Source organism: Pan troglodytes, chromosome 3, assembly GCF_028858775.2.
Source record: "Pan troglodytes isolate AG18354 chromosome 3, NHGRI_mPanTro3-v2.0_pri, whole genome shotgun sequence".
NCBI lineage: Eukaryota > Metazoa > Chordata > Mammalia > Primates > Hominidae > Pan > Pan troglodytes.
The window spans coordinates 61,990,305-62,047,410 of NC_072401.2; the positions used below are offsets into that span (position 1 = coordinate 61,990,305).

At 36.9% G+C, this 57,106-nt stretch overlaps 1 protein-coding gene across 1 annotated transcript; it reads left to right on the plus strand.

Annotated features, from left to right (window-relative positions):
* The first annotated feature begins 18,603 nt into the window (after positions 1-18,603).
* Positions 18,604-55,869, plus strand: TMPRSS11A (transmembrane serine protease 11A). The gene is made up of 9 exons (XM_054683982.2): positions 18,604-18,721; positions 20,531-20,649; positions 33,101-33,168; positions 35,113-35,273; positions 40,991-41,029; positions 42,232-42,403; positions 45,923-46,182; positions 50,444-50,586; positions 53,664-55,869. Exons 1-9 carry the CDS (start codon positions 18,643-18,645, stop codon positions 53,823-53,825), a joined length of 1,203 nt encoding a protein of 400 aa, XP_054539957.2. The 5' UTR covers positions 18,604-18,642; the 3' UTR covers positions 53,826-55,869.
* The last annotated feature ends 1,237 nt before the right edge of the window (positions 55,870-57,106 follow it).

Below are 57,106 nucleotides of genomic sequence, written 5' to 3' on the forward strand. Positions count from 1 at the left end.
GAGAGCTACTCAAGTAGATGCCTAAAGGGAAACAAAAAATAATTACCTCCATACTAAAAATGTGATTGTTGACAATCATACTAGTTTACATCTTTGTTCCCATCACATCAGGGAAGTTATATTGGGACATTGTAGTTGTTTGAGGGGATACAGCATAAAAGATAGACTTAAATAGCAGACAAGGGCTGCTATTTCCCCCCACCGCCAACTTCCATAATCAGCTGGTGATGGGGAAAAAAAAAACTATTATTTTTTAGAGCTAGATTTATGTCAAGCACCATTCACATAGTAATTCTAAATGATAAAGGGGAGAGCCTTTGGTGTCAGAAAGACCTGGAAGGAAATGCTGGCTCTATCATTTACAGACATATGAGACTAGTCAAATTATTTCACGTCTGTGAGCCTCAGTTTTTATTTCTGTAAAATGAGGTTAATTCCTCCCCAAAGGGCTGCTATGAAGTATTAAACAAGATAATGCATGTAAGGTAGTGATGGCAATGGCTGGCCTTTGATGAGTACTGTTTATTTGCAATAATTATAATTTCATTTGTTTTACTATTTTGAATGTAAATTTTATTGACGTATAACTTACATTAAATTAAATTTACCTTTTTAGTGAATAGTTCTATGACTTTTGACAAGCACATATAGTCTTAAAACCAACACCACAAGATACAGAAAAATTTCATCTCCCCAAAAATTTCCTTGTCATAAAGGCCCTCTTTGCCATCATCATACTGTGGCAACCTCTAATTTGTTTTTGTCTTTCCGGTATAGCCTTTTCTAGAAATGTCATATGAATGGAATTATGCAATATGTAACCTTTTGAATATGGATTCTTTTACTTCGCATAACACCATTGAGCTATTCTCATTTAGTTTGTACATATATTACTATTCTTAGAGCAGAAAAATTAAGTACAGAAAGTTAGGTAATTTACTCAAATCTATAATTATTAGAAGACAGAAATTTGGTTCTGGTTCTTTCAAAGTTGTATGTTTCTTGTTTGCTATGTCATATTGCCTCCTGTTGGCCTATAGCTTATTAAACTCCCACTGCCAATTCTGGAGTTTATGCTGATATTCAGACATTTAGTCTTCTACACTCCTGCAATGAAATACACAGAAAGCTAAGATGCCAGATTGTATTAGGATGCACAGAGAGATTCTGAACAAAATTCTTATGTTCTGCCACACTGACATTCAGAGCAGTCATCATTTTACCTTAATGTAGTCCATGATTCCCTTCTTATTTGTACCAGATAGTGTGAGGGGCACTTTGCATATACTGTTTCCTATAATTCCTACAATAGTCTGGAAAGCTATTATTCATTCCATTTACGGACAAGGAAGTTAAGACACAAAAATGCCAACCAGCAGCTACAGAGTAAAGCCAGGATTTGCAGGCTGGTGTATCTCTCTCCAAAGTTAGAGCTCTGTCTATGAGGACTTCTGCCACTCACAATGGAAGCCGTTGTTTATTGCCATTTTTTGCTAGACAGTTTCACATACATTATGCAATTTATTAACACTCACAAAGGTCCTGCATATAGATGGTATCAACCCATTCTAAATAGGAGAAAAATTATGCTCAAGGGATTTAAGTAATCTGCTCAAATTAACTAGCAGAGTCAGAATTCCATTCTAAGTCCATGCTCTATTCACTATTCCATGAAGCACTATGCCAGAAGAAAAGGAGGAAAAAGAGGGAAAGGAAGGAAAAGGAAGGAAAGAATGTTCCTATGTGTGTTCCTTGTATAGTTCACTAGAATAACCTTCACTAAGGTTTTGTCTGTTAAATATTAGGTAAGAAAACATATGCAAATGAAATACAGTCCTAATAATAATAGCCGATGTTTCTTCTTGCTTCCATTGCAAGAGGCACTATTTTAAACATTTTACATGCACAGCATTAACTCATATATGTTTCACAAAAACCCTAAAAGATGATAATTGTATTATTCCTATTTTACAGACATGGAAACTTCTGAGATTTGAACCTTGGCACTCCTAGAGAGCCTATGCACTTAAAGCACTCTGCTGTACTGTGTAAAAAGATTTCAAATGTGCTTTCTCCAAGTGCTAGAAGCAATGACTTGGAAAACCTCTATTTAAAGTAGTGTTCCCCCTTAAATGGGTACCATTTGGTTATAAGGTATGATCAAGGCTGAACACTAAATATTTTCGTCCTTCGTGCAATTGGTAAAAAGAATAAGGGAGATCTGGGCCGGGCGCGGTGGCTCACGCCTGTAATCCCAGCACTTTGGGAGGCCGAGGCGGGCGGATCAACAGGTCAGGAAATTGAGACCATCTTGGATAACACGGTGAAACCCCGTCTCTACTAAAACTATAGAAAACAAACAAACAAACAAACAAAAACTAGCCGGGCGTGGTCCTGTAGTCCCAGCTACTTGGGAAACTGAGGCAAGAGAATGGCGTGAACCCGGGAGGCGGAGCTTGCAGTGAGCCGAGATGGGGCCACTGCACTCCAGCCTGGGCGACAGAGGGAGACTCCGTCTCCAAAAATAAAAAGAATAAGGGAGATCTGTTTTCCCCAAAATGGAATGATATTCACAATGTTAAACGAATACAACCAAACTGCACAATAATGTATACAATGTGATACTTTTAAATTAAAATGCATAAATGTTTTTTATGCATTATAAGCATTAACACCCCTTCTCCTAACACTAGGTGCTTCTGAGGGAGAAGGAAAGGGACCAAGAGTAGGACATGGTCAAACATGGTTTTAGTCTCATTTTTTACAAAGAACATGTATTAATATGTTGTTTGTCTAATTGAAAATGTTTATTTCTTCTCTTTTTTTCATTCTGATAAATGTCTGTCAATGTTTTATCACATTAAGTCATTTGGGGAAACATATAGTTTTATATTAATTTATTTGCCTGTACTCTCAGAAGTGGGTATTTAAAAAAACTATTATGTATTAGTAAATTCACTATGCTTCTGTAAGATACCTGCTGTTCAACATGAATTTATGGAATATTTCTTGAGTTATATTTTTATTATGTATTTAGATTTTAAGATCTGTTTGTTTTTATCTAGAGCTTTTATGTGACAGTTTCTTTAAAATACTTATATACCTACCATAATCTTCTTTAAATTCTTAATTCTAGTACATTCCTAAGGTATTTCTCATTCTAATCTTTGTAACCAGTTTCTCCTCCTTTAACAAAATTAGTCCATACTAAAAAAATATTACTTTCTTGTTGGGACTATGCTGTCTCTGGCTTTCTTCAAGGCCTTCTATGGGTTGAAACTTCTCTGTTCAGACTTGTCAAACTAGTTTCATTTCAACCACTTGTAATTTGTTTCCTTATTTCTTTGAGCCGTAGACTTCTAATACATCTAGAGATGTCATATAGTTGATTAGAAAGTTGAGTTCAGTGGGTGCAGACCTGCAAGATCATATTCTTCCTCCTGTACATGATGTATCGGTAAGTTCAGTTCTGTTTTATAGATGGCTTGTTTGATGTACTGTCTGTCAGTGGCCAGATTCCTGATGTGTAAGAGGACTGCTAGTGAGGTGTCTTTAGTGGATTCAATCTGCATTGGATTTTTTAAAATTTCTGGAATTATCATAGCATCCTGGATTAATTAATTTCTGTGTTTGAAATCAAAGTTTTTGTATAAAAATTGTTAGCATTATTTCATGTGGCCAAGTTCAATAGTTAAGATTTTAGAAAAGGTTAATGAAAAACTATATTACATTGTGTCTTAATTGGTTTTGATTTTTTTGTGTGTGTGGAAGGAGGGTGTTTATATGTTTTAAAACAAGCCTTCTTTCAGCAATATTGACAAAATTTAGCTTCTATAGCGTTTTCTCTTTCACTGTGTTTACTTGTCCCTTATGGTGGGTCCTTGTGGGACTAATGCAGATTGAGAGGTAAATAGCTGTAGAGACACCTGCCTCCATTGTAGAAGACCCAGGGCTTCCATGTGGGAGAATGAGAAAACAAGCTCAATACTGGGAAAACATGCCTATTCTCTACAATTCTTCCTATTACGTTTTGAAGAAAAAATACATGAATTATTTGGATATTGTTTTTCAAAATGGGGTATGCCATGTGCAAAGAATATGAAAAAATAAGATTCCTTGGCATAACTTTATATACAGTTAAAATAGTGATTTTAAACAGCCATGATGATAATAATATTTCACCATTGTTTAGACTTGTACTATTTTTGAAACATCTTTATGTATGTTATTTCCTTTAATAGCCAAGACAGCCTTGTGGCTAAGTAGAACAAGTATCACAAGTATCGTTAACTCCCATTTTAAAGCAAGGAATTTGAGGAAAACAGAAGTTAGGGGACGTCTCCAGGTCCAGAGGGCTGTCAGAAGCCAGAATCATGGCTATAATTCCTTGCAGTCCTCAACTCCTTGGAGTCGAGTCTTCCTTATCAGCTACTGCAGCCTGTCTGGGTGGCAAGGATTCCATCCAGTGAATTTCAGAGATGATAATTTGATACGAGATTGGCCACTAAGTTAGTGAACTTCACTAGGTTTCCTTCCCCACTCACAAAATGCACGTTTGCATCAGTCCTTCAGTAATCACATAGTAATTGACAAAAAGTCTCTGAGACCCTCAGAAAGGGTCTTCAATGCTTCAAACATAACCAGTACTCCATAGATATTTGTTGAACAAATGAATGGGCAAGCAGATGTAAATATCTAGCATTAATGTTTGACTGTTAAAAAATTATTTTAAAAATTAATAATTTACTATTAAATTATTAAAGTATATTGAATGTGAAAATGCATATCCATGTTTATAGAATCATGATATTGTAAAACAGGATTTCCAGTTTTTCATATTTCATATTCTCCAAATCATTCTTTTAAAATATCAAGCTCATAATTATGGGCACCAAAAGTGTCCTTTTCTATGAACATTAATATATTTATAGGAGTGTTTGCAGCTTAGGGAAGTAAATTACAAGGGTAGAATCAGTGGTCAATGCCATTGTTCCAGACATCAGTGACACCTGCTGATAAAGGAAACAGGCTGGGCGTGGTGGCTCATGCCTGTAATCCCAGCACTTTCGGAGGCCGAGGCAGGCAAATCACTTGAGGCTAGGAGTTAGAGACCAGCCTGGCCAAGATAGTGAAACCCCATCTCTACTAAAAATACAACAATTAGCTGGGCGTGGTGGCGCATGCACCTGTAGGCCCAGCTACTTGGGAGGGTGAGGCAAGAAAATCACTTCAACTTGGGAGTCGGAGGTTGCAGTGAGCCAAGATCATGCCACTACACTTCAGCCTGCGCAACAGAACAAGATTCTGTCTCAAAAAAAAAAAAGAAAGAAAGAAAAGAAAGAAAAGAAAAGGAAAGGAAAGAAAAGAAAAGAAAAAGAAAGGAAATGGTGGGAAACATTGAATGGTTATGGTTTCTTTAAGCCAAATTCATGCAATATTAATTTAGGATTTGGAAGATTTGCAGGAGATGTCAGGTCACACCAACAGGTAGGCTTAAGGATTGAGGCAAAGCAGATGGTTAATAATTACTACAATACCCTATGTCTCACCCACAGTCATTCTACAATATGTTCTACAGTCATGCTAGTCATTCTTACTTCTCCATTAACAAGAAACATAATATGGAAGCCTTGTCAAATATATTCGATTTGTATCCTTGCTCTTTCTGCTATCATGAACCTTGGATCTCTTCTCTATGGGTTCTGTTACCCTCTTCTGTGTATTGCAGGGATTCTTTCTGTTTTGGTGTGAATCTGTTTGAATTTTCCTTTAAGAATAGCCATACACCTACTTTTTCCTACACTTTTGTTAACTGCATGATTCACTCACTTAAGTACCTCAATTATCTTTATTACAAAAGATAAAATACCAAATGACTTCTTCAGGTGAGATTCTTATCCTGTTCCCAGAAGTCTGGCATCTCTTTTTCCCATAGCTCTTTATTTTCAGCATTGTTTAATAAATGCAAAAAATCAGAATTCTCCTCTTCCTCATCACCTTTAGACAAAAAGATAGTACTGGGTAGGTCCTTTGTACGCTTTCATGTTTTACATTTTAATTTCACTTCAGATGATTGTTTTAATCAACTTTTAATTTGCCATGAGCAATTCCTAATATATTCTAAAATTATACCTTCAGAATTAAAACAAAAATAGCAAACTCACCATGTTAGTTACTAATTACTAAACTTGTTATAAATTATCAATTAAAAATTACTTTTTGGTTTAGTTTTCAGCAAACTCATAATGCTTACTATAAATAAGCATTCAAACTATAATATACATATTACATTATGTTGGTGCATTTAATTATCTCAGCAATCCTATGACTTAGGTAATATTATCTCCATTTTATAGGTGAAGAAAGTAGCCCAATATCACAAGCTAATAAGTGAAGGAGCTGGAATTTCAACCTGAAAAATAGAGCCAGAGCCTGAGTTTAACGAATAGGGTAACTTAACTTTCTTTCTTTCTTTTTAGTAATTTCTAAGAGAAGAATAACTGTTTTTTAATTTAATTTTTTTAAATTTCAACATTTATTTTCGCTATAGTGGATACATCTGCAGGTTTGTTACATAGATATATTGCACCCAGGTAGTGGGCATAGCACCCAATAGGTAGATTTTCCATCTATGCCCTCCTCCCAACCTTGCCCCTCTAGTAGTCTGCAGTGTCCATTATTCCCATGTTTATGTCTATGTGTGCTCAATATTTATCTCCCATTTATAGGTGAGAGCATGTGGTATTTGGTTTTCTGTTCCTGCATTAGTTTGCTTAGGATTATGGCCTCCAGCTTCATCTATGTTGCTGCAAAGGACATGACTTCATTTTTTACAGCTGCGTAGTATTCCATGGTGTACATGTAACACATTTTTAAAAACTGAAATCCACTATTGATAGGCACCTAGGCTGATTACATGTCTTGCTATTGTGAATAGCACAGCAATAAACATATGAGTGCATGTATCTTTTTGGTATAATGATTTATTTTTCTTTGGATATATATTCAGTAATGGGATTGCTGTGTTAAATAGTTCTGTCTTAAGTTCTTTGAGAAATCTCCAAACTGCTTTCCATTGTGGCTGAACTAGTTTACATTCCCACCTACAGTGTATAAAAATTCCCTTTTCTCTGCAGCCTTGCCAGCAACTGCTGTTTTTTGACTCTTTAATAGTAGCCATTCTGATGGGTGTGAGATAGTATTTCTCCGACGATTAGTAAGGTTGAGCATTTTTTCATGTTTTTTGGCCACTTGTATGTCTTCTTTTAAGAAGTGTCTGTTCATATCTTTTGCCCACTTTTAATGGGGTTATTTGTTTTTTGTTTGTTGATTTAAGTTTTTCATGGATTCTAGGTATTAGACCTTTGTCAGATGCATGGTTTGTGACTATTTTCTGTGATTCTGTAGATTGTCTGTTTATTCGATAGTTTCTTTTGCTGTGCAGATATTCTTTAGTTTAATTAGGTCTCACTTGTCAATTTTTGTTTTGTTGCAATTGCTTTTGGAATTCTTCACCAAAAATTCTTCACCAGGGTTGATGTTAAGAAGGTTATTTCCTAGGTTTTCTATAATTTGAGTAAAATATTCACAATACTAGTCACTCCATTGTGTTCTGTCTATAGTCAATGAATTGAAATATATGTGCTTATCATTCAGATTTAAAGGCAGATTTGTAACATCCTCTTCTTGATTTGTTTTCCTTCTTTTCCAAATCTCTACCTGTATTAATCCATTTTCATGCTGCTGATAAAGACATACCTGAGACTGCGCAATTTACAAAAGAAAGAGGTTTAATGCACTCACAGTTCCATGTGGCTGGGGAGGCCTCACAATCATGGCAGAAGGTAAAAGGCATGATTGTCTTTCTTACACAGTGGCAGACAAGAGAAGAGAGCTTCTTATAAAACCATCAGATTTTGTGAGACTTATTCATTATCACAAGAATAGCATAGGAAAGATCTGCCTTCATGATTCAATTACCTCCCATCAGATCCCTCCCATGACACGTGGGAATTGTGAGAGCTACAGTTCAAGATGAGATTTGGGTGGGGACACAGCCAAACCATATCATTTTGCCCCTGGCCCCACCCAAATCTCATGTCCTCACATTTTAAAACGAATCATGCCTTCCCAACAGTCATCCAAAGTCCTAACTCATTTCAGCATTAACTCTAAAGTCCACAGTCTCATCTGAGACAAGGCAAGTCCCTTCTGCCTATGAGCCTGTAAAATCAAAAGCAAGTTAGTTACTTCCTAGATACAACAGAGGGACAGGCACTGGATAAATAGACCCATTCCAAATCAGAGAAATTGGCCAAAACGAAGGGGCCAAAGGCCCCATACAAGTCTGAAATCCATCAGAGCAGTCAAATCTTAAAGCTCCAAAATGATCTCCTTTGGGTCCTTGTCTCACATGCAGGTCACACTGATGCAAAAGGTGGGTTCCCATGGCCTTGGGCAGCTCCAACCCTGTGGCTTTGCAGGGTATAGCCTCCCTCCCAGCTGCTTTCACAGGCTGGTGTTGAGTGTCTATGGCTTTTCCAGGTGCATGGTGAAAGCTGTCGGTGAATCTACCATTCTGGGGTCTGGAGGACAGTGGTTCTCTTCTTACAGCTCCATTAGGCAGCACCCCAGTAGGGACTTTGTGTGGAGGCTCTGACTTGATAGTTCACTTCTGCACTTCCCTAGCAGAGGTTCTCCATGAGTGCACTGCTCTTGCACCAAACTTCTTCCTGGACTTCTAGGCATTTCCACACATCCTCTGAAATCTAGGTGGAGGTTGCCAAACCTCAGTTCTTGACTTCTGTGTACCTGCAAGCTCAACCCCACATGGAAGCTGCTAAGGCTTGGGGCTTGCATCTTCTGAAGCCATGACCCAAGCTGTAGCTTGGCCTCTTTTAGTCACAGCTGGAGCAACTGGGACACAGGGCAACAAGTCCCTAGACTGCACACAGCAGAGGGACCCTGGACCTGGCCCATGAAACTATTTTTTCCTCCTAGGTCTCCAGGCCTGTGATGGGAGGGGCTGCCTTGAAGACCTCTGACATGCCCTGGAGACATTTTCCCATTGTCTTGGTGATTAACATTCAGCTCCTCATTACTTATGCAAATTTCTGCAGCCGGCTTGAATTTCTCCTCAGAAAATGGGATTTTCTGTTTTATCGCATTGTCAGGATGCAAATTTTCTGAACTTTTATGCTCTGTCTTCCTTATAAAACTGAATGCCTTAATAGCACCCAAGTCACCTTTTGGATGCTTTGCTGCTTAGAAATTTCTTTCTCCAGATACCCTAAATCATCTCTCTCAAGTTCAAAGTTCCACAAATCTCTAGGGTAGGGCAAAATGCCAACAGCCTCTTTGCTAAAACATAACAAGGGTCACTTTTGCTCTGGTTCCCAACAAGTTCCTTATCTCCATCTGAGACAATCTCAGCCTGGATTTCATGTCTAGATCACTATCAGGTTTTTGGTCAAAGCCATTTAACAAGTCTCTAGGGAGTTCCAAACTTTCCCAAATTTTCCTATCTTCTTCTGAGCCCTCCAAACTGTTCCAACCTCTGCATATTACCCAGTTCCAAAGTTGCTTCTACATGTTCAGGTATCTTTCAGTAGCACCCCACTCTATTGGTACCAATTTACTGTATTAGTCCGTTTTCACACTGCTGATAAAGACATACCTGAGACTGGGCAATTTACAAAAGAAAGAGGTCTAATGGACTCACAGTTCCATGTGGCTGGGGAGGCCTCAAATCATGGCAGAAGATGAAAGGCATGTCTTACATAGTGGCAGACAAGAGAAGAGAGCTTGTGCAGGGAAACTCCCCCTTATAAAACCATCAGAGCTCATGAGACTTATCCACTGTCATGAGAATAGCATGGGAAAGACCCACCTCCATGATTCAATTACCTCCCATTGGGTCCCTCCCACAACACAACATATGGGAATTGTGGGAGGTACAATTCAAGCTAAGATATGGGTGGGGACACAGCCAAACTGTATCACTGCCATGTAAGGAATAATAGTTGATAGATAAAAGAGAGAGGATGACAGAAATGTGTATAAAGTACTTGGAAGCCTAGTTTGTAAGAATTTATGATCAGATAAGCATATGATTCCACAGTGGGTGATGATTCATTTGTAGTGCATCAACAGCTACCATTTATTATACACTTACTAAATTTGAATCATTTTGTGCAAATTATCTCATTTATTTCTTACAATCTTCATATGAGTTAGTCCCTGTGCCTGCCCTATTTTATAGGGGGAAAATGTTGCCTCAGATCACAGAGTTACTGGACATTAAACTGAAGCTACCCATATCTTCTTATTCCCAACAGATTCATAGATATGTTTCTGAAATATCTCTGGCAATGACAAGAAATTGACCCACTGGAGATATGAAAGTAATATAAGCAAGATCTGAATATACACTATTAAAGGCTTTTTTACATCATTATCAAGGTGATCTGTTTACAAACAGAACAGATGGCTTTGAAGTCAGACAGATAAGTCCTTCCCTTATCTTAGCTCTGCCACTTGTGTTGCTTTTTCTCTCTGAACCCAAGTTTCCTCATTAGTAAATTGTTAATAATAAAGCCTACCACATCAAGCTGTAGCAACAATTACACGAGATCACCTATATGACACCTCCTGACCCAGAGTAGGACTTATGCTAGAGTCCCTCATTTACTTATTTCATGGCTTTACATCTCTGGGTAGTATTTATTATCACCAATTTACAGGGAAGAAAACTGAAAACTAGAGAGGTTTTATAAACTTCTCAAGATACATGTTAGAGTCATAAGCAAGGACTGACACCAAAGTCTACTGACCCTAAAAGGCAGTTCCATATCTGCAATACCAAGATGCCTATAGAAGGCCTCTTTTTTAAAATCTTAAACTCTCATTTTTGTTAACTTAATGGAAATTTGTTATTTGCATTATTTTAAATATTTACAGAAAATAAGTTTACAATGCTTCATGAGTTTCAATGTCATAGCACAGCTTGAGAAAAAAGTACTAAAGATTGTACCATGAATTGCATGAGGGTAGAGAAACCATGTCTTACTCATCCCTTCCTCCCTAAGCCAAACACAGCACCTAAGATATAGTAGAGGCCCACTAAAACATTGTGGGAAACAAAAATTCGTGGATAAGTGGATGGATGGATGGATACATGGACAGTTAAATGGATCCTGAGACAGACAAAAGAAAGGACAAAGAAGAAATCATAAATATTGTAATGGCTGGTAAATTCATAGAAGTAGTTTGTGAAGGCATATTTATGTTGTACAGGACCCTGACACAGGCATTTGAATACAAACAATTCCTTTTGCATGCAGGCATATCATTTCAGCATGAGCCTAAACCTCCAACCTGATACCATATCGTACAAACTTTAATAGGTGATACTGTACCTAGTGCCAAAACATGTTAAAGCTAAGTGTGCGTACACACACGTGCAAACATAAACACACACGAATACTGCATAATGTTAAGCACTACCTACCATTTCTAGAAAAGTAGAAAATTTTATAATAAGTTTTACTTTGTGGCTCAACCCTTTAATCTATTTTTAATATTGTACTAATTAAACAGCATCTTCCTTTTATTATGTCATTCTAAGCCACACTGGAGTATACTTTGTGTTGGTTAATGTTGCATTAATAATGTTCTGGTACTTCCTGACACCTTACCCATCTAAACTCCCTCCTATGGGGCAACTCCAAGATGATCTTAAAATCTAAAGTGCTACTGTCATCAAAATTACATACAAAATGTATCCTCACACTAAAATGCTCATTTTCTCAGCATGGCTGATTTCTATCAAGTCTGTAATAATAATAACAATAAAAAGAATGATAACATCTCACATTTATAGATTATTTACTCTATGTAGGTTACATTTAATATGTATTCATGCATTTAATCTTCATACAAATCCTATGAGATAGGTATCAATTTTATTTGCATTTTACAAATGGAAGAACTAAGACACAAAAGGGCCAAATGCTTTGCCTCACATTGCAAAGCTACCAAGTGGCCAACTCGGACTTGAACTCAAGCAGTCTGGCTCCAGATTTTGGCTCTTATTGTTAATGCTATACCACTCCCAATTAGAAGTCCGTTCACTCATGTCACATTAATTTAAACTAATATGTGACTATGCTCTATCATTAATTCAAAGTCTAAGTTCAATGCTATTTAAGAAAGCCTCTGCAGCTACAAGCTAGGATGATAAAACTCCATATTTTGCTAATATCTCAAGGTGAGAGGGAGTTAAATGCCAGTCATAGCTCAGGATACAGCTACAGAGGGACCTTTAACTGAGTGAGGGCAGGGGGATCTAGAAGGGATAAGAACTGAAATTAATTTCACTGATTAGGGTTGGATGGATGCTAGAGGAAAGACAGGGCTACAAGAATTTGGAGTAACTCCAGCCTGGCAGGCCAGATGTGATCAACAGTGAGTATCTGTGGGCTTGTCCTGAAGTGGCAGGGGATTGAAGTATCCCTCCATGGGGATGAAGTACATCCATGGGGAACCCAGGAAAGGTGCTCTCAGCCCCCTTCAGCCTCAATCTCCTGAGTTATGCTTTAATTTTTCCCTTTTTCTGTTTCGTTTTGGTTAGTTTGCTTAATTTCTGTCCCTGGGACCAGGATGAAGGCATTTTTCTAGATAGGTGAGGAAATGAAGTATTTTCTTTTCTTGGTTCCTAACTTTCCTTCCCTGAGTTCCTTGAACTCAGCTCAGCCTGAGTCTCTTCATCATTTTCCACAGAGAATTACCTTTGGTCTGGATTCACAGTGGTATTTTATTTAATGCTGCAATTCCCTCTTTGCTCCACCTCACCCCTACTCATATCTGGGAGTTAGAGGCAGAAGGAATAGAAAATGTTTTCTTTGTTTCTTCCTCTTGTGTTGACCTATCTGACCACGAGATATCCCATGAGAATACATCTAGAGCCACCTTTTCAAAACTGTTCTGTGGAACAGAAGGATCCCAAGAAATATTATTATTTTTTTTTTTTGAGATGGAGTTTCAGTCTTGTTGCCCAGGCTGGAGTGCAATGGTGCAATCTTGGCTCACTGCAAACTCTGCCTCCTGGGTCCAAGCAATTCTCCTGCCTCAGCCTCCCCAGTAGCTGGGATTACAGGCATGTGCCACCACACTCAGCTAATTTTGTATTTTTAGTAGAGACGGGGTTTCTCCATGTTGGTTAGGCTGGTCTCGAACTCCCAACCTCACATGATCTGCCCACCTCTACCTCCGAAAGTGTTGGGATTACAGGCGTGAGCCACCACACCTGGCCCCAGGAAATAATTTTTTACCACGATCCCAGTAGAGATGGGAGTAAAAAAGTACATTTGGAAAACTTTTATTTCAATCTAATTCAACAAGTAGTTTTCAAGTCTGTAAGAGCTAGGTGGTGTATTAGGCCCTGGGGTTATATTAGTTATCAGATATATAAAAAAAACTAAGAAAAGCTGCTCATCTTTAATCTCATTTGAAACCATTAAAGGCACTAAGACTTGCATAAGTGAGGATTCTATTTAACTTCATTTAAACCAGGGATCCCCAAGTCCCGGGCTGCAGATCTGTACCTGTCCATGGCCTGTTAGGAACTAGGCAGCACAGCAGGAGGTGAGCAGTAGGCAAGTGAGCATTACCACCCAAGCTCTCCCTCCTGTTAGATCAGCAGAGGCATTAGCTTCCCATAGAGGCATGAACCCTATTGTAAACTGCACATGCGAGGGACCCAGGTTACATGCTCCTTATGAGAATCTAATGCCTGATGATCTGAGGTGGAACAATTTCATTACCAAACCATCCCCCCTACCCCTGTCCATGGAAAACTTGTCTTCCACAAAACCAGTCCCTGGTGCCAAAAAGGTTGGGGCTGCTGATTTAAACCATTTTTTCCAAATCTATCTGAATGTGTGAAACCTCTCTTCCCTCCACTACTTGGAAACACTATTTGAGAAATGCCCCAATGCTGTATATGATTTATTCACCATCTTCAGGATCTTGCACACTTAGGGGGAAGAAGATATGTGTACACATAACATATCAAGAATTAAAACATATAGAGAATATTTGGAAGCATAGAAAAAAGCATCAAATTAAATAAAAGCCTTTGAAGTTTACAAACAACCTCAAATATGGTCACTGATTTTTCCATACACACTTATCTCATAGGCCTCCTTTCAATGACATTACTTTGGCCACCATTATGGGAACCTCTGTGGGGATGGGGAGGAAAGGAATTCTAACCTTTTCAAAGTATGTAAGAATTTAAAGCCAGTGGAAAGGGAGGAGATATGAAAGCAAAATCAAATTTGAAACATAATCACAATGAAGATTTGGTGGAGCTTCATATCAGTAAAACCACCTCTACACTGATTCTATAAATCCTTTCACTTACCTTTTATGCTACTTGAAGTTCCACAATTATTCATTTGGGTTAAAAGGAAGCCTATTCTGAAGAAGGAAAAAGAATCTTTCTCAAGGGCAGTTTGACATAACAGAGAAAACAGGCTTCTAAGTCATAGCAGCCACACAGTAGGTTCTAACTCTGCGTACTGGCTGCATGAATTGAGCAAGTTATTGCTCTCTCAGAGCAAGTTATTCACCTATAAAATGATGACAAATAATTCTGCTGACAGCAGTGTTTGGAGAATAAAATGGGAAAATATATCAACAATCCCTACAAAGTCAGCACTTCCTAAATAGCAGTTCTATATTCTATCATTTCAGGTATTAAATGGTCATTCTAAAAGAGTCATAGCATACCCAGACAGATATCCACATATCAGAGTATATTAAGTCACCACAGAAGGTTGCTTTCCTTGTAGAAAATGACTAAGTTCAGTCCCTCAAAAAGAACCACAATTTCCTTTAGTAAAAGGAGAGTTATCACTTTGCTTCTATAAGAACTTTCTTTCAGAAATAGGTCCTAGGCTAGGAAAAGGGAAGCAAAGCTTTCTAGGTGAAAAGGCTCCATGGAATTTAGTACCTTAGCACCTTTGTTCAGTTACATTAGGAGTTAAGTAGACTTGTAGTTTGGCCTGGAAAGCTGACCAATAATCCCTTTTAAAATCAGATAGTGTATTTTGGACTTCTTTATGAAGACTTGTGAAAAAATATCCTGTCTGTAAATTGGCACTTGTGTAATAGTCACATGCATCTACATTTATACACTGTTAATATATATGTACAAGAAAGCAAAAAAAAAAAAATATCCCCCCAAAAGAAGAGACTTGGAGCTTAGAAATAAAATGACAAAAGCATGTGGTTGATCTTGGAGTGGCCAAAGTGGCTGACTTCAGGGAAAGCTTTTCTAGGAAAAGTAAGATCCTTGGGAAGTAAAGGGTTTACAATCTCTTTGTCTTGACTCCAGTCATCTTTGAACTCACATACACAGAAGTTGCCAACTTAGAACTTTGTTACTGAGAAACTGCAATTCTCAGCTCTGATCATTAACAATCCATACTGCTTTATATATTCTTCAATGAATGTGTCTTTCAGTCTACAAGACTGCAGAAAGCAAAGTCATGAAATTATTCAAATTATTACCATGTTTTCATTGACAGCATCTTTAGAAAAAACCTGGCATGACTACATCCTTCTAAATCCCAAATAATCAAACTGAATGAAGGTCTAATGGATATGGATTGGTCTAATTGGATTTCATGGAAATTATAGGTTGTGTTACTCTGAGTAAGGATAATGTGTTACTGTGAATAAGGATCATCTGTACTCTGGGGACTCACATCCTTTGAGGCTGTCTGTCCCACAGGGGTCTGCCCCATCTCTTGTTTGGCCAGGTGACCGCCAAAGGTGATGCCTGCCTTGGCCTTGGCCCACCAAGGCTCTTCCACCTCACCAGGGGCTCTTTCTTGGCCACCTTTACATCCCCAAAGACTGCAGAGTGCCAAGTAGTCATAATCAGGGGTTACTTTTAGCTTTCTTCCTATTTTAATTTTTAAGAACTTACTTTGTATTTCCAAAATTACTACTTCAGTAAAATATCCCTTAGTTATTTTTAATTCTATGCTTACCATAAAATTCCCTTCTCATCGAATAGTTCTCCCTCAAAAATAAAAGAATATTTAAATCTCACATGCTTTCTTTGAAGGCTGTAGGTTTCTGTTCATTTTCCTGAAAGGCATAATATTTTCAGTTATGGTAGGCAGAATTCTAAGAGGGCCCCCAAGATTCCCCCCTCCGGTGTACATAGACTTTATCCCAATTATTCAGTCAAACTCTAATCTAGGTGCTGCTGTGAGGAAATTTTGCAGATGTAATAAAGTTCCCGAATCAATTGGCTTGAAGATGGGATAGTATCCCTGATGGGCCTACCCTAATCGGATGACATTTTTAAAGAGCCTGGGCTTCCCCAGTAGAGAGATTCAAAGTGTGAGAGAGATTTGATGTGAGGGAAATTCTCCACTGCTGGCTTTGAAGAAGGAGATGGCCAAGTGGCAAGTAATGGATGGCATCTGGGAGCTGAGAGAGGCCTCTGACTCACAGCCAGCAAGAGAACAGAGACTTCAGTTCAGCTTCAAGGAACTGAGTTCTGCGTAATACCTAAATGGGCTTGGAAGAGGATCACAAATTTCAGATGAGAAAGCAGGCCCAATCAAAGCCTTGATTTCAGCCATGTGAGATCCTGAGCAGAAAGCCCATCCATGCCACATACAGAGCTGTGAGCTAATAAATAGGTGTTGCTTTGATCTGCTAAATTTGTGGTAATTTGTTACAAAACAATAGAAAATTAATACACCTGTGTTTGTTTTATCAGCACAAGCAAAGCACAAAAAAATGCAGGAGCAAAATGGTGCATCTTTAATTTCAAAAAGGTTAGATTCCAAAAGGATTTACCAAGTGTATTTCTTTTTCAAATCTGAAGTAATATTACACAAATGACTAATATGGCCTCTGCAGAATGAGAAGGTGATGATACTTTTTTTTGAGATGGAGTCTCCCAGTCGCCCAGGCTGGAGTGCAGTGGCGCCATCTCAGCTCACTGCAACCTCCATCTCCCGGGTTCAAGCAATTCTGGTGCCTCAGTCTCCCGAGTAGCTGGAATTACAGGTGTACACCACCACACCCAGTTAATTTTTGCATTTTTAGTAGATACATATAAAAAGATAAACTCTGATAAAATGGATAAATAAAATTCACTATAATAGCAAGTTTTAGAGAACAAGCACGGGAGTTAGTCGACCTGGGCCCTTAAACAGATATCCTCTCTCTCATCCTGTGTTATTTCCTGTGTAATGTTGGTATCATTCCTGCCTGACTCTCATAGATTTATATGATTCCTACTCTGTCCAGGTGCCTTATTGGGTCTTAGCGGTAAAAAGATGAACAAGGCTAATGCAGCCCATTGAGAAGCTATCTGTAAGTGAACATACATGCAAACTAATACTTGATTCAATGTGAGAAGCACTGTTGCTGATCATAGGTGCCAGAAGAACAGCAAAGAGTTATTTTTTCCTCCAAAATTGTGGAAAAATTTTTATTCCTGATGTGATGCAATATAAAATACACAGCACCACCTTTGAAGTATTCTTGCCAAATGAATTTAACCAAAATCTAATCAAGACTTCAGAGCTAAAGAAAATCTAAAGGTAATCCAATTTATAGGAAATGAGGGATATAAAAGAACAAGTTAAATAATACCACAGGAAAGCATTCAGACAAGTCCAGAAAGTAAGATATTCTAAAGGATGTTTAGCTTGATCTCTTCAACGGTCAATGTCATTAAAAACTAAAAAAGAAGCAGGATTCTTTTAGATTAAAAGAGATTAAAAAGGCATAACAAACAAGTGCACTGCATGGTCCTCGATTATGTCTTGGCTTTTACAAATCATGTGTAATTATAATGAAACCATGGAGGGAACTTGAAGATGGACTGGGTATTAGATGATATGGCAGAAATATCATTAATTTTTTAGGAGTGTTAAGAGTATCATGGTTATGTTGGATATATCCTAATTGTCTATAATAATGATTTGGTAAAAAGTCACGATGTTTTATTTCACATTAAAATATAGCAGCAGAAAAAATAAATGAGCCAAATACAGTAAAATTTTCAACAATTGATATAATAATGTGATTTATATATGGATGTTCAATTATACTATTCTTAGTAATTTTTTATGTCTGAACATTTTCATAATACTTAAAAATAAAAGATAAAAATAAATGAGATAATAGATTTAAAATCACTTTGTAAACTCTAAAAGGATAGACAGATAAAAGAGATAACAAAGTGCTGGAGAAAGGAGGAATGGTCCCTTTTCAAGCATGTATGCCACCTTGGACGATGCTGCTAAGAGAAACCATTCCTGACTACCACAAAGAGGCCACCAAATGCCTCTAAAATAGAAAGCAGGAGCAACATTAGGATTCCCAGATCCTGATTTTTTTTTTTTTAACACATCTTCTCAGACCAAGATGACATTGAACAAAATTAAAGACCTTTTTGCAGGGAAAGGTAGGCTACAGCAACTTGAACTTGTCTAAGGAGAGCTGGAAAACCTGCAAGCATTGCTATCTGAGAGTAACCAGTGGGCCCTTCCTTTTCTCAGGACAGTAGGATTTGGCACCCGAAGCAGAAATCTGAAGCCATGGATGATTGCCGTTCTCATTGTGTTGTCCCTGACAGTGGTGGCAGTGACCATAGGTCTCCTGGTTCACTTCCTAGTATTTGGTAGGTAAAATTAAAGATTTCACTCTACTTGATTTTATTTTTCTGCAAAGCTCCATTTACATATATGTAAATGTAACTTCATCTAAAAAATTGCACATTTACCTTCAAATTTCCACAGTGTGTTTAATTGTTTCAGTCATTTCATTAACAAACAAGTACTAAATTCTTATTATATGTGAGTACTTTTCTGGATATTCAAGATACGGCTTTAAGCAAAGTAGACAGATTTCTAATTTCCTTAGAGCTCTCAATCCAGAATTCTTTTGAGAATCTACACAAAAAGATCAAAAATTGTAATTGTCTGAAACTTACTAGTAATTATAATAAACAACTCATCACTTATTATATATTAAAATGAAAAGCTATGATAAATTAGTTATTAAAATTGGCTCTTTTACTCATGAACCATCATTTTCTGTCCAACATTTCTAAGGCAAAAGAAAAACACTTGTCTAATAAAATAAGGAATTTCAAAATGATTGAAAACCTATACGTGTGACACAGTATTATCATTTATTTTTAGAGAAAAAAATTTTACTCTTTCCAAAACAATATTCAGGGATTATATTTTTATCAACTAATATATTTGTAATTACACAAATAATGCACTTCAAGATTCTCTTTTTACACTCAGTCTCTTTCTGGGGAGAATGCAAGCCATTTACATTTTTTCACAAATCTCTACAATGTCACTCTCACATGGATGTATGTGATAAAACAAATAACTCAGGCTGCTCACTTTAATGCTCTTATCTGCTGTCACCTTCACAGAGTCAATGGGGGAGCAAAGACTCTACTTGGAGCCTTAAAGGGCTTAAGATCATAGTCCTAGGCCTTATATGACAACCCCAGCTGTAGTTTATACCATTGGCAAAAGATTCTCAGGTCACTTTATTTGGTTGCATAAAAGTCTCTTTACAATGAGAGTAAGGTTTGTTAACAGTATGGATTATATGGGTAAGTAATCAGGACGTCCAAAAATGTATTACAAGGTCCAGAGATTTCCCACTTAAGACATATGCCTTCCTGATATCCCTGTTTCTTTCCTTGGTTTGTAGTCTCGAAACCCACTCCCTCTTCCCTGAGCCAGGCTTCTCAAGGATTGAGGTTGTTTTGTATTTTTCCCATTCTCTATCTTTAACTCTGTATCTTTCTTACTCCCTCTGGGCCTTACTCCTCAGATTACCAAATTCCTTAGGAGTCTCTACTGCTTTCCTTTCTTACATTTCCTAATAGATTTATCCCTGTTTCACGCTCGTCTCTTCTTCAATCTCAGACAGCTCTTCTCTACATCTTCTTTTCAGGTTTTTCTTAGTGTGCCTGGCTCTCTTGTTAAAAATCAAAATTCACAAGGACATTCACTTATCTCTACTTCCACTAGAGTGTATGATGGTACACATTTCAACTCAGCAAGGAGCAATGTAGCAATGAAATGTTCAAGCTCTACAGCTAGACTGGATTTAAAACTTGGACAGGCCACCTACTAGTTACAGAACAATTTACTTAATGCCTCTGTGCCTTACTTTCCTTATCTGTAAAATGAAGGTGATACCAATCTTAGAGAGCTGGTGTGGGGATTAAATGGGCTAATACATAAAAAGTGCACAGGACAGTGCCTGCCATATTGTAGAAACTCAATAAATGGCAGCTATTATAATTGATATAAAACATTAACTATTATTTTTTAAATAAAACTCAATTATGAAGAGGCTCAGGGACATATTCAAGATTTATACTGGCCCCATTGTAATTGGGTTCCGAAATCTTTGTCCAAACCATTTAGTTTCCTATTTTTCATTTCCATTGCAGACCAAAAAAAGGAGTACTATCATGGCTCCTTTAAAATTTTAGATCCACAAATCAATAACAATTTCGGACAAAGCAACACATACCAACTTAAGGACTTACGAGAGACGACTGAAAATTTGGTGAGTCAGGTAAACTTCTTTTTATCATAGAATAATGCAAGTGGAAGGGATTTTGTGGATCATTTCTCCATTTCTAAAAACATGATTTTCAGACCACCACCATTAGAATCATCTTGCAGATTGCTAGGCCCCATCCCAGACCTGCTTAATCAGAGTATGATGAGATGGGTAGGTGGGGAGAGGAGAGTAAGGGAATCTGCATGTCTAACAAATGGGTGATTCTAATAAGCCTCTCTTTCTAACTCAGCTACCTTATTTAAAGGTAAGAGAATTGAGGCCAAGATATCCTAGCCCATTTCTTCCCCAATTCCACCACGTTTCCCCTGTAGAAAAGCCTAATCATACCAAAACTAGTTTTTATAAGTCCACACACTTGTTTATATGACCACATTTTAATTTTGAGTATTTTCAGAATTTACGTTCATCTTGTAAGTATATTGATAAAGACAAAAAACCAGACTTATTTTGTAGTAATCAAGTCAAATGCTAATAATTTTGTTAAAGCTAAAGTGCAAGACTGCTCCCAAAAAGAAAAAAAGCACACTCAGTTGTATAATCATTCCACTCAGAATGCCCATGAACTCTCACTCAAAAACTAGGTTCAAATTAATTTTTCTAACAAGGAAGCACAGAAGCAGAGACTTATTTTAAAAAGAAAGAAATGACAAATGTATTGGTTTGTTTTAATCAAAGAACCATTTTTAAGACACTTTCTTTCCCAAATCATCTACCATTTTTTCCTGTCATCATTTTCTCTTTGTCCATAGTATACCTAATGGCATCATATTTACAATAATATTGTAGAGTTTATAATCTCTATTTTCAGTTAACATTAAATCATTCACAATTTCTTAATTTTGTGGTTTCATCTTTCCCAACCAATAATTAATGTCTACAGATTGATATAGATTCTTAATTCTTTCACATGCAGAGCATCTTATAAAAGAGCATTTGCAATCAGTTCTTAAGTTATGCTAGGATGAACGGGGAGCCTGCACCAATACACCCAAATACCTTCTCTACTCCTCCAGTCCTAAGTGACTCCACATAACCTCCTCGATGCAAAAAGAGAAAACTCTTAACTTGCCTTAGTTAAAAAGATAAACACACCTTTGAATGATGGAAAATGTTACAATTTACTGGGAAATTTTGAAATTTGTTTCATTTATATTTTATGGCCAACATTACTGCTACTGTTGTTGTTGTAAGTTAACTAAGCAATTCTGTCTTTACTGAAGTAAACGGACAAGAATGCAATAGGTCTTAAAAGAAGTGAGAGAAATGCGGAGGTGCATGTTGAACAGAAACTCTATTTAAAAGTGGAGTTTTAAGTTTCACCTATGCATGTGTTCCTTCAAAGGCTAAGGCTAAGTTAAGTAAGGACACATTATCATCATGGGTACCTGCAAGGCCCTTCTCTGGTTGTCAGTATTTATTTATCCTCCTTTATCACCATAGCATAAGCCCTTACCCTCCCCCTTGCAGGAAATCATTCTATGTTTCATGTGGTATTCTTTTGTTTGTATTCATTCTTACAAAAATATGTTTTGCTGTTTTGCGTACACATGCTTTTAACTTACATTTTGTGTTATGAATCACTTTTGTTTCATCTCTTTTTACTGAGAACTTTTTAAAAGATCTATGTTACTAAATATACCTTTAGTTTATTGCTGTTAGCTGCTAATTCATAGTGTGTATCTTCCATAGTTACCTGCCTGTCATGCCAAGAAATGCCACACTAAACAGACTCCTACTTACCCCCTTATAGACCTATGCAAGTACTTCTGGAAGCAGAATTACTAGGTCATTGAATGTACATATACTTAACTTGACCAGTTGGTGCAGGTTTGCTCTTCAAAATGGCTGACTCAGTGTGCACGCCCATCTACAATGCATGAGGATTTCTATGTCCCCACATCTAACCAACACTTAGTGTCTTAGTATGTTTAGGCTACTACAACAAAAAATACCATAGGCTGGGTATCTTAAACAACAAACAATTATTTCTCATAGTTCTGGAGGCTGAAGATTCCAAGATGAAGATGATCAAGGCTCTAGCAGATGTCTGGTGAGAGCCTGCTTCCTGGTTCATAGAATACCATCTTGCTGTGTCCCTCATGGCAGAAGCCATAAGAGAACTTTCTTTTGTAAGGACACTAATGACTTTCATGAGAACTCCACCCTCATGACCTAACTATCCTCCAAAGGCCCCATCTCCTCTATCATCGGTTTGGGAGTTAAGGTCTCAAAATATAAATTTCAGGGGAACACAAACATTCAGTCCACAGCACTTGGTATTATTTGGCTTTCTAAATTTGCCACCCTAATATGTATAAAGTAGTATTTTATTTGTGATTTAATTTGCATGTTTCTAATTACTAACGAGTTTGTGCATTGTTACGTATAATTATTAACTTTTTGGACTTTCATTTCTATAAATTGCCTGTACATATTATTTTCCTATTTTTCTGTTAAACTTTCTTTTTTACCTTATTTGTATTGCTTTGCAGAAGTTCTTTACATTTTCTGGATATTGATAGTGTGTTGGTTGTGGACACTGCGCTTATCCATTCTGTCTTCTACTAATATGGACCGTGTTGTTCTTTATGAAACCGAAATCTGTAACTGAAGTAATCATTTTTTCACTGTTTTGCCTTATGATTGTATTTTGAAGCTTTTCTTTAAGAAGTCCTTCTTCCCTTCTAAGACATAAAAATATTTTACTATGTTACTTATTAACCTTATAGTTTTATCTTTTACATTAGGTCTCCAATACATGTGGAATCCACCTTTGGATGTGTTAGGTAGATTCAGTTTTTTAATTCATATAGTGAGCCAGTTTTTGAATATAACTAGTTAAAATATCTTGGCTTTTCCTAATATATGGTATTATTATTGAGTTCATTGCATGCATTTCTTGGCACCTGGGTCTTGCAGAAGAGGAAACATGAATCTGTCTCCTCAAATTGCTTCCAATCTTTTTGGAAAGATATGAGTAACACACATGGAATTGAATATCATGACATGATATAATTAAGGGCTAAATTATATGTTGAGGACAGTAAGTACAGAAAAACTTCAAAACCAAAAAAGGGTTCCCATGGTCAGAAAAGGCTTTATATTATTTTACCTTTGTTTAAATGAGACAGGTGTTTTTCTCCTCCCATCCCGCACCAGGTTAGCTTTAGAAGAATTACAGGAAGAGTTTATGCCTCATCCTGAGCCACACCTGTTTGTTGTTGCTAAATCCCAATGAATACAACCAGATTCTTCTCTCTGTCCTATATGGGTGCTAATTAGACAACCAAGGAAGACAGGTTGCACATCCTGTTCTTCCTCACATTGGGCTTTACTGATTTGAATGCAAATTGAGATGCAAAAGTAAAATGAGTTCATATTCAGATATTGCTATAATCCGCCCCTGTTCCCTGAGATAGTGGAGCAGACATATCTCATCTCTCATATCATTCTTCAGAGAAGGGTCCATTAATCAGACATTACTGATGTCTGATTACTGCCGGCTGGCCATCCTGCAGGTGGAGAAGCATGGCATCCAGCAGAAACTGACAGCGTGCACTTTGAGGGAGGGAAGGATAAGCCAGGAATTTATGCTGAATAAGCTGCCTAAGTATACATGTTCAATAAGTTCTAGGGGAAGTCACAAATACTTATGAAAGGAGAAACATAACTATGTGCAATTGAGCTTTATGTCTCTTCATGTGTTGCATGTTCAAAAAATGGTGGCATTAGCATGATCCAAGGGTGGAGTTTTCAGCCATTTGATGTTCAAAGGTGAAGAAGAGGACACAAAACCCTTACTATGCATCCTCTGTGAGTCAGCCAAAACCAGTCTGGACTGCTAGCTAGATTAACAAAGAAAAAAAGAGAAAGAAGATACAAATAAGCACGATCAGAAATGATAGAGGTAACATTACAACCAATCCCACAGAAATACAAAAGATCGTCTGAGACTCTTATGAACACTTCTATGTAGATAAACTAGAAAATCTAGAGGAAATGGGTAAATTCCTGGAAAAACACAGTCTTCCAAGATTGAATCAGAAAGAAATTGAAACCCTGAACAGACCAATATTGAGTTCATACTTAAATCAGTAATTTAAAAAACTTACCAACCAAAAGGAAAAAAAAGGCCCAAACTAGATGGATTCACAGCCAAATTCTACCAGACGTACAAGAAATAGCTAGGACGAATTCTAGTGAAACTATTCCAAAGAATTGAGAAGAGACTTCTTCCTAAATCATTCTATGAAGTCAGCATTACCCTAACGCCAAAACCTCACAAAGACAGAATGAAAAAAGAAAATTACTGGCCAATATCCCTGATGAACATAGATATAAAAATCCTCAACCAAATACCAGCAAACCAAATCCAGCAGCACATCAAAAAGTTAATTTTCCAAAATCAAGTAGGCTTTATTTCTGTGATGCAAGACTGGTTCAACATATGTAAATCAATAAATGCGATTTACCACATAAACCGAATTAAAAACAAAAATCATACAATTAGCCAGGCATGGTGGCTCACACTTGTAATCCCAGCACTTTGGGAGACCATGGTGGGCAAATTACCTGAGGTCAGAAGTTCGAGACCAACCTGGCCAACATGGTGAAACCCCATCTGTATTAAAAATACAAAAATTAGCCGGGCATGGTGGCAGGTGCCTGTAATCCCAGCTACTCGGAAGGCTGAGGCAGGAGAATCACTTGAACCCAGGAGGCAGAGGTTGCAGTGAGCCGAGATCGTGCCATTGCACTCCAGCCTGGGTGACAGAGCAAAAATCCATCTCAAAAAAATTAAAAATTTAAGAAAATTAAAATCATACAATCATCTCAATATATGTAGAAAAAGCTTTTGATAAAATTAAACATCCCTTCATAATAAAAACACTTAGACTAGGCGTCGAAGAAACATACTTCAAAATAATAAGAGCCATCTGTGACAAACCCACAGCCATCATCACACTGAATGGGCAAAAGCTGGAGGCACTATCCTTAAGAACAGGAAAAAGACAAGAATGTTCACTCTCACTACTCCTATTCAACATAGTACTAGAAGTTCTAGAAAGAGCAATCGAGCAGGAGAAAGAAGGAAAATGCATCCAAATATGAAAAGAGGAAGTCAAATTATCTCTCTTTACTGACAATATGATTATATGCCTAGAAAACCCTAAAGACTTTACAAAAAGTTTCCAAAACTGATAAACAACTTCAGTAAAGTTTCAGGATACAAAATCAACGTACAAAATTCAGTAGCATTTCTAAACAATAATGTCCAAGCTGAGAACCAAATCAAGAACACAATCCCATTTTCAATAGCCACACACACACAAATGAAATACCTAGGAATACATCTAACCAAGGAGGTAAAAGATCTCTATAAGGAGAATAAAAAAACACTATTGAAAGAAATCGGAGATGACACAAATGAATGCAAAAACATTCCATGCTCATGGATTGGAAGAATCAATATTGTTAAAATGTCCCTACTGCCCAGAGCAATCTACAGATTCAATGCTATTCCTATCAAACTACCAACATAATTTTCCACACAAAGTTAGAAAAAGCTTTTGTAAACTTCACATGGTACAAAAAAAAAAAAAAGCCCCAATAGCCAAAGGACTCCTAATAAAAAAGAACAGAGCCAGAGGCCTCACATTGTCTGACTTCAAACTATACTTTAAGGCTACAGTAATCAAAACAGAATGGCATTGGTACAAAAACAGACATATAAACCAATAGAACAGAATAGAGAACCCAGAAATAAAGCCACACATCTACAGCCATCAGATATTCAATAAAATTAACAAAAATAAGCAATGGAGAGAGAACTTTCTATTCAATAAATGGTGCTGGAATAGCTAGCTAGTCAGAAGCAGAAAAATGAAATTGGACTCCTATCACTAAATACAAAAACTAACTCAAGATGCAGTAAAGAATTAAATGTAAGACCACAAACAATTAATACAAGAACCCTAGAAGAAAACCTAGGAAATACTGTTGTAGACATCAGTCTTGGCACAGAATTTAGGACTAAGTCCTCAAAAGCAACTGCAACAAAAACAAAAATTGATAAGTTGGACCTAATTAAACTAAAGAACTTCTGCACAATAAAAGAAACTATCAACAGAGTAAACAAACAACCTACAGATTGGGAGAAAATATTTGCAAACTATGCATCTGAAAAGGTCTAATGTCCAGAATCTGTAAAGAACTTAAACAACTCAACAAGCAAAAGAAACCAAGTAACGCCATTAAAAAGTAGGCAAAGAACATGAACAGATGCTTCACAAAAGAAGACATACGAAGCAGTCAAGAAACATATGAACAAGTGCTCCACATCACTAATTATCCAAGTAATGCAAATCAAAACTACAGTGAGATAATATCTCATACCAGTTACAATGGCTATTATTAAAGATTAAAAAAATAACATGCTGATGAGACTGTGGAGGAAAGAGAATGCTTAAATACTGTTGGAAACGTAAATGAGTTCAGCCACTGTGGAAAGCAGTTTGGAGACTTCTCAAAGTACTTAAAATGGAACTACTATTCAACCTAGCAATCCTCTTACTGGGTGTATACCCAAAGGAGTATAAACTTTTTTCCCAGAAAGACAGCTGCACTCTCACATTAATTACCACAGTATTCACAATAGCAAAGATGTGGAATCAACCTAGATAACCATCAATGGTGGATTGGACAAAGAAACTGTGAGATATATATGTATATATATATCTATATATACCATGGAATACTATGTAGCCATAAAAAAGGATGAAATCATGTCCTTTGCAGCAACATGGATGTAACACCACAAGGAAGGCACTTTTATCTCCTCTTTACAGGTAAGAGAACCAAGCTTCTGAAATTAAGGTCCATAGCTGGAAAATGATGGAGGGGAGATTTGAAGTCATCTAGGCAACTCCACACATGTGCTCTTTCCACTAAATTGTTCTACTGTCAGGAAGGGACTCAGTTAAGACAGAAGATAAAATTATTAAAATCTAAATCAATTCTTCTCTCATTTCATTTTTTAAATCCATGAAGATTATAAATCCTCTATGCTGTGCTAGCTAACTTTTTCTTGACAGATACATTAGGTATACTTATTAGAGAAAAATATTCTCTTTCTCATTTCCCTGTATCAGTTTTTGGTGAGGAAGGCAAAGGTAGAAGGAACTGTAATAGAGAAAGATGAAGGAAGCTGATGAATATATTGACATGTGTATGTATATCTAGTGTGAACAATCTATAGTTGGAAGAAAGGTGTGGATGGGTATGCTTTTTGAGGGAAGTTTTTGAGAAAAGAAGTAATATGAACTATTTCTAAATTTCCTGATAAAGTTGTAAATACAGCATAGTCTTCACAGGAGAATCTATTTAGTTTATCATCATCATTCAGCAAATACAGCATGATGTTAGGCACTATAAAAGGCTAAGAAAAATGATTCTCTCTCTCTCATAAACTAATCCAATTTAGAGATTTAGAAGACAACAAATCTGGAGAGGACATGAACCTTCTAAATAATGACCTTCCCTTGCTTTGGGTATCCTGGTTTTAAATATTTTTAGTACAGCTTTAAATAGATCCAAATGAGATATTTTCCTCTTTTACAAAAGCAATTCAAAGATCTAGGTTTTTGTTGTACACTGAGAATTAATACTTTTTTCTTTAAAATCCTTAATTGCAAATCTTTAAATTCTATAAATATTTTGCCTTGTGATCTCAGAAATATAAGCCAATTTGGGATATGGATATCTAATATATTGCTACTTGTTACACGTGAGTAGTGACAGATGTCTGTCCATTTCTTTCTGACATTCCACAAAGAAACACTGAAGAAGGACCAGTGCAATCAAAGAAATGACTGATGGCATCACAAAATATCACATCCCATTTGATGATCTGATTACCTTTTTGTTTAGGGTGATCAGAAAGTCACAGTTTCATGGCACCCTCCACACCCACACACCTTGTATGACACTGGATCCAACTGCTTTCTCCAATAGACACAGCACTTAAAGATGTGGCAGTTAGGCTTGACCCCAAGAAGGCCAAAAAGCCTTCTGTGAGCATCACTCAGTGCTCAGGTTGACTAAGCTCTATCCAGGCTTGAGAGAATGGTTCATAGCTGACTTCTTGGATCCAAAAAAAAAAAAAAAAACCTAGAGTTTTATACAGATATGAAACGAACTTTAAAGGACTGCACTAAAAACTACCAAGATTATGATTCTTATTTTTGGAGAGTAAAGAAAATAGGCTGCCTTTGGAGAGGGGTGCAACAGTTTCTGATCCTCTTACAAACTGCTTGCTGCCCATCAGTGGGCAGGAGGTCTTAGTGAGAACCTACCTGCATGCTCATCCTGAGGTAGGCACTGTGAAGGCGTTAACAGGCTCTGAAGCTACATGGCCCTGGTTTCAGTGAACTCTGTGGTGTCAACCTGGGCAAGTCACTTCCTCTTCTATGAAATGTGAATAATCATAGTACTCACCTCAGAGGGCTGATTTGAAAGCAAATGAGCTCAAACACAATGACATCTGTGCTTGGTGCATATATGGCAGACAACAGTGATTCCTACTATTATAATTATTACAGTCTTACCAAGGAGGAGCTTTCCACAAATAATCAATTACCTAAAATGTCCAAAAACAGGAAAAAAAAAAAAGCTCTTCCGATAATTCATGTGTAATTTTCTTTTTTCTCTAGGAGCATTGATCTCAACTTGATGTAAAGCAAGCACTTTAAAAAGTCTTATAAAATTTTCCTGGTAAATGCAAAACTTTCTGATAAATAAATTCTCACCTTTTTATTAATTTGTTAATTCAACAAAAATATACTACATACCAACAGCATGCAAGGCACTATGCTAGATTTTACAGAGTATGAAAAGATAAATTGCCATCTCTATGCATAAAGGGTTTGCCATTTAATAAAAGAGACCATATATTTGCATAAATATATAGTGAATATATTGCATAAATATATAATGAATGTTTACATTAAAGAATAAAAGGTATAAGAGGGATAAGAAAAATTGAGACAGAGGGAAGACAGATCAGTTTGAGATTAACGAATATCCGCAAAGAAGGTATTATCTGAGATTGGCCTTGAAGGATAGTTGTGATTCAGGAACACAGAACTTGCAGAATGAGAAGGTTGTTACAGACCAAAGGAACAGCCTGAGAGGAGTGAGTATGCAGGAAAATGAGGGCCATGCCTGAAAGTACTGGTGGGGTTGAAGATGGAGCCAGGCAAGTTGGTCACAGAGGGAGAGGACCTTGAATGTCTAACATTGTGGACAGAGGCTCAAAGGCTCAAATTCCCTATTTTTACCTTGAGTTCAATCCTTGTGGCAATGAAACCTCAGTGAAGCTTTATTTAAGGCTAAAAGTGTCTTTTAAAAATCCCTCTTATATAATATCCTTTGCATGTTACTCTTGTTATAATTAGGAGAAAGCAATAGGATCTAAAGTTTTTTTCCACAGCATGGTTTTGGTTTCTTTAATTCTAAGGAGCTCACCTGGTGTTACGTTGGAAAAAACAGCTTTTATATCTCATTTATATTCCATATGCCAGTCTGCAGTGACATACCTATCTGAGGTTTACAGTGTTAGCCACAAAACACTCCCTAAGTGAATACATTGACTGCTGTAAGGGGAGCCAGTCAGGAAGCACCTGCAGAGAAAAGCAGGCAACATGTATAAACAGAGTTAATTCAGGAATGAAAGCTGAATGGCTGGGCGAGTCTGTTTGTTTGAGTTGACAGCCTCTCCCTCACTCTTTCATTAAATATCCAACTAACCTTCAATTGCCCTCTTGGAACTTAATCTCAGTGTAATTTCCAGCATGTCAAAATTATCAAGCAGAAAGAGATACTACCCTGAAAGAGGGTCTTTTGTTCAATGCTAGGAGACAAACTCCAACTACAAAATTCTAGAAATGCCCTAAAGAGGGAGATAGGATAGATTTACAAATTGCTAATGCTATTAGGTTGTATAGATAACAATAGATTTATAACAACCTGGCACACAGCTTTAAATATATAAGTTTCTCTGAAACTTCTGGGAACTTGGAATGCCAGAACGTTGGCAGAAAGAATGCTTCTAATAATGAAAGCCATCATCTGCCATGGAAACAATTTCAGGGTCTTTAGAAAGCTAGTTTATACATAAGCTCCATTCTACAATAAAACTTATGTTCATGTTTTTTCTGATTTTCCTCCTGCTGTAAATTCATTTTATCAGAATTCTTTTTACCAGTCCCTCTGCCCCATTTCTCAAAGCGTTGTCCTCAGACTACCTGTATCACCTAAAGATTCTAAGGCCTCCTCCGATCTAGTAAATGAGACTTTTCTAGAGAGAGTCCTAGAATTTTATAAAGAAGAATCCTTTTTATTATTGTGATCACCAAAGTTACTTCTGCCTAGATTCTTCTCATGTTATTTTTACAGCTCCTATCTTCCCAGACAACCTAACAATTCAAAGATAAAATTGGTGCTTGGTTTAGATATTCATAGCAGGCACGTTGCCAGATTGATGATGTCATCCAGAGTCAAAAACTTAATCCAATGCCTTCACCAAAAAGTTACAAATGGCCAGGAATCAATTGTGGTTGAACTTATTCAGAGGGTAATTACAAAACAAACTTCTTTAAATACCCAACTGCTATTTGCTTTTTTCCTTCTAAATTGTATCACTTCTCTCCCTGTTCCATTTTGTTTGCCTTTTTTTTTTTTTTGGAATCCCTCACCTCCATACTGAGTAGTAGAGCTGGCTGTGGGTGATGAGAGAGAAATTGTTATAACAAAGTCACCCTTTCAAAAACATGTCTTCCAAAAGAATTTTGTTTCTAGCAGATAAACCCCACACCACCTCAGCTAAATGGGGCTTTCTTTATTTAAGTACCAATAAAGACATATTTTGGATACTAGCAATTTATTTTCCAAATGCTATCTTTGATCTTAAGTTTAAGGCTATTACCAAATCTATATCTCTACAAGTTTTATACTTTAGGTCAATAAATTATTTGATAACTTATTACTATGTGTTCTACAAAAGAAACCGAAGTAAAATTTACATCACATTTAACAGGGTGGTTGTGTGATTGAGTGGGAAGAGGCGGACCCTACAGATAGAAGACTTGGGTTTCAGTCCCAGCTTACTAGTATCTGCGTGATGCCAGGGAAATTCACATAATGCCTCTGAGTCACAGATTTCTAATAGGAATGAAGATACTTCTTATTTCGCAGAATTGTCATTAGAGTTAAAGAAGATAACAAATAATTTGGTTCCTGATGAAGTATTTATGAATTCCTGAGCATGCTAAGGAAGTTATAACTTGTTTCTTGATCCCTGAAACAGCTTTCCCTATATTTGTGTGTGTGTTTCAGTCATGCAAGTTGGTTTTTCTTCTCATTCCTTGAGAATTTAGGATATTTTTTGCACACATTTGGTTCTTCCGTCCAACATGAACTGTAGTACCTTACCCACATTGAGATGACACTATTTCTACCAAGTGAGTGCTAGGGGATACTGCAAGCCGAATGCCAGGTGTGAGAGACCACAGCATCACAATACCGTGGCAGTAGATTAAAGCTGTGCATATGGACTAAAAGCAGTGGCTTTGCTTCTCCTACCTTGGTGACATAAACTGAGTAACAAATTTGACCTAATACTGGAATACCACCTAATTCTTTTTTCCTCCCTGATTTACCCTAGAGTCCACAATTGACAATAATTTAAAAATTTTGGCTCTCTCTTAAATCCCTAATGCCTCCTCCTTAAACCTTACAAGCAAAGACCTGCAGAGCTAAGACCTGTAATGCCAGGATGGAGGCTAGAGGACCATCAGCAATTAACTACCAAAACTTACCCAACATTTTATATCTGTTTAACCTTCATAGCCTTATGAGTAGCAGATCAATATCTTTGTTTTACAGGTTAGAAAACTGAGGCTCAAATTGATTCAGTAACTTTGCCAAGATTGCCCAGTTTGGGAAAAGTAGTATACGCTCAAATCCAGGACTGAGGCAGGGTTTTCTTTGTCACCACTCAAAGCCTCTCTGAATATCCCATCTCTGCTCTGTATCTCTCTGCTACTCCTTCTCTGGTGTTTTAGCAAGATATCTTCTACTCCAGAAACCTACTCTAGCAGAGTAGAATTACTTGGGTAGGTTTTTTAAAAATATGAGTGCCTAGGTCCCCTCTAGACCAATCGAAACCAAAATTCTTGGAGAGGGTCCCTGGCATCCATAAATTTTTTTAATTCAGCAAATGATTCTGTTGCACTGTGAAAGCTGAGATCCACCAATTTAAATAATGATGTTAGTTCTGTGAAAAAATTTTTGATTGCTTTAACATTTAATCAAGGATATATTCCTATTATAAAATATATTATTAACACATAGTTTCTCTCTTGTTGTGTAACAGGTGGATGAGATATTTATAGATTCAGCCTGGAAGAAAAACTATATCAAGAACCAAGTAGTCAGACTGACGTATGTATGTTTGGGCAAAGGTGGAATCACAAGACTGGAGGGAAAAGGAACAAAGGAGACAGGGACTCTCATGTATTGTATGTCTCCATGGACTAGGCTTTTGGCTAGAATTTTTCATAAACATTACCTTTAAAGCAGTCTTGAAGTATAGGGCTGACCACCATTTTGTCAACAAAAAGACTAAGATTCAGGAAGGGTAAGAAATATGTTCAAAGTTCACCAACTGACAGTTTCCCAAAGTGACAGAACCAGGAATCAAACCCCATCAACTTATTGTGAGGCCTGGAACCTACCAGAACCGATGACGTGGGGAAAACCCAGCAGCTTGTCATTGCATGCACCAAGTTATATTATTTTGACAATTATATTATTTCAACCACGTTAAGCAGGCAAACTTGGCTACAAAATGAGTTCACAAATTTTACCTATAATGTAGCCGAACGACATAAGGCATGCCTAAACAAAAAGATAATCCTGTAGTAATAAATTTTCTTTCTGTTGTGGTGGAGGGGGAAGACTCATATCAGTTGCAGATATTGCTCAGAAGTTTCAATTGTGTTATTTTGAAAAACTACATAGCAGAACACACATGTCATATACACAAATCCATGAGCCTGTATGACTCATATTTCTTAAAGATAAAGAAAAATAATATATTCAGATTTTGATTTATTTGAAGAAAATAATTATCCCTTTCTCACCAATAGACTAATAATGCTTTGTTGGCAGGTGTACTCAAAGTTCTCTATGTCTTTACTGAGTAGTGACTTCCGTAAGGATTTTATAACATAAATTGGGTAATTCCTACAATACTTAGGAGGGAAAAAGCATATAAATGCTAGAACTTTCTAGATTTCATGTTTTCTGTTTTCAAATTCTCCTTTACCATATTATTGTAGCAACATTATTATACTCCTGTGAACTCCTTTGGATGGTAGCCATCACTATATAATACCTGGTAAAAATGTTAATTCCTCAGATTTAAGAAGTAAAATTAGTCATCTGTTTGCCAATTTGACATAAAATTCTAGTTATTTAGATCTTTATATTCCAGAGCCTAAATGAACAAAAATACATAAATTGTCTCAGAATTTCCTTTTAGCCAAAAGATTCAGGGAGATGGGCCTCTAGTGTTTTTCACAGTTTTTTTTTTTTTTGTAAAAAAAAAAAAAAAAGGAGAGATAACAGATCAATATGTATTAGTTTCAAGGTTTTTTGTTTTTTTTTTTTAAACAAAAACCTGTAATTGCTTTTCCTATTTTAACAGTATTTAAAAGTTTAGTTCCTCAGGTAACAGAACTTGAACCTGTTTATATGATAAAAGTTCAAGAAATTGGGCATGTTTAATTTGGAGAAGACTCGGGGACCACAATATTGTTGTCTTCAAATATTTGGGCTAGAGGAGGAAATTATTTTATGTATGTTCCAACTGGTAGACCTAAGCCTTATGGAATGGGAGATATAGGGAGACATATTTCAACTCAAAATGATGAACTCTTAAAAGCAGAGCTGACCAAAGAGAAACAGGCCTCTTTAGAAAATTAAACTTACTATCTTTTTAATTACTGCACTGTCATTAGAGGGCCAATTGTCATGGACCCTGTAGAAGTGATTCAGGTATCAAATATACAATTGATTAGCCTAAGAAAACATGAAGGCTTCTTCTAACTCTCAGAGCTTGTAATTTTGATGATGATTTTTTATATCTGTCATTCCTAGCTGCTGTAACAATCCTTCAAATTAATGGGGAAAATGCACTGAAAACATAATGAAAGCTAGAAGAGGGAACATATGAAATGACCTTGGGTCAGAATGACATGAGAGGATCAGCACTTGACACTCTCAGCAACTGAGGGATCATTCGGGGGAGGAAGATACAGGTAAGCCTGAAGGACAATTCCAGGTGTATTCTTTGAAAATGTACCTTTCTTTTCTGTGTCATAGTCCAGAGGAAGATGGTGTGAAAGTAGATGTCATTATGGTGTTCCAGTTCCCCTCTACTGAACAAAGGGCAGTAAGAGAGAAGAAAATCCAAAGCATCTTAAATCAGAAGATAAGGAATTTAAGAGCCTTGCCAATAAATGCCTCATCAGTTCAAGTTAATGGTAAGGAGGTCCCCTTCTATGTGATATGAAGTTCTCTATTAGGTCCATGTTTTGACTAATCTCAAATTTATTTGTCATTATTTCCATTTCAAATAATAGCTAGAATTCAGATGAAAAAATTCAAGTTAAAGATGTGACATTTCAAGGTGTATTAGTCTCTAATGTAAGCATGTCTGAAGTTAGTCATCCAGTGGTTTTCCCAACAGTAATTGATTGGCACTCATCCCAAAATATAGGCAAGCATTTACAACTAACAGAGAGTTAATCCCACCCAGGCACTGCCTCCATGACTAAGCAAGTGAAAATACTAGGGGTTTAGCAATAATTGTTTTTCTGGGTGGGACCTTCCTAAAACACAAATTCATGTGTTGCCATACTTTTATTGATAGTTTCTATATATGGTGATATACAATTTTTGTTAGCTTTTTTTCCTATGGGCATTTGGGAAAATGGCAAGCCAACTTTAAAGTTGTTAGAGTCATTTTACCGTTAATGCTTTAAAAATCACAGCCTAGGAAAACATCACTGAAACTATGTGTACATTGTTCCACTTTTCTCTTTTTTTTTGGTTCACCCTTAGCCCATTATACCATTATCACTTCCCTCAATTAAGGAGAATGGACCTTTATCAAGGTCTATCTCTATGGCCTTTACCTTAAGTAACTAATTTCTTTTTATATTCCAGTGACGTACGCAAATTCACCTTTATAGAAGTGAAATTCACACAAAAAGAGTTGAGGAATTCAGTAATTAAAAGGAGCTAAGAATCAAATTTAAATCTCTAATTTCTTAAAAGGCTCCAATTAAAAAAGGTTTCTATAGTCAAACACATCTTAAAAATTCTGGCTATGATACTCGTTTCTTGGAAATTCTTCCTTATAGTATCATATTAAAAATTCTAAGGCAGCCAGCTAGAGAGAAACTTGTTTACCCTCGTCCGCTAAGCTGTTTGCACAGCATCTTCTTCCAACAGACAAGTATAGATTTCTCCTACAAATTTCAATGGATACCAGACCTAAGTGTTACAGAAGAGATTCAGGGCAAGCGATTTTTATCAGACATGAAACAGGACACTCTGCCCTTGTAAGGGTCTAGCTGACACTTCAAGAGGAAACCAGATAAGGAAGTAAAAAATGTGAGGTAATGGAATGGGCAGATGTTTGCTGATGTGAGAACGAGTCAGCTACTTAGGGAATAAAGCTGAGGACCTCTCCCAGCCAGAAGGGAGGAACCTGACAAGTGCTTAATCCATCTTCTTTGTTAGATGGGGAAGCAAATGAATAGAAGTTGTGAAACAATGGGCATTCTGATAATTTACATGATGCTTTCTGTGTAATTTCCAATAAATAGTTAATCTGTCAGGAATGTAAAAGCCTGAACTATCTGAAACCAGAGTAAAGCATAAATTGTTCATTGGCTGCCTGGTCTTTTTGTTTTTTGTAGGCTCAGCTTCTAAACTTCAGCTTATTTTAATAATTGTACTAAATTAAAAGGTAGGATATGCTAATGGAGAACCTGATTTGAGAGTTACCTGAGGCTGGGCATGGTGGCTCACGCCTATAATCCCAGCACTTTGGGAGGCCGAGGCGGGTGGATCACCTGAGGTCAGGAGTTCAAGACCAGCCTGGCCAATATGGTGAAACCCCGTCTCTTCTAAAAATACAAAATATTAGTCAGGCCTGGTGGCAGGCGCCTGTAATCCCAGCTACTTGGGAGACTGAGGGGGAAGAATCACTTGAACCCGGGAGGCGGAGGTTGCAGTGAGCCAAGATCGCGCCACTGCACTCAAGCCTGGGCTTGACAGAGCAAGACTCCATCTCCAAAAAAATAAAAAATAAAAGAGTTACCTGACCAATTCTAACTCCACTAAGTCACTACAGGACCACCCAAATAATTGGCTCATGCCTTTGTCTTCATTTTCTCATCTGTAAAATTCCAATGGTAATGTTTGTTCTTCCTGAAATCACAGAGAGATTATAACGATATACAAGGAAATAGAAAACACAATGTGAAATAAAGAGGCTGTTATTAATGAGAAAACTATTATGTTGTGCATATGCTTTGGAAACCTGAAATCATTCATTTGAGTGATTGACTAGTAGCAGAAAGATAGATCCTTGAAAGTTTCAGAATGTTCAACGTAGAAAGAACAGTGTTTGTTAGTAATATGGGAGCCTAGGGGGTGTTGCTTTTCTGGCCAGAAACCTCTGTGGCCAGTGGTTGGTGCCTTTGCCCAAGTTTTGCTCTGGCCCACTGGGCTCGTTCTGCCCACTTGACCTGGCAGACTGTGCCCACCTCCTGCTACCAGCCTGGATCCCATGCCCACCAAGGCCAACCCAGGCATGGAGCTGTGAGGGTTGTCTGAGCAAGCACAGGGTCTGGCCACTGCCCACAGCCAGGCACACTGGCTGCAGCATGACGGGCAGCTCCAGGCACTGGCACAGGTGTGCTGTCTCTCTGTGAGGCTGTGGCTGGACAAAGCTCACTGCAAGCAGCTTCCCTGGCAGGCACCTGGGAATGTGGTGGCACCCAGGAAGCTTGGAGATGCCAGGAACTGCAGGGTCCCAAAGAGGGAGTCACAACCCTGGCTTGGGGAGCTCCCAGGTCTGGGATCCCTAAAGGGCTGCAGCTTTTCTCTCTTTTTACCCACAATGTGGCCAGCAAGGGGTATGTTTCATTCCTGTTTGTGTTACAGCTCTTTTAGTCTTGCTATTTGGCAGGTCCTGAGTTCTTGTCCTGAGACCAAGAAGAATGAGGTATGCAGACAAGTGGAGGGTGAGCAAGACGAAGAAAGGTTTACTGAGCAAGAGAACAGCTCACAGGAGACCCACAGTGGGCAGCTCCTCTTCATAGCCAGGGTGTCCCAACAAGTGTCCAGCTCCTAGCAAAGAGGAGGCCCTGGATGTAGAAGCTCCTCTCTGCAGGCAGGTTGTCCTGTTGAGTGTTCAGCTTTCAGCACACAGTAGGCAGTAGGCCCTAGAGTGGTCTATCTCCTCTCTGCAGGCAGGTAGTCCCATGGTCTCCCAGTCACCTCTCCATCTGCAAGGGTCCAATGCTGCCTCCGGCACCTCTCTGCCCACCCCTCCGTGCCTGACCAAGCTGCTCCCCTACCAGTGGGCAACTCAGCCCAGCCCCATTGTGGTAGCTTCCAGGGTGGCAGGCTCTGGGGGCTCCCAGGGATGGGCTCCAAGGACTGTCCACCTTCTCCCCACGCCCTCCCTGCAGTGGCCATGGTCAAGAATGGCAATGTGGGGCCAGGTTCCGGAGCAGGAGAGGCTCCAGGCCTGGGAGCGGGTCCTGCCTGGTCACGTGAGGTTGGGGGTGGCACAGTCGGCTGCCTCAGGGATGTGGGACACAGGGGACCCACCACCATCACTGCTACTCCCGCATCCGCTCCTGCTACCACTGCTCCAGACAGCCTGTAGCTGCCATCACTAGCACTTAAGAAAGGCACATTCAGTGGACAGCTCAGGAAAATCTTTAAGTCAATTTTTTATAGGCAAAAACATTGTTTCCTGGGCAAACAAAATTTATGGACTACCAATAAATAGAAAACTGTAGAGATTCTAGATTAAGTCTAGAAATAATCCTGTAGCCCAAGATTTATTTATAATTTGTCAAGAATCTGTATTTTGTTTTGACAAAAAAAACTGTGTGGTGTGGGTCCTTCAGGAGACACAGTGTGACAAAGCAAAGCTAAAATCAACTTCTTTGCATTGCAAACACCAAGGCTGTAGTCAAGCAGCTCACTGCCTATGTGTCAGATGACTTTGCTTCATTTTTCATCATGATACTTGTAGTCTATAGAGCCCTGAATATTAACTAGCTTTCTCCCAACTCAGAACCGTGTTAGGAGGTGGTTGCTTTCAAAACTAAAGTGTTAATATTTATTTCCATTTCTATACCAGGAAAGTAAAAATCTTTGGTCAAAATTAGAAATCTTTAACAACTAGTTACTTGTGTATTGACAGTTTGTTTCCAGGTGTAATCATTCTCCCTTAAAATCCGGTTATATTCACGACCATTATACTTATCCTGGTATCATTCCTGGAAATGGGTAACTTGCATCCTGCTCAGACTAAGTTGACAAAGTTTCAATTGAAGAATTCTAACTTTATGCTATTTTCCACTTTATTGCATTACAAAGGACAAAATATACAGTTTTCTTAAAAATGAAATAAATTTACTGCCTTAAACTACATTTGACGGTAAACTGAGTTCCTTCCATAGAATAACCACTAACAGCAATCCATGGTCCTGAGCAATTGATTCTTCACCATACAATGATTTGGGATGCCTTTAAGGGTATATTTGAATTGAATATTTTCAAAAGCTCCCACTTTGTAGAGTTTATCATCACTAGTTTCCCCAGTGGAATTTGTAGAAAGTTAGTAGAATGAAACAATCTTATTTTGTATAATGAGGAATAGAATACTGAGAATGTGTCTGAGAAACATGGCACTGGTAGGAAAAAGTAAAACAGTTTATTCTCATCTGCTCAGTAAGCTAAGTCATTTTAACTTGAAAATCATCAAAATTTTCATGAAACCTTCCACCAACTTTATTTTTCCCCAGCTTTAGTAAGATATAATTGACAAATAAAAATTGTATACTGTATATAACATGATGCTTTGATACATGTATACAAGTTTAAATATTTGTGTTTCCTTAGTCAAACTCCTCACTTTTTTGGAAGTTGACAGAATTTAATCTTGGATTGTGTCCAATAACTAGCTTTTACCACTATTCAGTATATTTTGGATAAGAAACACATAACAGTTTATTCTTTAAAAAAGCAATTTTACTATTTAGGAACTGTGTTTAAAAAGCATTTTAAATATCATTTATGCAAGAGTTTTCAAGGTTTTTTTCATTCTAAGCCCTTTAACCAAAAAAAAAAAAAAAAAAAAAAAAAGATTTATGTGAAATTCAAAGTAAATAGAAGAGATCAAAGCAGATCTGTTCTGGCTGAGGCTGAGTTTGAGACCTGTAAGACAGTCTACTTGCCATATGGCTTGGCTGTATCCCCACCCAAATCTCATCTTGAATTGTAGCCCCCATAATTCCCAAATGTTGTGAGAGGGACCTGGTGGGAGATAAATTAAATCATGGGTGCAGTTTCCCCCATACTGTTCTATGGTAGTGAATGAGATCTGATGGTTTTTTAAGAGGCTTCCCCTTTCACTTGGCTCACATTCTCTGACTTGCTTGCCACCATGTAAGACATGCCTTTTGCCTTCCTCCATGATTGTGAGGCCTCCCCAGCCACATGGAACTCTGAGTCCATTAAACCTCTTTTTCTTTATAAATTACCCAGTCTCAGATATGTCTTTATCAGCAGTGTGAAAACAAACTAATATAACCTGTTTCCTCTGTCCCATTTATCCATCTTCTGAAGTGGAATGCAAAGAAGCTTTACCCCGAACTGCTGGAAAACCATAGTTCTCTATTAATACAAACTATTTGTGGGCTTTAGTCATCCACTATTTGTGCCTTACTCACCCATTGCTTGTGATAGTATCCACCTAATTAGAGGCTGCCTATAAGTCTCTACAAAAACTGTACACAGATGTTGTTATATCAGATAGCCATTCTCCTAATTATATGTTCAACTGTCTAGAATCCATATATGGTCAGTATCCTCTGATTATTCCTGGTCATTGAGACCAACCAGGAAAATATCAAATTATCACTATTTGTTTTATCTTCTTTTTCAGCAATGAGCTCATCAACAGGGGAGTTAACTGTCCAAGCAAGTAAGTCAAGTTAGCTTATATAAACAAGTTCAATTTTCACATCAGAAAGGACATTTTCAAATATTTGCTCATACTTGCCCATCTGTCCTCCAGATTTTCTTTGAGAGATAATAACTATTTGTATGATAGATTTAAATACTTTTTTTTTCTAACTCATGGACTGATCTTTTAGTCATGTTCAAGAAATAAATTGCCATGGTAACCTTCTGGGGCAATTTGAAGAAAGCATATATTTTTGATTGGGAATATTGGACTTGTTTTTCTAATTTTTAAAAATGCCATAAAATGTACTTTCTGCTACAAAATAAAATAATAAGAAAGTAATCAATAGGAAGGACATAAAACCCATTGTCTGTGACTGACAAGTTATCTGTGAAATATGCTAAGGTCAGGAGTTCGAGACCAGCCTGACCAACATGGAGAAGAAAACCCATCTCTATTAAAAATACAAAAATTAGCCGGGTGCGGTGGCAGGTGCCTGTAGTCCCAGCTACTTGGGAGGCTGAGGCAGGAGAATCACTTGAACCTGGGAGGCAGAGGTTGCAGTGAGCCAAGATTGCACCACTGCACTCCAGCCTCGGCGACAGAGTGAGACTCCATCTCAAAAAAAAAGAAAAAAAATATGCTTAATATATTCATCTTAATCGCTAACAGTGGCTTCATTAAATCACTTCAAATCACTGTGGCCTAAATTTCGAAAGATTTTACAAAAAACAGTGATGAATTTGAGCAATGATGTTCATGCATTTGCCTCTGTGTCTTGCAAACACCCTAAGTATTTTTATCCATGTGTTTATTCATTCAACAATATCTTTTAACATCTACCAAGTGCCAGAAATTAGACCAGGAGTTGGTGGTACCATTGTGAATAAAACATGATCCCTGCTCTAAAATTAGAATTCCAAAGTAGAGAAAGATATAAATAAATCAGGAAGTATGAAAATAATGTGATAAATGCTATGACAGAGGAAGTGCATAGTGCTATGATAGTTGATCAGAGAGTCAGCTAACCTGTTCTCACAGAGTAAGAAAGTGAACCCTGAAATGTAAGAGAGAAGAGGCCATGAATCCAGTGACAGGTGGGTTAAGTGTCCTGGGCAGGAGGAGTAGTATACGAAAATGTCTTCGGGCAAGTAAGAATGGGGTCATTTCTTGTAATTACAAGATGTTTCTTATAACTTAATGATCTCATCTTTTTTCAGGTTGTGGTAAACGAGTTGTTCCATTAAACGTCAACAGAATAGCATCTGGAGTCATTGCACCCAAGGCGGCCTGGCCTTGGCAAGCTTCCCTTCAGTATGATAACATCCATCAGTGTGGGGCCACCTTGATTAGTAATACATGGCTTGTCACTGCAGCACACTGCTTCCAGAAGTAAGTTATTGACCTTAAGTTAGAACCCACTTTTGCTAAAAAGCCCTGAGTTTTGTCATATTCTTGGTAACAATTAATGTCTCAAATATTACTGAAGTAAAATAAGAAAAAGTTATTTCAGGTTCTTTTCTAAAATAATGTTACACATGTATACTTAATCAGAAATTTGATGGGAATAAAGGAAGTAACAGTCAATATCCTAGTATCCATCAATCATTTCCTCAAAGTTTTTAATAAGGAAACTGTGTAAGGAATCAGAACTATTTTGCAACATCCTAACACAAAATATTCACTAATAACATGTACCATTAATCTTTTGTCAAACAATGCTCTCCACTTAAAACTAGTGTCTGTTTCTGCCAAACACTTGGCCAGTCTCATACTGATCTTAAATAATCAAACTAATTCCAAAGTAAAATGGAAATTTTCAATAAATGCTGGAAGTTGGTAACCGTGATGATGGAGAACCGCAGATAAATTTAGAGCATTGACATATGAAGATCTGTGGAATCAGAACAGTTTACAACCAAAATGAGAGATTGCTAGCATGATAAAGACAGGCACTTCAAAAGAGATTCCTCGGAGTATCAAAGGATTCAGAGAGGCCCTTGGGCCACTCAATGTGACCTTCGCATAATAGAGCATCTCTTCACAGTAGTGACACAAAAGACAAAGCTGAAGTGAAGAATAGCAAATTGTGCTATCCTATAATTGTTTCTGAATGCATACATTTTATTAAATATAAGATTAAATGACTTTTTATAACTTTTAATCTTACTTTTCAAGATAATAACCAGTCATTTTTATCACTATTACATTTAGAATTTTAGATTTGTTTCTAAGTAGATTAACTGTATCGCCTTTCTTCTTCATTGCCAATTATTACAGTAATAACAAAGACTTCTTGAGTATCTCTATATAATGGGTGGCAGCAGGATTTAGTGGGAAAAATATGTCCCAGGCAGTTGGAGAGCTGGGCAAATTATTGAACCTTAGTGTATTAGGTAATAGATAGGCTAGATCTTTTCACATTCTTTTTGACCTATAAAATTCTAACTTTTGTTACTATAATAAATTTCATTTGCCTAGGAGCATAAATCTTTATAGAGACTCTTAATATTCCAAAGAATATACATATTAAGAATCTAGGCTTGGCATGATGGCTCATGCCTGTAATCCCAGCATTTTGGGAGGCCGAGGCAAGAGGACCACTTGAGCTCAGGAGTTCAAGACCAGCTTGGGCAAGATAGTGAAACCCCATTGGGCATGGTGGTGCATACCTATCATCCCAGCTACTTGGGAGGCTAAGGCAGGAGGATCCCTTAAGCCCTGGAGTTTGAGTCTCCTGCAAGCTATGATTGCACCACTGCACTCCAGCCTGAGTGACAATGCAAGACCCCATCTTAAAAAAATAGTAATATATTTTTAAAAATAATCTACATAAATTCTTAATGTTTGAAAGATGTGAGAGCTCAGTAAGCTGATATATTAGAAAGCCAGAAATCCCTTATGCTGGTGTCTGGTTTTTCAAAGTAATGGGAAACTTACTTTGCCAAAGTTAGCCATTTTTGTGGTAGATAGTTCTATTTTTGCAAATATCTTTATAGCATTGAACACCAAATCTATACTCTATTAACTTCTACCATCAATATTTGTTTTTCTTTTAATCTGAAACAACAGGAACCAATTTTATTTCTTCATTCATATAACAGCTATTCTTTAGTTTCTCTTTTTCAGACCAAACATAAAATGAGGGAGAATATCCAAACCATAAGTGAAAATAAATATCATTACTGTGAGCTTTAGTTTGCTAAGGATAATGACCTCCAGCCCTATCCATGTCCCTGCAAAGGGCATGATTTTGTTCTTTTTATGGCTGCATAGTATTCCATGGTGTATGTATACCACATTTTCTTTATCCAGTCTATCACTAATGGGCATTTAGGTTGATTCCATGTCTTTGCTATACTGAAGAGTGCTAGAGGGAGAGGATCAGGAAAAATAACTAATGGGTACTAGGCTTAATACCTGGGTGATGAAATAATATGTACAACAAAACCCCATGACACAAGTTTACCTGTGTAACAAACCTGCGCATGTAACCCTGAACTTAGAAAAAAGTATATATATGCACACACATATATATGCATACATATATATGTGTGTATATATATGCATATATGTGTGTGTATATATATATAAAAAAAATATATATATATATATAATTACCTCATTTTTCCAGAACCAACTTCCAGATGCCCTACCACATTGGTTCTTATTCTCTGAACATTCGAGACTTTGTCAGTGTCTTCCTTAAAATATGCTTCCAATAACTAAATACACCAAGACAGATGTGTGACTAGTGTCACACATAACAAAATAAAGCAGGAAGTCTTCTGAAAAATACAAATAATGTAAATTGGTGGGAGACAGTGTTTTATAAAGGGAAGAGCAGAGAGAGGCAGGCAGATATGTGATGTGAATCAAATAGTTTAACCTATCCAGGCTTTATTTTCCTTAAGTATAAAACACAGTCTTTACTAGATGATCTTTCATTGCTACTAAATGATTTTTCCGATCCCTGTATGTACCATAATCCACCCATTGCCCAAGCCCACAAGCTAGAAGTCAACCGCATTTACCACATTTGATCATCTCTCAAAGGACTATGCAGTCATCTAATAGACTTTACCACATCCATTCTTGACCTTCAAGAATCTACTCCCCAGAAAGAACCAACATGTTTTTTAAAAATGTAAATGAGACTACATTATTCTCTGGCTTAATTATCCAGTAGATTCCCATATCACTTCAATAAAATTTAAGCACTTTATCATGACCTATAAAACACTCTAAAATCTAGTCCCTGCTTACCTCTCCAAGCTCACCCCCAACCATTCTTTCCCTTGTGTTCTGACTGCAGCCCATCCAACCCAAGACCTTGGGATTTTTGCCTGGAAACTTGTTTCCCTCATCTCCTCACACTGATCCTCTTTTACTATGTCTTAGCCCAAATGCGTTCTTAAAATAATCATAATGACCTGTTAGTACTCTATTCCGTTACCCTATTTTATTTTGTTCATAGCCTTTATCAATGTTTAAGATTATTTATCTATTTGTTTGCTTGCTTTGATCCTTTTCCTTCTCTGGAATCTTATACTCCTGTGAGCAGGCATCTTAGGTCTTGTTCATCACTTTATCCCCAGCAGTTCAGATAAGGCTCAGCACACAGATGCTCAGTAAATATTTGTGGAAGGGATAAATGAATGATATTTTATGTGTATTACAGTTCTAAAATTCAATAGTTTTGTATTAAATATCAGTTCTAATATGGCATTTATATGATTTTATCTTTCAAAATATTAGCAATAGATTATATTTAAATGATAAAAGAAAACTATAACTGCAGCCAAGTATTCTCAGGATTGTATTTCTCTTATATTAGCCTAAATGCAATTAATCTAGCTCATATACTTCGGGCAGCTTATATATATTCTGTTAATTTCTAACCTTTTCCAGGTATAAAAATCCACATCAATGGACTGTTAGTTTTGGAACAAAAATCAACCCTCCCTTAATGAAAAGAAATGTCAGAAGATTTATTATCCATGAGAAGTACCGCTCTGCAGCAAGAGAGTACGACATTGCTGTTGTGCAGGTCTCTTCCAGAGTCACCTTTTCGGATGACATACGCCGGATTTGTTTGCCAGAAGCCTCTGCATCCTTCCAACCAAATTTGACTGTCTACATCACAGGATTTGGAGCACTTTACTATGGTGGTGGGTATCTCAGGATAGCTAACAGAGCACTAAGCCCTGTCTAAGGCAATGTGATTTCATCTCCATCAATATTATCCTGACAGCCATTTCCACACAGTCTGGTTGGATTAGTTAGGGTTCTTATTTTGTGTGACAGAAATTCAGTTCACATTAACCAGTGCAGAATAAAAAACAAAGAAACAAAAACTTCCACAAATTTGGCTCACGTAATTTGGAAGTCAAAAAAGTGTAGTAAGTTTCACTTCAGACACAGGGGTTTATATGATGTCATCTGGCTCTGTGTCTCTGAATTTGAATTTTTTGCCCCTGCTTTTCTCTATGTTGGCTTCATTCAGAGGGATGCTAGCTTCACCTAGTGTCAGAGGTGGCTAACAACACCTCAACACATCATCCTCAACCAAGAAAAAATACATAGAAAGGAACATTTATTTCTTTTCTTTGCCAGAATTCACATTAATTTCTATTGTTCCAGCTGTGTCTAGGAGGACTCAGATTGAGTGGCTAACTCAAATATTCTTTATGCCTATGTAGCAAAATTTGCTTTAGTACTGAAGAAGCTAATTTAAGCGTGATGGTGAGTAAGAATAGTGTAGAGATAAATTGTCAAATTTTTTGTCCCCTCTAAAAGTATTCAACTTGATATACTAACTTAGTCTTGTAAGAAATAATGATGATTTAGTTACTGAATGTTCTAGGCAATCTTAGTGAGACACGCTCTGGATTCTACCATGTGGTCCAGGTACATATGTATAACAAAAGCTAGAGAGTTTCTTTAACACTGGGCTTGAGAAAATGCAAAAGGGCTTTCTGAGAATGACTAAATCTATTTGCAGGATTCTATACAATTTATTTACCTACAAGAAATTATAAAGAATAAGCTTTTGATTCTCAGTCTACCATTAAGGAACTAGGAATAACCTTTCACTCACATAGGCAGGAATAGGTTTTAGGGTCTCTAGATTTTTTCCAGATGTCCCATGTGGTTTTGTTTCATCTTATACAGAGTGAGACATGCATTGCTTTCTTTAAGGTTGTATTACCAATCACAGAAAATATTACCTATGGTTTATTAATTCTAGTAGATCTAGTGCTGCTGTAAGCCTGACACCTCCCTAGGTCTGCACTCTCTTGGATGGATTTTCTCTGAAGATAGGGCTTGCATTCTCTGCTTCATAGTGGTGGGAAAGACATCACAAATCCCCTTTGGCTTGGTGGGAAAAATCACTTTCAGGAGTTTGAGACGGGCACAGAAACATACCTGTCATAATGCGCTGTGAGTGGCAACAGAATCTGACACTTATAGAGCACTCCACCCTACTTGAATACGGCCTCTCTTGGTGAGTGACCCACAGGTGCTTTTAATCTATTAAATAGATTAAATTAACCTATCATTCTTAATCTGTTAAGTACATTAATAGATTAAAAGCACCCATTCGTTACTCACCAAGAGAGGCCATATTCAAGTCTGTAAAGCAAACCCTAAGAAGTTTTTTAAAATTGAAATTGTACAAAGTATACTCTCTGATCCTAATGGAATCTAACTAGACATCAGTAACAGAAAGATAACATAAAAATCCCCAAATGCTTACCAATTAAAAAACATATGTAAATAAAGAGAATATCTCAAAGAAATTTGTAAAAACACATAGAACTAAATGAAAACAAAAATATACAAATATATGCCAGATGCTGCTAAAATAGTGTAGAAAGGGAAATTTATAGAAAATGCATATTATAAGGAAAGATATCAAATCAATAATTAAGTTCTCACTTCAAGAAACTGGAAAAAGAAAAAATAAACCTAAAACAAACATAAGGAAGGAAATAATAAGAATAAGAATAGAAATGAATAAAATTGAAAATAAGAAACAATATAGAAAATTGATAAGTAAAAAGCTGATTATTTAATAAAATCAATATTTTGCTAGAAATGTCATTAAGCATTTTTACAGAAGATGAGATATAGCTCAGGGATGTCCAGAATTTATGGGCTATGCTTTTCATGAGTTGGAATACATTTTACCAACCAGTTTAGTTTGCTGAAGAAGTTGTGGATTTGCACTGTCACCTACTTACAATACGTAGATTGTCAGTTTCACTTTACTCTTCTCACCATTATTATTTTTTTATTTGTATTTTTATTTTTATTTTGAAACAGAGTCTCGCTCTGTCTCCCAGGCTGGAGTGCAGTGGCGTGATCTCGGCTCACTGCAAGCTCCGCCTCCCGGGTTCACGCCATTCTCCTGCCTCAGCCTCCCGAGTAGCTGGGACTGCAGGCGCCCGCCAGCATGCCCGGCTAATTGTTTTGTAGTTTTAGTAAAGAAGGGGTTTCACCGTGTTAGCCAGGATGGTTTTGATCTCCTGACCTCGTGACCCACCTGCCTCGGCCTCCCAAAGCGCTGGGATTACAGGCGTGAGCCACCGCGCGCCAGGCCATGAATGTTTTTAATTGATGATATAGTAGGCAATATAAATGTGTGTGTGTGTGTGTGTGTGTGTGTGTGTGTGTGTGTGTGTATATAATATATATAAACCAATTGTATTCAAATAACAGAATAATTTGAAAAATCTCTTAGCATATTTCTGAGTTACACACTTAAATCTTCTGAGCACTTTTAAATATGTGTTTACAAACATTTCTTCAGAAATAAATCTTGGAAATCGTCTTCTAAAGAAACTGGTGTATTAGGGTTTTTTCAAATGTACTTAGTTTTTCTTAAAATTGATGTATAAAATTGCATGTACTTACCATGTACAACATAATGTGTTGAAGTATAGTATATGTACACTGTGAGTGTTAAATCTAGTTAATTAAGAAACGTCTTATTTTACATAATTATCATTTTTGTGGCAAGAACACTTAATATCTACTCTTGTAGCGTTTCTCAAGAATACGATATATCAACAGTAGGCAACCAGAAGCTGGGGGTCTTTACAGGGGAAGGAGTTGGGGAGATGCTGGTCAACAAATTCATATTTGCAGTTAGGAAGAAAAAGTTCAAGAGATCTCTCATCCATCATGGTGACCATAGCTGATGATACATCGTATTCTTGTATTAGTTTTTTATAAATGTGTAACAAATAACCACAAACAGTTAAAACAGCACTCATTTATTTTTATCTCACTGTTTTCATGAGTCAGACTTTCAGACACAGCTTAGTTGGGTCCTCTTAGGGTCTCACCAAACTGTAATCAAGATGTCGGCTGGGGTTGTGGCCACATCTGTGGCTCCTTTGAAGGTTTCCTCAAGGTTTGCTGGCAGAATTCCTTTACTCGCAGCTGTAGAATGCATGCCAGCTTGCTGCTTTAACTCTTTAGGAAAGTGTCTCAACTCCAGCAAGGTTCGCCCTTTTTGAAATGGCTCAGCTGATTAGGTCAGGCCCACCTTTGATAATCTCCTTTTGATGAATTCAAAGTCAAACTCATTAGAGGTCTTAATCACATCTGTAAAATTCCCTCATCTTGGCCATATAACATAATCTAATCATGAGAATGGCATCCCTCATATTCACAGATCCTGCCCATATTTGGGAGGAGGGGAATCACATAGGAATCTTGGGGACCATCCTAGAATTCTGCCAACCATGGGGTCATGGTTTCCCAATCAATATATGGTTTAGTATAAAGAATCCCTGAATGCTTGTGCTATTCTTGGTTTTCTACGTAGCCTGCCATAATAATGGTTTCTAAAACTCAGAACCTAGCTTACAGTCTGCAGCCACCAACTTGTAATACATTAGAAGTGAAATCATTGCCATTTAATGCATTTATATATATATGTATGATATATAATATATGTATATTTCACATATATCTTATATATGTGAAAGCTCATCATAAACTTTAAATAATAAAATAAATGTACATAGTATTATAGGCATTTTATCAAGCCAATGGAGAAAACCATCTAGGCATGCAAAGTTTCTGGGAACACTCTGGAACCCACAGATAAAAGCTTTACAAAAGATAAAAGGCCTTCCTGAAATATATAAGCTGATTATTTTTAAGGTTAGATTTTCCAGAAAAAATAATCCAAATGGCTTTCTCGCTTTGAGAAGTTTTTATAAAAATGTGATTGGACAATAATTATCATTAGATGTGCCAGATTTAACCAGAAATTCTTTTTTCTAGAAACTGCTTATATTAACTTCATTCTGTATTGACAATTTTACTATGAAAAAAATATTAGGAAAGTCTGCTCATTCACTCTAGCCAAAGATGCTGATTGTAAATACTAGAATAACTCTATTTTTCCTTAAGGGGAATCCCAAAATGATCTCCGAGAAGCCAGAGTGAAAATCATAAGTGATGATGTCTGCAAGCAACCACAGGTGTATGGCAATGATATAAAACCTGGAATGTTCTGTGCCGGATATAGGGAAGGAATTTATGATGCCTGCAGGGTAAGTTGGAGGGATTTTTTTATATTACTAACTCAAAAATTTTTATCTGTCTCAGGATATATTATATGTTCTTTACATAAGGACAAAACATAGATATCATGTCAGCTCAAAAAAGTTACAAATGCAAATTTCACAGCACAAAATACTTTTAAATGTTTTATTAAGATAAATGAAGTAAGAGTTTCTCTGATGCTATCAAACAAACAAAATTAGAATTTCTTAACCAGAAATCCAAAGATTAATAAAGCAGTTTATTTTCTCAAGGGGCTCACACTCAAGAAAGAAAATAATCATAAACAGAGAAGTATAAAGTGATGTTATGAATAATATAATGAAAAGCAAATATTTTTCTTGAAGGAAACATTTTTGGAACAAGTATCAGAGAGATGAGACATAAATAAGGCCTGAAGAATAAATAACATCCAATTTCAGAATAAGAAAATAATGTTATAGAAAAGACAAAAAGCATAGCCAAAATTATGAAGGTGTGAAATTACAATTCATATCTGAGGGAACTCCAAGTAATTGGTTGGGTCTCAGCATGAGGAGGATGAGAGGAGAAACAAGTAGATAACCATGAGAAGGTGGATTAGGCCATGTTGTGATTCCATGGGCCCTCCCCAGTGCCCTCATCTGCCTTCTAACATGTATGTTTTCCAACGAAGGTACATTTCTTCCTGGAGACACTTGCTTTTTAACATGAGATTCTTTAGAACTCTAAGGAGGCCACTCTATGTGGAAATGATGGAATGGTATTGATATCAGGTGGCAGAAAGTCCTGTCCAGAGTCCCACAAACTGTACCACATGTGCGACCTCTATCAGAAAAGGAGCAGGGACCTATGAGACATAGAGGCTGGGCAAAAGCAGGATCTGGTCCACAGCCAGCTTCGGTTGCTAATAATGTGGAGGGAGGCAGGCAGAATTTAGGGATTCCAACAAAAGGTCCATACCACGGGGAACAGGTGGAAGGTGCAGGAGTCTTGGAGCAGACAGGACCGGGGAATTCAGGTGAACCATGACATAACTGAAAAGCCTTAGGAGGGATTGGTGGTCATAGAGATGCTTCACTGGATTGGGGAGCAGAGGTAAACTTGCTGCCTAACTATGCAAAGTAAGTGATAAAACAAGGCTTTAGTCATAGAAAAATACAGTAAGTTATCAGGGCAGCGGTTCAGGTACAAGGATCCAAGACAGGAATACAGTGATTGTAATTGGGGCACACGGTGAGGGGCCTAGTCTGATACAACAGAAGTGCAAGCACCACCAACACCTAGTCTTTCTCCATAAGTCTTTCTCTCCAGAGCCCTCATGACCTAATCACTTCTTCTTAGGTCCCATCTCTCAACACTGTTGTATTGGGGATTAAGTTTCCCCAACCTATGAACTCTTGGGCACACATTCAAACCATAGCACCACCCAGCACAAAAGCACAGAGCTTCCAATATGGTTTCTAGCACCATACCCTAGAACCAAACAGTAAGAATCACCTCTGGAAATGTAGCAATAATATAATCATAATTTTTAAAATCCAGTGGAAGGATTGGAAGATAAAATCAAGGAAATCTCTCAGAAAGAACAACAACAACAAAAAAGACACAGAGGAGAAAAATAATCAGAAAAATTAAGAAAATTAGAGGATAAGCTCAGGAGATCCAACATCAAATGAATAGGAGCTCTGAAAACATAAAACATGAGTGTACAATATTAAAAAAAATAAAGAATGCTCCTAGTTCTGAAGCTTACGTGCATCCTATTGAAGAAAAGGTCCAAGTAGTGCTGGGCACGATAAATGAAGTACTTCTTTCCAAGACATACCATCATAAAGGGTCAGAAGCCAGGGATAGGGAGAACAATCTTAAAACTTTGAAGGAAGAAGCATCAGAACTACATAGAACTCCTCAACAGTAACTCTAGAAGGTAGAGGACTGTGGAAAACACATTCAAGTTTCAAAGGGAAGATTATTTCAACCTAGATTCCTGCCCATGCTAACTAAATATCAACTGTGAGGGTGGAATTAAGAATTTTAGACAAGCAATGACTGAAAAAAATGTACTTCTGATACCCTATTTCTTAGGAAACTACTTGAGAGGGTACCTCAGCAAAATGAGGGAATAAATCAAGAAAGTGGAAGACGTAAGACCTGAAACTGTTAGTCCAACACTAAAGAGTGGTATCAGATAATCCCAACACCATAGTTCTGCACCAGGCTTAAAGTAACCAGCTCAAATTTGAGCAGAAGTAAGAAAAGATTGTGTGTGTGTGTGTATGTGTGTATGTGTGTGTGTGTGTGTGTGTTGATATGGTGGAACAGCTTCAGAGGAAGCAAAAGAACTAACAAGCTATCTGATGTCCTTGAACATTAGTAAACATTATTGTGAGGTGTTGGTAGATCTTTTGGAGCATTCAGCATTTACCAGGTACATAGAAAACTATCCACATGAAAAAAAGAGTTGTGTTATTAATTCTAGGAAAGCAAAAAAAGATTTCTGTAATCCAAATATGTTACTTGACTCTTCAATTAATAAAATTTACAAACTGGTACTAAATGTAGGCTGTTAATTTAACCAAAAATAGAGATGCTATAATGTAAAGATGTGGTGTGGAAAAGTTGCAAAGAAGTTGTAAAACAACTAAATCCTTAACTATGTAAGAGAAAATAAATATTTACTGTCTAAACCTAGAAGCTGTAATTTGAGCATATTATCTAGTGATAAGGAGTTAGATACTATAAGAAATCATTAAACAAGCATGAAGTGGCTACCTCTTGGAGAACAGCTTGCGTGAGGTAACATGGGACATAATTGCTTTTCAAGCCTCTTCATGTTTTTTCGTTTTTGCCTTTTTTAACTAAGTTGCTGTTTACTCTAACAAAATAAATTTTATTTTTTAAATGTGAAAGTTGAACCTTAAGGCTCTTTGTAATATTAAAATCCATGTCTCAATTAATTATTCTGTGTTGATAGTCTATACATGTACTGTCTAGTAACAAAATATGTGATTCATCAAAATATCTTAAATAATGAGCTTTATGTTTAGCTAATTTTCTTTCTTTTTTCTTATGTTTTTATTTTTAGGGTGATTCTGGGGGACCTTTAGTCACAAGGGATCTGAAAGATACCTGGTATCTCATTGGAATTGTAAGCTGGGGAGATAACTGTGGTCAAAAGGACAAGCCTGGAGTCTACACACAAGTGACTTATTACCGAAACTGGATTGCTTCAAAAACAGGCATCTAATTCACGATAAAAGTTAAACAAAGAAAGCTGTATGCAGGTCATATATGCATGAGAATTCAACTATTTAGTGGGTGTAGTACAACAAAGTGATATTAAATTACTGGATCTAGTAACACGAAACACACAACGTAAGTTATTTAGAATCACTTTAATCAACCAATAATCCTTAGCCAATTTATAAGGGACTTTTATTTGTAAAGTAATGGATCTGGCTTGAAAAATATGGTAGAGATACTTAGCTCTTTAAATCACGAATGTTGAAGTACCAGTGAGACTCAATACATATTTTTGAAGATAGTCCATGGGATTTTTAGATTGTCGTTGTCAAGGGTCTCCTTTTAACTGAGAAACTTTTTGAACTCACAAAGTGTTCAAGAAACCCTTGTATAATTCCCTACATTTCTCTCGAGCTCACAAATACTTTTTTTTTCTTTTTCCTTATTCAATCAGATTTTTCAAAGTACCTTTCCACCATAGGAAATGAATTTTCTACTTCTACACCCATTTGAGAGACACCAATAAAAGAAAGTCATATGTAGGAAACAAAGTCTGATAGTAAAACAAGCCAGAGATCTTCTAACTTTTTTTAGTTATAAAACCTCTAATTTTTTGGTGACTTTTCTACACACACACACACACACACACACACACATACACACAGTCACATAGATATTCTTATCCTACAGATATAATCAGAAAAATCCCGATTAATGAATTATATATAGATAGATAGAGTGATTCGTTAATCAAAACTATGTATTTGTTAAAAATTTGGGAGAAGGTGATGGTAATTTCATTAGTCCCAAAACACCGGCATAAGAAATTTGACGTTTCACAGATGCACTTACATATTTTGACCACAAGGGAGAAATTTTGTGCATTATTATTGTAGGGTTAAACGCCTGAAAAAAATAAGCATTTACTAATACCTTGAAAAATCAAAGAACATTATCTTCCTCTGTAGCAAGAAAAATTTTATGCCCTCGCATTGCTACAGCCAAATAGCTTATAAGGCTTATGGCAATGTCCCAACTATTGCAATCATAAAACCCTAGTTTTAGAAAAATTTGAAAATAAATATAAAATTTGAGCACCTACTGCATATAACACATGTGGCTATAACATATAACATATAGTATGTTTTCTCTTTTGGACCACTTTGTTATATGTGGTCCACAAGAGAAAACATACTCCATCAGCAACGTGTCTCCTGAAGTCATTAGGAGAGTAAGGCTCATGTATTTTGTAATACAATTAAATTAAGGCTTTATGGAAGCAATTATTCTGCTTGGCAATGCCTGTGAAATATTATGGTCTGCAGGCTGGGGAGTCATTTACTCATTTAGCCCATATATAAGACAAATCATTGGAACGATGAACTTGCTTTATAATAATTTCCCTCACATGCTATTGAGAAGGCATGAAAATAATCCTAAAATATCTAAAAGAGATATGCAGTCACTCATAAAACACTTGATTCATAATTTAGACTCATAGAATTTTAAAGCTGAGAAGAGATTGCATGTCACATAGGCCAATATACTTATGTTATGTTTAAGAGAACTGAAGCCAGAAAACATAAATGACTCAATGAAGCAATAGGTAGTCTGAATCAACAATGGGCCTAGAACACAGGTACCAGTTTCACCTTCCCTTTTTCTTACAAAGTATCTTTATTATTGCCTATTTTTATTGAATCATCAGATCTATAAAATTTTAAGTGAGAGCTATTGAACCTGTATTAAGGTAGAAAACTCTTAAGATAAGAATTTTAAATGATGAGATTCATTTAGGCAGCTGGCTGCCAATTCTCTGAATTCACTTCAAGACAAAGTTTCTTCTTCATATATAAATATTCATAGGCATATAAATTATTCTATATTATGGTGGTAAAACTTAATGCTGACTTTGGATGTTCAGATTCAGGAAATGATCTTAGAATTATAAACTTTGTATTTTTAAACTATTTGGTGCAGCATTTCATTTTGGGTCACATGTAAGCAGATATTGATATGTCATTTTTAATCTAATAAAGTTGGTGATCAGAGCATTCTACAAACAATATCACTGAGTTTGTTTTAGGCCAATATCATGAATCTTTCAATTGTCATTAAAATCACATTTCTTTTAAATAACTAGTTTGGATCACTCTGAAGCTGAGTTCACAAACTTGGTGCTATTAATATTTTGATCTGGATAATGCTTTATTGTAAGGGGCTATCCTGTTCAATGTAGAATACTTAGCAGCATCCCACTAGATGCCTGCAGCATACCCCTTTTCTCAAATTATTATAATAAAAAATATCTCCAGACATTGGCAAAGGTCCCCTAAGGTATAAAATTGTCCCCTTTTGAGAACCACTATTCTGGATTCACTTGATCATTTTTAGAAATGTGAGAGATGACTCAAAGTCATGACATCAAATATTCAGAAACTATAGTTTTCTGATCAAGCTGAACATTCACTATCATGTTCCTAAAAGAAATAACAGAATACATGACTGGTGCTTCAGTCTGTGGCTGTTTCAAATACAGACTGATCTCCCCGCACGTAATGTCCTCAAAGAATTTGTCTTATGCTTCTGCCTGAACTAGAGTGTAGTCATAGAGCACCATGAAAGTTTTCCATGAAGATAGGGCTTTATGAAAAACACCCTCTAGCAGAGTTTCTCTACCTTGACCAAAATCCACAGTAGGAAATATGTTTTACATCACAGCTCCCTACATATACAACCAAATACATACAAAAATTGAAACAGAAGTTTCATAAAACAATACTTACCATTACAAAATGTAATGAAATCTAATATTTTCTACTTTATTGTACTCTATGCTACTCAATTCTATTCTACTTTTAAAAAAACATTTACCCCGTCGACTAAATTGATTCCACAATCTAATCAATCATGACCGGCAATGCCAATAAATGTTCTCAAATAATCATTCACTATTATATTTTTTATTTGTATAAATTTAAGGGGTACAAAGTGCAGTTTTGTTACATGGATATATGTACAGTGGTGAAGTCTGAGCATTTAGTGTATTATTAACATTCATTTGGGGAGGAGTGGAACAGGATAACAGAATAGAAGCCTCCACTGATTGTCCCCCTTCCCAAAGGACACCAATTTAACAACTATCTACACAAAATGATCACCTTCATAAGAACCAAAAATAAGGTGAGAACTCACAGTATCTGGTTTTAACTTTATATCACTGAAAGAGGCACTGAAAAGGTAGGAGAAACAGTCCTGAATCACTGGCACCATGCCTCCCCCGTA

Excerpts from the sequence above, each read along its gene's own strand:
- TMPRSS11A (XM_054683982.2), top strand. The coding sequence starts at position 18,643 with ATGATTGCCGTTCTCATTGTGTTGTCCCTGACAGTGGTGGCAGTGACC. Across the intron at positions 33,169-35,112 it reads AACCAAGTAGTCAGACTGAC|TCCAGAGGAAGATGGTGTGA; the intron begins GTATGTATGTTT and ends TCTGTGTCATAG. Across the intron at positions 50,587-53,663 it reads GAATTTATGATGCCTGCAGG|GGTGATTCTGGGGGACCTTT; the intron begins GTAAGTTGGAGG and ends TTTTATTTTTAG.